Below are 64,111 nucleotides of genomic sequence, written 5' to 3'. Positions count from 1 at the left end.
CAAATGGATCAGTTAATCCGGAACGGATGGAGTATATGGTTCCTTAGCTAACAAGGTAATTGCATAGTAATCAGAGAAGAAATTGTTTTCCTACTTGCTTACTTTATATAATTTATTTTATTTTGTTCTTTTAAATAGATCATCAATATCAATCTTTCTCTCAAGAAAATAGCATATGGATCTTCACATGAAAAGATTATGCATTGCTTGCTATACTCAATTTTCACTAACTAATAACACCGACTACAAATCTTATCATGAAATAGAAGTCATTTTCTTATCTATTTAGGATTTGATAATATATCTGTATGTTTGTATTTAATTGCAATGGTCTTTATTTTCATTTGATTTCTTATTTTCATCAGAAATCTAAACGTGCCAACTTACAAAGATGGATAACAAACTAAACAACGTTTAAAAGTTTGTCTCGATCAGAAAGCTAAGCTACCAATGGGAAATACTTGGATGCCATAGTTTTTTGGTGCCATTGATGACATAGATTCATTTTAAATGAAAGAGAATGATTAAAATAAATTATTTAGATGAGAGAGAATGAGTTGTTAAAAGAAAGATAGACACAAAGTTACCAATAGCATCAAAAAACTATGGCACCCAAATGTTATTCCACCAATACCATGAATGACACACTAAACAATTTTTAAAAGTAAAGTCATAAATTGTTAAAGAATAACAGCCCAAAAGCTATTCCATATAGCTTTCACTTCTTCCTTTTTTTTTACTAAATTATTACTAGTTTTGGAAAAAAAAAATATTTTAATAACAATCAGTGGTAGTTTATTTTATAGAAAGCTTGGCTTTTCAACAACAACAAAAAAAAAAGTTTTAATGTTGATTTTATATTCGAAGATGGCAAGGACTTTTTACGAAAGGACCTTTTCCCAAAATCTGATTAAGAGCTTCAAATTTTAAAAAAACAATCTAAAGAAAATATGTATTTGTAAACAAACAGAAATAGCTTTAGATTATTTTAAAAATATCTAAATTCTTGTAACTTAAAATGAACAAATTAACCATTGCAATTAAATGAAAATTAAACAGAAATAGCTTTAAATTGTTTTAACCTTTTTTTTTTTAAACAATCTAAAGCTATTTTCATTTGATTTCTTATTTTCATTTAGTTGCACCCTTATTGTATCTTCTATTTTCAACTAAGTTTGGTTATATTAACAAAGCAAATTGCCAACATGTGTTCCAGGCATATTTTCTTTTTTTTTTTCCTGAGGTAGGACAAAATTATGGAAAACTTGAAGACATTTTTTTATTAGTTAAAATTATAAAAAATAAAAAAATAAAAAATAAAAAATAAAAAATCCTTGTATATTTTGAAGATGGATATTTTCTTTTTAGATTTGCAAATGTTTGTAGTTAGTTGTTAGATTAATATTTGTATTCATTGATCCAAGTTTTAACATTGTACATGTATCTCTTTTAACCCTTTTCTTTTCATTATTACAAAATCATTCACTTCCGTAAAAGAATGTACTATAGATTTCAATGCAATACACTTCATTGGACAGTCATTAAACATCAGACACATGTGAAGGTCTAAACAATCAGAGGAACTCAGAAGAACAAACATATTTATTTCAAACATTTAAACCTATCTTTAATCGTCAAAGAGATGTGTCAAAGTGCAGTTCGTAAGCTAGAAATGGAAAAAAAAAAAAAAAAATTATGTCCTAGTTTGTGCAAAAAAATACAAAAATGCCCCACTTTTTTAAAAAATTGTGCAAATGCCCTACTTTTTCAGAACCCCTGGTACCATTCCACTTGGAGTTGCGGGGTACCCTAAAAAGTCACAAAATTGTACCCCGCTACTTGGACTTGCGGGTACTTTCCTTTTTTTTTTTCTATTTTTTAACTACTCCACAAGTCCCACTTGCGTTTTAGTTTTTCTTTTTTTAAATTTTTTTTTTTTACTTTTTTAAGTAGCACGCAAGTGCAGGTTGCGTTTTAGGTTTTGGTTTTTTTTTTAAATACCCCTCTACTTGGAGTAGAGTGGTATAATGGAGACAAAAAAAATATCATGCAATAATTACTCTCTAATAATAAAAAACTAATTAAAATTATATAACCAATAAAATACCATCTACAATGATTATAAATGCCCGACTGTCCCACACCCTCGTCTTCGACGATCTCTTCCGCGATTTACTTGAGGGTTATGTTGGTCTTCGTCATTATTATTTGTAGTTGATTGTATCTGACTACCATAACCCAATGACAACGACACATCGTGTTCCCTTGTTGGCCATCCCATATCCAGAAATTGTTCATTGGTGTTCAACGAAGTCGGAGAGAAGTGAGATAACAGGTTTGTTGGTGTTGGTGGGTGGTTGTAGTTTTGGTTGGTGTACATTGGGTATTGTGGGTTGTTGTAGGGGGGTAATTGGTGTTGGACGGTCCAGCTTGGTTTAGGTCATTATAGGAGAAGTAGTTGTTGTTGGATGTGCTAGCTTGGTTTGGGTCATTGTAACCATAATTCGGCATTGTATTTTGTTGGTAAGTTGACTGATAATGGGGCTCATATGTATTTCTCGGGGAGGTATATGGTGGTGGTTGGATGATATTTTGTTGGGGGGTGTCGAGAAATTCATACATTACAGAACCATGAATGTTTTGTGTTGTATGTGGTTAGGATTGATGATCTTGCAGTTGAGAAAAAATGTCTTGATCCCAAAAATCATCATGAATTGGTGTTTGGTTGTTGTGAATTTCAGGTTCATGTTCCCGCTCTTCTTCTTCGTCTGGATCTGAATCTGATGGTTGTGTGTCAATTGAAATCCTTAGACGTGGGTTGCATGTGGTTGTCAACCACTCAATATACGCATGAGTTGGGGTGAGTGATCTTGGCCGCATGCGAGGTAAAGTATGACTCCGTCGGTTGTCCCAATGTAAGCTTTCTTCTGGAAAGCGAAAACCGTTTGATTGGTACCACGTCTTGAACCGTTTGTCCACTATGTGGAATTAAAAAAAAAAAAAACAAAACCTAAAACACAACCTGCACTTGCGTGCTACTTAAAAAAGTAAAAAAAAAATTAAAAAAAAAACAAAAGAAAAACTAAAACGCAAGTGGGACTTGCGGGGTAGTTAAAAAATAGGAAAAAAAAAAATAGGAAAGTACCCCGCAAGTCCAAGTAGCGGGGTACAATAAGGACAAAAAATTTGTGACTTTTTAGGGTACCCCGCAACTCCAAATGGAGTGGTACCAGGGTTCTGAAAAAGTAGGGCATTTGCGCAATTTTTCGAAAAAGTGGGGCATTTTTGTATTTTTTTGCACAAACTAGGGCAGAAAAATAAAAATTCCTAGAAATGGAATCAAACGTTTTACTACAACGGAAGAAAAAATATATTGACACATTGTTTTGAGAGGATGAAATAGTGTGATTGACAATGTCTTTGACTCCTTGCAAAGCATGATTTGTCATTTGAATTTCGATTAAAGTTGTTCAACTTCTTCTCAGAGTTTGCTACCTTTCAACGTTCCTTTTATTAAACTTGTAAGAATTTGTTCCTTTTAGGCTGAGCTTATACCCCTGATTAAGACTTAAAGTTTGAGGAAAGTATACACGCCATTTAATTTGTACAAAAAATTGTATACACAACATGATATAAATTTCCCTGCTACATTTACAAAAAAGAAATAACAAATATATGAAGAAAAATAAAATCTCAGACCAGGCGCTTCCTAAATCATCTCATTTCCATTCATCCCATATTTACTCCCGACAATTGAAGCTAATTGATACCGTGAGATTTAAGTTATTACTATTAGTCAATCAAAATAAATGCAACTTTCATTATTTTCACTTTTTTGCCATAAATATGGAAATGAGGTTGAAATTAATAGAGCTATTATTCACAGCCTTTAAGTTCAAACAGCTTTGACAATGCAGTCCAAAGGGGAAATTCCCTTTACAATTCAATAAAACACGAACTGATTTTGGCAAAAGTCAATAAGTGGAGTCATCAATATTAGTACTTTTAATATAAAGTTTGGGTTTATATATTCAACGTCTGTCATTGTTGCTCCAACCTCAATCAAGCTGATAATTATAACCTGAATACAGTTAACCAGCCCAAGGGAAGAACTTTATTTCTATGGAAGATCAACCCCTACCTTTTCCACACTATCCGCCATAGATTGATACAGAAAAATGTCTTTAACATTGGAAAAGGAACGATCCATGGCTTCCCAAACTCACTCCATGGGAACACCGACGAACATTATGACTATGGGTAAAATATAATATGACATGTATGATTTGCCTCGGCTTATAATACATTATGGCACATACATCTGTGGAACATTATCTAGAATGTTAATTCAGTGCTCTGCTCGTCCGCAAGACCTCTAATTAGAAAAATGAACATTAAAATGTTGCCATGTCAAATTCAAGCCATACTCTCTCAACTTAACTCCTTAATTGACACCAGCCCACAATGATATTCTAAAGCAGTGTTTTGTTGTTCTTTCACTTTCAACGACACTCAAGCACTGAGTACCACATAATTTTTGCACCTGTCTTAGATGTTCTTAGGCCAAAGGTCACATCGGGAGCTAGCCTCAAGCTCGGCCTCAAGCTCATTTGAACTGTGAAGCCAAATGGAGCTCCTACTGAACTACGGCAGTAACAGCTAACAGAAGGGCGGTTACTTACTATGCAGTTAGAAGTTGTTATCTGTCAACCAAAGCCCTAAGAGGAATGGTTACTCTGCTACTACAATGACTCAAGGCCCTATATAAAGAATGATACTTCTCTTCTATAGGCGTGTATTCATTCAAAGTTCAAACCTCCCACTCACAAGACATGTAATCGATCAAACCTCTCACTCACCTCTTTCATGCACACACTGACTTGAACTTTGAGTGCCTGGTACACCACCATTACTAGCCACCACTGTGGCTACTATGTATCTTCATTCACAGTTACTATCTTCCTCCAAAGTAAAATTGGGTGAGGCCTCTCCTTCCAGAGATCACTACTCTGCAGGATCATTATGAAATCAGATGCTTACAAAACACAATCTAGGTCCAATGACATCAGACTTTTTGAAGAAGTAATGACACCAGACTTAATTGGGGACAATGTCAATTGAATTTTACCTTCAGACTCAAGTGTAAATCTTTATAGAGCACAATTTTGAGCATATTAACCTCCCTTTAGGGATAGAGCGATTTCTTGAACTCTTTATGCCACTCACATAATGAATTACAAAATGATTGCTATCTAATCAGAGTGCTTCCACTGTTACAAAATGATTGCCTATCTAATCAGAGTGCTTCCACTGTTGTTATGAACAGTTGTAAATTAAAAATGAAATAAAATTCAGGAGGCTATCTGATGCTCTGGCTTCCCTCTATCCCTCCTCAAGATGCCAAACAATATTCTATCTCCTATGAAATCAACAACTAACAAGATCATTTTTCTAAATGAAAAAAATGGACCCGGAAGATCAATGACACTAAACCTATGGGGTTATGCCACAAACAAAACATGTCCACTAATTAAAACACAAAATGTGCACAACAAAGAAAATACTAACATGGTGAAAAACAGCAAATTCCATATAAATAATGTGATCACATTAATCCAAATGCTATATACAAGTATCTCAGCATCTAAGAGCCAAGAAGCGAACTAGTCAAAAGCCTCAAATAAACAACATTGATTGAGCAAGCTTTGATTAAATTACACTAACAACAACAAAAAAGTTCAGAAAAAAAAAATAGATAGAAAGCATGAAATATATTACAATGGTTACACAGATAGCAGCGGCAGAAGAAGAAGAAGAGAACATACTCAAACGGTGGAAGCTCCACCACCACCGCCACGACCCGAACCGGAAGCTCTCTCATCTTCATATTCCTTATCATCAGTTGGAAGCTCAAACCTGCAAATAGGACAAGAATTTCTAGTACTCAACCATGGAACAATGCAATCTCCATGATACTCATGCCCACACGGCAATCTCTTTGCCATTTCTCCAACACCAAGCATTTCCTTACATACAGCACAAGCAACCACCTCACTCCCCACCGCAATCTTCACTGTCGGCAATGCTTCCACCGCCGACTTCGACGCCGGTGGAGCTCCTCTCCTCCCATTTCCATCATTCTCCGCCAACGTCTGCAGCAACGCCTCATACTCCGCCGCATCAACATAATCCTCCGGATTACCAACGTACCGGTCCAATTCTGGTGCCTGAAGACGAAACTCAATCGAATTATCTTCAAGTCCCATCAAAATTTCAGCCCAATCCAAGATCCGATTCTGCATGCTTCGGGTTCGGGTCGCCAAATCCCTAATTCGATGACGTAACAGATCGCGTCTCCTTCGTCTCATATCTTCATCCTCTCCGTGTGGATCCTCAATTCCCAATCGATCCTCAAGCTCCTCGGCGACACCTTCGTGATCTCCACCGTCGTTATGAAACTCATCGTCTTCGTTGTCTTCATCGTCATGGTCCCAACCACCGAGTTCAATTCTGAGAAAATCATTCTCCGGTGAACGACTAGGTGGAGGTGGTGGAGACGCGTCGTCGTCACGCGACGATTGAGCGATTAGGCGAAGAACCTGAAGAAACTGTGAACCGAAATTGGGATCATCGGAGGAGGAAGAAGGTGAACGAGAGCGAGAAGGTGTGGGGATTGATTCAACGAAGCCGTTTTTGCAATCGCCGCAGATGAGGTCGGGGAGATTCGCGACGGTTTCAACGGAGACGCGTTTGTCGCAGTGGTAGCACCAGTATGGAGGTAGGGTTTCGGTGGTGGTGGTGAGTGGTGGCTGCGACGGTGTTTCCGACATGGTGCGGCGGAGAGAGTGGTTGTGGCTTCAATTGATTTTTTGTTATGTAAAAGATAGAACAATATTAGTTTCGATAGTGGTCCTTCATATAATAATATTATCGAATTAGTATTTCATACAAGGAATCTTTCTCAATTTTTTATTTAATTAGTATTATTTTATTGGGTTTTATTTAATAGTTCATTTTCATGGATAAATCAATCAATCAATACACACAATTAGAACAATAATGTCTTTTTTCTGTGTGAGAGATTTGTGACAATTACTTTTTTATTTAGTAAAGATTTGTGACAATTACTGTTTGCTCGTTTGAAAAATCAATTTCTTCTAATCCTTACTTCTCTTTGATTGATTTTTTCTACCATATTATTATGTGTGTTTGCTTTCTTGCAAGCTACATGTTGTAATTACAGAACATCTATCTTATCTTTCTTATTTTTGTGATAATATAAGCTCTTTGATGATTTTTGTAAAATTATTTGAAATTGGCTCCTAACTTTACTTCAAACAATTGTTAAGTGGGATGGATATCTTCTACATCTACATGCAGTTAACAAGAATAATCCTATAAATTTAATAGAATTAAATTAGACAAAATTTCCCGTCAATGATTTTAGATGTATTTTCGTTGTTAGATAGATTGAACTAGGTACATCAAATTAAATTGAAAGCGATCCAAACCATCTTATCCAAACAAATTGGATTTGAATTAAACTATTTGATTTCTCTACATAATATAATGCCCAAAAGTATGTTTCATATTGAAAATTTAAAATTGAATATACAAAATATAAGAATCACAAAGTTTCTTTTGTAAACTACAAAATTGACATTTACTCTCATTGAAGAGAGACCCGATTTTATTTTTTTTAGAAAATATACTTGCACTAGCATTTTGTGATAACTTTCACTTTCATATTCACATTATGTTTTTACTTTTTCTTTTTAATTTCTATTGATTTGATTTCCGTGTCATGCAAATGGTTGTTCAAATAACACTTTTTTTTCTTTCTAATTCCTTAAAATGAAATGGAAATCAAATTTTTGTAGGTAATTGCTGACTGTGATACAAGGGAAGATATTACCATGCTTTCCTTCTAAATAAAAAAGATATAACCATGCTCACTTAGAGGGCAAATCAAGTATCCAATACAAATTTGTGAAGTGACAATTGTACAAAATCCGAACACAAATGTGCTTGTAAAATTTACAACATATCAGATTAACAAACTATGATACAATACATTCAACACCAATCAGTACAGTGATAGACCATGATACATGCTGCACATGAATACTAACATCACCAGGACTGAAATTCTCCTCAAATTTCTAAAGACACACACCTTATCAAGAAAGTTCACTTATGCAGATCTTTCAATCGAATCAATCTTACAAAATAATTACAGTATCAAAGAAGAACAGCGGGCTCATTGATGCTACCATTAAAATTAACCTTGCAAAAGTCAGGTAAATGTAAACCAGCCTCATCAAGGCCAGCCTTCGTAATATGTGGGCATGATCTCACATCCAAGTATTCCAGGTAACTGCATTTACCCAAAAGAATGCCTATACCAACCACTGTGATCTTTGGACAATTACTAACTTTTAAAATCTTCAAACTCAAACCAGGCTCCTCATTGCTTATATGATGAAAAGCAGTATCTGTCACCTCTTCACAGCAACCGATGTCCAGTGCCTCAAGGTTTCTGCATTGACTTAAAATACAGCTCAATGAAGAGTCAGAAACGTTCAGACACCAATCCATCCTCAAGTTTTTAAGCTTGTTTCTACAAGCAGTAGCCAGCAACTTTATTGCATCGTTGGAGACATCACGGCAACCACCAATGATCAAAGTCTCCAGATTATCGCAGAATTTAGCCAACGATAATATGGATTTATCGCCAATTCTGTAGCAATCTAACAATTTCAATGTCTTGAGAGAAGAAGAACAAGCGTTACAAATACTAGAAACCCCAACATCACTGACAGTACTGCATTTATTGATGTCCAAAAACTTGATCCGTTGGCAACCACTTGCAAGGCTCATCAGCCCATTGTCAGTGATACTTGTGCATCCTTGCAATACCAACTCTTCTAAATTACGACAGTTTTTGGACAGAGCTTCTAGTATACTATCCGTAACAAATCTGCACCCAGTAAGATGCAATATCCGCAGGTCGCAACAGCCTTTGGCAACAGCGGACAATCCCTTATCAGTCAGCTTTCGGCAGTAGGACACATCCAAGGAATGTAATAAGGAAAGGCCGTCACCAATAGCTTTCATTCCAACATCCGTAATTCCTGTAAATTATTATTAACACGCAACAAAATGCCCCTTTTAATAAGAGAAAACATTAAAAGGCGACCAGCCTTCAATCATCAGTTATCACACATAATAGATTTTTATTAGAGTTGTCACGCATTAGATAACATGAAAATAAAACAACACAGTATCCACATAAGTTTGATAAAATTCTTTGTTTTAGTCCTCTCTCCGCATCTACAAATGCAAACCGAGAGTTATGTGGTGCACGAGCATAAGTCCAAAAGGATAGTCTAATCCCAAAATACTAATTCATTAGGTAGGAGAACCCTCTGGCTTATAAGCCTCACTTCTTAGATGAGACTATCAAATGTGGATCCATAATCAAGGTTGTCAAAATCGGGATCTCACCTAAGATCGTTTGGGTATTGAAAAATCGTAAATCGTAGGATCGTAACAAAGATCGTAAGATCCCACCAAAAACAAAATTATATTATAATTAATAAAAATAATTAATATTACTGAGTATATAGTATTATATTATTAAACAATATTATGTTAAATAAATAACCAATAGTATTCTTGTCAAAAAAAATAAAATAACTAATAGTATTAACTATTAATCCCTCAAAAAAAAAAAAATAGTACTATTAAAATAATTTGTCAGAAAAATAACTAAAATATATATGAATTAATATATTAAATATAAGATTTATTAAGGCTAAAAACAATCAATAATTAAAATAGAGAGTACACTTGGCAAATTAGAGTTAAAAAAAACAAATTCCTGTAAAAAAATGCATTAAAAAAGGAAAAAAAAAATAAGAATAGCAAGCAATTAGCAGGCACATTCATTTCATGAGATTTCAACATCCATATGGGTCAAAGAAATCATAAATCAGCTTTTATTTGTTTTTATAACTAATAAATGAGTTTTTATTATGAATCCAAAAAGGAAAAAACGCTTTTAGGAGGCCGGGTCAAACAGGGTCGGGTCGGGCCGAAAACCATCCCAGATTCGTAGTAAAGCGCCGATTTGGCGATCCGCCGGAGTTTCCGATCTTCAACCCGCTCCAGATCGGTGGTGGCTTGTTGAATCGCAAGATCGTACGATCTTGGGTGTTAGATTGCGCAACCTTGTCCATAATAATACACCACTACTTGAGAGTAGGAGTCCTCGCCAACTTCCACTCCAGAACAGTTCACTAGGTGACATTTCACTCAATTTTATCATTGGTCGGAACCATCCACGGCCACCAATCAGAATCCTCCATGGATATACCTTTCCAGTAAGTTAGACTCTCAATGAAAACAACAAGAGCATAAACTTAAAGGAGAGCTAGTCCCAAAACAGTAGTAGTCATTAGTGGGAAAATCCCTGGCTAATAAGTCTCTCTTCTTAGGTAAAATTAAAAGCCCGTCCGAAACAATTAATCAAAAAGATTTAAATTTTGCAATCTAAATCAACAAATATGAAATGTACAGCAAGATCTTAAACTAGTGAAGTGTACAATCAGAGTTTAGAAAATTGAAATTGAAAAGTTCAAACAAATGATATATATACCTTTACAGTTATGCAAATTGAGGATCCTCAAGCATCTAAAGCCATTAGCAATAACAGCAAGATCAGAATCAGTAACACCAGGATAGAACGAACGAGAAATAGACTGAGCAAGGTCCAATTCAACCAAGCGTGTGAACCTATCAGCCATTTTACGAAGCATGTGAGGTCCAGCACGTGCGGAAAGCTTCTTCCTTTCGGTACTCTGTAACCGAAGCCATCGCTTGCATACCAAACCGAACGTTTCCTTGTCTTTTTCGCTATCAACTTTGGCCAGAATCGAACGAAGCTCATCGTCAGTTAATGCTTCGTTTATGCATAACGCGGAAATTACATCTTCCGACGTTGAATTGGAAGACATTGAAGGGATGCACAGTAAACCCTAACCCCAACGATTTGGGGCTAATTTTTGCGTTGGAAATTACTGCCACAACGACGCAGTTTTGGTTCAGAATTGTGAATTTACGGGTGAATGATTGTCTACGACGAAGTGTAAAGTACACCAGTGTGAATTTACGACTAAATGACCTTTCTTCACCATACATAGGAGTATGATTAAGGGGTAGTTCCGGTAGAGGGAATAATATTTAATTTATGATGCCAGATATACACGTAACGTAAACTATTAGAAAGCATAAAGATTAAGATTTGCTAACCAAAAAATTGAGCTTAGATTTTCTCTTTTTAGGGAAAAAAAAAAGGAAAATGCTAGATATCAAGAATGATTTTATAAGAAAAATTCAAGAATGACATGGCACAATAATCACCTTTAGATTTCAGTCTCATTTATTAATCTTTCATAAAAAAAAGATACATAACACCCACCACCCCATGATTTTCGGTCAGGCTGAGATTTTATTGGTTAACATTAATTTCAGGACTATTTCTTGATAAAATTTAAGGGTGATTATTCTGCCTTATCATTCTTAAAATTTTCTTGAACTTTCTTGATATATAGCATTGCTCAAAAAAAAAATTGAGCTCAGATGATTAATGATTTACACCGAAAAACAAATTGATCAGAACAAACTCATTACTGAAGTGTCTCTTTCCTCTAAATATTGAAGGGTTGGTAAAAAAAAAAAAAATTGAATTTGCTAAAGATAAAAAAATCACAACAATTGTGAGTCTAACTTTCTTTTATGTTGCTCTTTTTTTTATCTATTATTTTTTTTCATCTTTTTCTTTTATAAACTACATTAAAGCCATTATTATGACTTTTCCCGGCAAAGTCACTCGATTCAACTCCAAAGAATACATTTGAATTTTGATTATATGTATTGATTGACAAAGGAGATGATCAAATCAATTTGTAATGTTCCATGTCACTAACTAAAGGTAGTTTAGTCACAAACCAACTAATGGGACCAACATATGAGTTGGTTGACTGAGAAACATATCATGAACATCCCTAAAAAAAAACATATCATGAACAAAATGACACACCTTAGAATTTTATTTCATTCAGTCAAACATAGATTATTTCCTAAAACAATTGCGCACTTACAAAATGAGAGGGAAATGGTAAAAAAAAAAATTTTGTTAAGAATCTGATAAGTTACTTGAATACGTTTTTTCAAGAGGAAGTAACTCGAATAATATATATTATTGTATTATATATTCTAAATGAACTAAATAGTTATATATCATCTATAGTATACGTAAATAATCAAACTTTTATTTTGACAAAATTATATTTATTTTTGCTGAAAAAAATCAAGTCATTTTCATATATTTATACCTCTAAGAATACAACCCTTTTGAGAATCAACTTCTTTAGCAATACTTAAACCTAGCATACTACAATAGTAGAACAGAATAAGAATCCATTCATTCATACCACTAAGAATCCACAAGCACAGCTAGAGATGCTCCAAGTGCACACTAGTCAGCAAGACTATTTTTTAATCCTATTGAATATGTAACTATTCTCCAATCCAAAATTTACAAGTCATTTCTTCTTTTACACTATTATCTTGGTCACATACCTTCAAGTGCTTGAACATAATCCTTATTGATAATAATACAAAAAGATATCAACAGTCAAATTATTTAGTATTTACCACTAACAAAACAATGCACCATCCAATATGAAAGAAACAACTAAGAAAAATCTGCAAGATCTTTCATTTGCACTGTATAAGTATCAATGAGTTGAAATAAGCTGTCCGTGAACAATTATATGATCCCTTAAAGGGGTTGACTTTTAAAATTCCAAACCACCCATCAATTAATGGAATGGCATCCCTCCCTCAAAAATCAAAAAGAATAAACTATATGCTGTATGAGTGAGCCAAGCGATGAATTAGTGAGATTTACATTGGTCAATAACACACTCCTCTAAAAATTGACTGAGCTGAGAAGTATACAATATCGGGTCATTTCGAAAGTGGTCAACATGAGGTGAGGAGACAAAATTGCAAGCTCTCACATCATGTCCAGCCTTACGCTGTGCATTGACGAACGATTCCACTGAATCAGCGGGAATAACTCTGTCTGCAGAACTATACATGTATAATTGTGGACAACCTGGTTGCTTTGTAGATAACATGCTCAAAACATCAGAGAGCCTCCTGCAGTTGGACAAGATTATTATGGTTAGGACCATATCTATTCATATGAGAAATTTCTACACAATGATTTATTTATTTTTTATAATAAAGCAAACTATCCTAACATATATCACATCATATGTATTCCTGGTTGGGTTTTATGTACTAAAATTATCAATAATTGGCCATATCAAGATTCAAGCAATCAACAACACCAAAGAGATCAGTACTTCATAATTCAATAGCTAATGCCGTGGAATATTCGGCTATTCCTGAAAATCACATTACATGCATACATTACCAGATTTCACTAAAATCTAACATATATATTACACTTTGGATGTGGCGCTGTGAGATAAAGTTAGTACAATCATATTGCTCAACCATTCCACATACTATAGTAATGTATATGCCGGAAGAATCAACACCAAGTAAGGTTTGGGATGAAATATCATATATTCTTAAAACAGAAATCAAGTAGAAGAATGATTCGTTACCTATTCACGGCAGGGAGATTCAGAACGACCTCAAAAAACTTGTTTAGTATTAACAACAAAGCAGCTTCGGTTGGTGCAGGTTTGAGTCCTGAGTCTTGATTGCTGCCAATTGATACTTTAATGCCAGACTCATTAGAGGAAACACGTCCTTTTGTAGCAACACTATTCTTCTTGAGAAATGCTGCAGAGAAACCTGAGGCCCAAACCTGAATAGATATAATAAAATAATGAACATCATAATCGAGCATAAAAATTTAACATCTTTCATATAAAACCAGGTTAAGAGAAAAGAATAACAAAGATAATATATTGGTTCAATCAAAGTTTATTCAAAACTCAAAACATATAAAAAGAGAAACTTAGGGGCTTCAAAATTAACTAAATTTTGTGTAACTTTTTCCTTTTAACTTCACCCCTTTAAAGTAAAAAAAATGGTTAGAGATCTCAACCAAAGGTTTTGATTCATCGAACTATTATAAGTCGACAAAGAGATTCATTTAATCGTTTTGATAACAAGAATAAATAGAACAGCCACAAAATTGAAAAGGTAAGTCTCAAATTTTATATTGGAACGGACTCATCCTTACAAAATTGGCTTGTAGGGTGGGGGCTGCCCATGCTTTATATGTATGCGATATCTCTAGGCAATAATGGGGACTAAATCCACCCTTTCACACCCAACACAGGTGTTCGAGGCTATAATGAAGGCAACCAAAATGCCACAACTAGGCGGCTAGGGGGTAAACCGCAATGAAGACACAATTTCCAATAGTAAGCTAGCATTAATGTCATGAAAACTGAAAATAAAATAAACAGCATAGGACAAAATATGAAAAACAAATGGCTGTGTTCACCAAGTCTTAAAATTGCTAAAGCCTTTACCTGTGGGTCAGGGTTTGCAACAGGTGCAGAATCTACAATGCAGCCCCTAATCTTTTCCATCAAAGACGGGTCTTGCCTTTGAAAATGCTCCAACATAACACCATACCTGAAACATGCAATCTAAAACACTCAAGTAACAGAAAAATGACATCAACAAGAGACAAAAACACCAAAAAACATAAAAATCATTATTTTGCATAACAAATTACACTTACGTTAACCATCCAGTGTTGCTGAAAGTATGAAAGACAAGATTTTTTTCATTCTCCTCTTCTAACCAATCCCCCAAGTGGTCCACAAGCATGTGAACATTTTGTTCGGCTTTTCCTCCAGGCTGATAACTCAACACATCCGCCATTGGAAACGTAAATGTAATGACATGAAATCCTTTTGAAGTATACCATTCTGCATACTTCTTTAAATGATTCTGCTTTGCACCTAACCATCCAAGCAAAACCACCACCGTCTTCAAAGACTTCATGGATGAACCACAAAAAACATTTGGTTCAGGCAAATGCCATTTATACATAACTTCAGAAGTTGAATTAGAGACACCATTAGAGCAAGTGGAGGACGATGATGATGGCATTGAAAACCTAGTCAATTCAGCTGAATAATACAAATTCCGAACAAGTGGTGATGAAACAACGGAAGAATAGTACAAATTTGACCCCAAAACCGGCACGAGGAATTTGACATTAGGTACAGGAACACGAATTTTGGTTACAAAAGATAGGTTAGCAAGCTTAGAATCAGAAATATGAGAAGCTAAGAATGAATGTGATTCCTGCAATGAGTTAGAAGTTGGATAATGTTCCAAATTCGAAGTAGAACAATCACGAGATGATCCAATGAATGGAATTGTATCAGTTGAAAAAGACGCGGCGGCAACGGCAGCTGCAGCCATAAGAGGTCTCTGAATTGCTCCAGAGAAGGAACTCATTGCAGAAATTTTCTATACTACCAAAAAAACGCGTTCCTTATCTAAAGAGAAATTTGCAAGACCAAGAATGAAAAAACAAAATTGAAGGGTTGGTGAGGGTAGTAATATGAAAATTAAATTGGAATTAATAAGGAAAAAAACACGTAAAGAAAACGCGAAAGAAAGAATAATGAGATATAGAAAAAGGGATATTCTGTTTTATGCTAGAGATTATTCTGTTATGTTAGATTAGTACCTTGGATTTGGAAAATGAATATGAATATTTGAAATTGAAGAAGGAACTACTTATTAGGTTGTCAACGTCAAGGACACGACAACGTCGTCGTTTTTGACAACGACAACGTCGTCGTATTGGAAAAGCGTACGAAGCCTGCTTAACACCCACCCAGAAGAAGAAAAAAAGGTAATTGGAGTTTTTTTTAGAGATGATGATGATAATATTATTCGGTATTTATTTTTTGTTGTGCTTGATAATAATGGGCCACAAATAAAAAGGATAGAAGGTCCTGACCAAAAAAAAAAAGATAGAAGGTCCAATTACTATATGCCACGTGTGATTTCAACCGTCCAACGTGACAGAAGTGAAGTCAGTTATTAGGGTCTACCGACCAGTCTGCGGTTCCTATAAATTGGGGAAGGAGTGGGAAAGATAACAAACGAAAACCCGTTGGAAAGACGATTTTAACCCCCTCAAGAAAAACAAACAAATTCACTCAAAGTCAAATTCCCCCTAAAAAAATTATTACTCAAATTTAAAATTATGATTTGATAAAATTTGATTTCACTTCAATTTAAAATTAATATAAATTAAATTATTCTATTAGGTAAAGAATTATAAAATTACAAATGGAAGAGCTTAAGTGAAAGATAAAATTTAAAGATATGTTTAACTCAGTTGATATGGAAATTGCATATTTTATGTAGGTGTCGAGGTTTGAACGATAGATGCCCAACTTCTTCACATTTAAAATGTGTGAGTTTTAATCACTGGACTACTTAAAAAAAAGAAAAAAAAGACTGACATGAAATATAATAATTATTATAGACTTTAGATTTATATTTAAGATCATAAGAATTTTTTTGTTGCTTACGAGAGCACAGAGTAGAGGAGGGAGTATTTTAAACTTGATGATATACAAAAATTATGCTAGCAACACTTTTTTTGAACGTTTTCTCTAATACTCACTCTTTTATTGGTTTAAATTATTGTGGGTTTATACTTTGAAAATTAAACTCACATAAAGTAGTGGAAAATACATTAATTTCATCAAATAAAAAAGTGAATGTTAGAGAGCGTTGAAAAGTGAGTGTCTTCCTTGTATAACAAAAGGTGATGTTTGCCTAGAATCTAAAATTAAATTATTCAACACTCTTTTTTTCTTTTTAGGGTAAAAATTATTCAACACTTTCTATTCTTTTCAATGTTGCCCTGTCTGACCTTGTAGTCAGGAAAATAAAAAGATATATATCAGTCAAACTACCAAGCTAGCAGCTCTCCAACGCGTTCAAAATTGAATTGCAATTCAAGTACAACACAACAGCTCCGAGTGTGACATTTTCTCATTTTACACGAGTTCATATGTTCCTGCCTTCCTCGACCATTACTAAGTTGAATTGAATGATGAAACAGTTGGATATGTTCTCGTTTATCACAATGACCAAGTGTTATCACTCCAATCACATTTAATTCATTTTGAAAAGCATTTTAGGGTTCTTAATATAAGAAAGAAAACTAAGACTAAGACGTCTCAATTATTAATAAGAAAATCCATAGTTTGTTCTGTATGTAGTAGAGGTAATATTGATCATTGATTTATTTAAGAACAGTTGATTTTACTTATTCTACTTTAGAAATTCTTCAGAAGGTAAAAAGCTGAGTTAAAACTACGTGGCAATGTAATATGAGACAATCAAAATGCAACCATAATTTACCTAAAATTAATTTAACAAAGTATTGTAGGACAAGTAAAATGTCAGCTATCAAAATATGCTTCATCAAAGCTAGCCCAAATATTGATGCACCCATGTTTAAAGACTATATGAGGAGGAATAGGATTCTCAGTTTGTTCTAAGAAATTTGAAGTAATGATTCAAAACCATTATTGTCCCCAGGAGTAATCCCCACTTTTTCCACCAGATTTATGCTTAAGTCTAATATCTGTAATTGATATACCTTTTGAAGCAGCTTTGCACATATCATACACTGTTAAACCAGCAATAGACACTGCTGTCATTGCTTCCATCTCAACCCCGGTTTTTCCCATTGAAGCAGCTTCCCCTTCTATTGTTACACTGAAGTCCTCATGATTCAATCTCAAATCCACTTGAACGTGTGTAAGGCCTATGTTATGGCACAATGGAATCAGGTTACTAGTTTGCTTTGCTGCCATTATGCCAGCAATTTTCGCCACCGTAAGTACGTCTCCCTTTTCCATTTGATTGGCTAATACCAAATCAAACACCTTCTTTCCAAGTTTTACTTTGCAAACAGCAGTGGCAGTTCTCTTGCTACTTTCTTTCGGAGACACATCTACCATTTGAGCTTCCCCTGAATTTCCAGTATGAGTCAATTCAAAAGAGCTTTCACCTATGTTTCGAGATGACAAATGAGGTTCATCATTCGCAGGACTATTGCTTACAGAGCTAGGTAGTCCATCTGGCGGAAAGTCCCCAAATACAGATTCCATTTCCTGAGACGGAATAAGCAATTTAGCATGGATTATAGTTATTCTACTAAAATTTCTTGATGCAAAGTAGATAGCGAACAACAGAATAGAAATCACACATAAATTTGGCTTGATATTAATCACTTCACCCCCCCTGCTTAATGCAATATTACTAACATAGTAAGTTTATGTGTGAACCACCTAGACATGTGAATGGATTTATGATAGATATGCTAGGGCAAGAAGATCTAGTAAGTGGATTCAATCTATTTGCATTGTGCTAGAGTAGTATTATTAAGGGATTGTTGGGATTAAGTTATTTGAGTTTATGGTATAAGCACTAGTGAGACTGTTGTGGAGAGCTTATGGAAACACCTTATGACATTTTCATAAGTAGTTTTCAGCTTACTGTTATAAGTTCTCTGGAATAACTTATGAAAAAAACAAGGTTTATATATAAGAAGAACAAATGATCGGTTGAGACTAGACATGGTTAAATGAAGATGACACAAAAAAAAAAAAAAAAAAACCGAAGAAAATGAAATCACAGATCAACTAATAGCTTATATAAAAACAATATAACTTCATTTTATCTTTCCGCAAATTACACTCTCCTCCCTTGAGGTTTGTTAAACTGTCGCTCACACCCTCTACATTTTTTAACCAAACACAACTATCCCCTGCTTAATTTTCAACGTGATAAACATCACCCACTGAATGCGCTCTGTTAAAACACAAATTGTTTGATCCAAACACAATAAATCGTGACATCCTTCATTTTTGAAACAGTTAGTGCTGATTCTTTGCTTTATTCCACCCACTAAGTTCCCTTTTATTTCTTGTAATTAAAATTAATAGATATACAATCTGAAATTAGTATTTGCACAGATGTCAAGATGCATACTAATGCTACTCAAAGCTATTGGAGATGCTCAAAAAATGACAGCGCCTATACTAATGCTACTCAAAGGAAAATACTATAATCTTACTCAAATCATCATCAACTCGTCAGGTTACACAAACAAACAAGAAGAAAAAAATTGTTAACAAAGTGATCAAGGAGATTGTGTTGAAAGGTTTCATTTAAGCCATCTTAGAGGCAAAACAGCTCAAAGAACTTAAAGGCAAATATTAGGAACTCGTTCAAAGAATTTATGAGAAAAACGCAAAAATCTATCCACAGTTCTAAGAACTTTAGAGGCAAAGTGTAGAAGTCAATGTTGTAGCAGAACTTGAATGACCAGGTATTGTTCCGCAATACACTGTTAAGTACACAATGGTGTCAAATAGAGCACTATAGCATAGCGGAATTTGAACAAACCGCTATTCTCTGTGTTTTTCTTTTTCTCACTGACAGTGTTAACCTGAAATGTTTGTGTTGTTTTGTGAAACCTAAAGAGAGGTTAATGTAATTAATCTTTTGCATAGAAATAACTTATTGATAATGGTTTCCGAGTCAATAACTACTCATATTAAGGCTTGTTAATTGTATACGAGTATTTTGACCTAAACATAAAAGACAAAGCATTTACCTAAGTAACAGAACAAAGAAAAGAAGGAATTTTTACCTTATTGAGTTCTTGGATTGAAGTTTGATAGTCATGGGTAACAGAATAAGATGAAGATGTGCTGAAGATCCTTTTTGATCGAGGAGATGCAGCAGCAACAGCAGCGACAATTCTTCGAGCAAACATGATTTTGCCCTTTCTCTTGTCGTTGTCTTATGATGCAATTTGAGTGTTTTTTTTTTTTTTTTTTTTTTTTTTTTTTTTTTATGAAATGATATTTGTACATCCATATATGACAATTTTGTACAACCTTCTCTCTCATACTCACATTATCTTCTTATTATCTCTCTCATAGTTTTAAAACTCGGACCGGCCGGTCGAACCTTGAACCGGATGGATGACCGGTTCGGTCTACTTAATGGATCGGTCGTGCAGTTGAACCGGTCAGAACCGGCGCGACTCGGGGAAAATCGTAGAAACCGGTGACTCGGACCGGTTTGGTGAACCGGACCGGTTCAATGCACAAAGTGTTTTTCAATCGTTAAAAGTTAAAACAAAAGTAATAGAGAAAGAAGATGGTGAGATCCAGCAGCGGTAGGAAGAAGATTACAGTACGATTCTTGAAACAGATCAACTCGAAAACAGTACGGAGATGTGGAAATAATGTAGATCTAGTAAGGGAAGGAGATGCAGGTTTTGGTTTAGAGAGAATAGGAGATGAGGGTAACTGGTAAGAGAAGGAGGGCGCTGCAACACCATTGAGAAAAGTAAGGTTATGACTTATGCTTCCATTTGGCATTTATTTAATTATTATTATTATTATTAAGAAGACTGAGCCGTGAAGAGTGGAGTTTAAACAATACAACCAATAATTTTAAATTAACCAAATCATAATTTCTCTAAAAAAAAAAACTAATTAAATCGTTCTTGTCTATTTGTTTTTACCATTCAATTTTTTTTTATCGTGTTGTAAAAAAAATAATACTTAATCCATGTACATATAATATTTTTCTTATGTTACTTTATTTTATGAGTAAAAAATGTTAATTTATTTTATTTAATAGGTGCCATCACACTCAAATATTTTTATAGAAGGAATCATCCGACTCAATAATAAAGATAAACCATCGAACAAGTTTTTCATAGAGACCGAGTCATTATGCCGAGTCATCTATACGGTTCAGTCATGCGGTTCAACCAATGACTCAATGGTTCGATCAATGACTCAGTGATCCAGTACCTTGACCGAGTCGATTTTCGGGTCGATTTTTAAAACTATGATCTCTCTCTATTGTTTTATACCAATAAGATGAGAGAAAAGGTAGGTTGTCACTAAAAGGTTGTTCAAATGTCATTACTCTTTTTTTTTTTGCTTAATACATCCCCCGGTCCCTTAACTTATTTTATTTTCTCAGTTTGGTCATTTAACTATAAAGTGTCTCAATTTGGTTCCATAAATCTTCTGTCGTTTACTATTTTAGTCCTCACCGTTAGTTTTTAACCTTAAATGTCTAAGGTGAACCAACTTTATAGGTGGTCCACCATAGACCTTATTAAATCTTTTATTTTTTAACCGTTTGATACTCTTTTTAAATAGAGACCGTTGGATCAAGGAGAGATCTATTATAGCTTATAAAGAACCACGAACACCTAATTTTTTTTTCTCCATCTTCTTCCCTATGTTCTTCTTCATCCCATAAAACTCTTATCTTTATTCACCATCTTGAAAGGAAGAAAAAAAACAGAAAATAAAAAATACAAAACTCACTCATAATCACTAAAATTCATCTTCCATTTCAATCCCAACCCCAATTTCAATCCCCAAATTCAATCCAAACCTCTCTCTCCGACAACAACATAAACAATTTCTTCATGGTCAATAATTACAACAACATTAACAACCTTTTTCAATAACCCCAAACACTGTAATCTCAATTCCAACAATAAACAAGAACTTTATCATCATCAGCTGCAACAACAAGAACAACAAGCAAAATTCAAAAACTTGTAGAATACCCATTAAACCAAAAGCAATTCGCAACAAACAACACTGAAATCAACAACAACAATAATCCATGACTCCACAACTCAATTATCAAACACAGATACATCAGTTCCACTAGCACATATCACAATTTCACCGTTGCACAAAGGAATTAGAACAAACCGCTATTAATCTTCCATTTCATCGTTCCAAAGCTTTTTAGGTTTTGTTAGCTTTTGCGTTTGTGTGTTCACGAGGAAGTTGGAGAGCAGATGAATGGATAGTAGATCAAATCGAAACAAAAACAAAATCACAGATCCAATGCAATTCACCTTTCAAAGGTGGAAAAAGTGGCGTTCAGAAAATTCTTCAAGAAACGTGTAAGAAGAAGAAAACTTCGATAATGATTTGAGTTTGACGAGGATCCGATGAATTGGCGGAGCTGCAAGCTTGTACTGTTCTGAATGATGCACAATGAAGAAATAGTTTGTTATGAGATCCATTGATGACCAAAATTGTGTTGTCGTTTTTTGGATATAACCAAAGTTGAATGCATTGAGATTTAAGGCAATTCATTTACACTTACCTCCACTTTCTCTGTTTTTTGACTTTTTGGGTTTTTTCAACGAGGTTGTTGTTGATGTTTTTGGGTTAAGCATTTTGATTAAGAATCTTAGTTTTATTTGTTGTGTTGAATTCTCATAAGTTGAGACATGAAAGGTTGAATTTTTCTGAATTTTTTGTATTAAAAAATGGTGGTATGAAGAAGTGGTGGAAGGAAGAAGATGGAGAAAGAGAAAAAAATTAGGTATTGGTGGTTTAGTGTGGTGTATAATGGACCAGCAATCGAATAGTCGAAACAACATAAAAAATATTAGAGATTAAAAAATAAACGGACATGACCAAAATGATAAACGGCAGAAATTTTATAGGATCAAATTGAGACACTTTATAGTTAAAGGACTAAACTGAGAAATTAAAATAAGTTAAGGGACCGGGGGATATATTAAGCCTTTTTTTTTTTCCTATCTGTTGAAAATTACTCAACTGGTTAAACAAGCACACTCAATGATCAAATATGTAAAAACTTCTAATGATGGTCGATTGCATAATTTTTTTTTTAGAAATGATATTTATAGGACCATTTTATGACAATTTTTGTTAGAAATGATATTTATAGGACCGTTTTACTACTTATAGTTTTTAAAGAGTGTCTGGGACAATCGTTTATATTTTCCTTATCTCTTTATCCTTTTTCTTTGTATATATGTTAGTTGTCAATCAAATAATTATTTAAATAACATACCTCTTGCAATGTTAATAATTACTCCTCAGTTGCAAATTATTATAAACAAAAGGGAGTAATGATGTTGTTTTGATCAAATTTAGAATTATATACATAAATTTTGTTTAACTGATTTACTTTTGTTTATATTTTGTAATATATTGTTAAATTAATATTTAATATTTCCTCCTTAGTCGATATCTTTGATTTAAATTAAGTATCACCAATTTTGTTAATGTTTAACTCAAAACAATTGAGTTATCCAACATATGTTGATTGCGTAATATAGTACTTTATTGGTTGCAATTTTTGTTTTATTAATTTTTTTCAATGCATGGCAAAACTCTCTCAAAATTTAACACTATTTCTTTTAAGCGAGGCCTCACAAATGAATGATAAAATTTAACTTTTTGGATAAGTCTATCATTAAGTCAGATATCGAGTTTTTTAATAAAAAAAACCAAAAAATCAACAATTTTGTACTGTGAAAACTATATTCAATTCAGCATCACAAGGTTATAAGACTCACTGACCTCTTAAATGTTTATTCAATGCATATACTTGAGAATAAAACTTATGAAAACTAAAAAAATTATATAGTTTTAAGTAACACAAAAATTGATTAAATTATAAAATTTCAAATTTATGTTTTTATGTGTACATAAAATAAATTAATGAATAAAAAAGTCCGTTTATTAAAAAAAATAAAGTGTTTGAACAACCTAAATGGTTTTAAAAAGTAACATAAATTGATATATTTGATCAATTTTTTAAAATAAATTAAATAACATTATAAATAAAAAATATTCCTCTCAAGAAACAAATATTGTACAAGATAAAAAGTAATACTATATATGATTGTGTTTTTCAGAGCTTTTGAACGCAGCAGTCCCATTTGACAAAATTGTATTTGGCCAAGTATGAACTTTTTTTTTTTAAACAAGCTCAAGACCGTCTTGAATCCAATACAATAGAACACAAGTTAATAGATTCGAAAAATGATTGTAGGATAATGATTTGATTTTTCCAAATTTCATCACTTGGTTTGAACTTTGAAGGCATAATGCATTAAGGGAAAAAGGGTATAAGCTATACTCACTTATATCAGCTTAAGACTTAGAATTTTCATCCGGGACATATAAGAATCATCTGCGATTAAGTAGACTAAGAATTTAAATAGAAACATTATCTAAACTGAATCAAGTACTGGAATCACCAAATTCAATAAGCAAGTACTGCAAATCGTGAGTACCAAAAATATCACTCGAACCGCCGTAATCTGTTTCTATATGGACAAACTTGCTGTCAATAATTACCCTACATAGCATAACATTTTCTTGACCAAGTAAAAGTGAACACTTCTCATATAGACCTTCCTTTGGTGCTAGATTCAATAAGCATGATTTAGGAGCAGACACCTTATACTGGCTAAAGCTGAACGTTTCTCGATCTGTGGCCATTAATACAAGACGATGTTGTCTACCCAAAAGCTCTGAGACATATCTCATGTCTCCTACAGCAAGCGCTTCGCGGACACGGGTTGACGAGACCTGACCCCTCTCTTTGGAGCCAATACTGGAATTTATATTTGTTGAGTATTGGTTCTTGTCCATAACAGATTTTATTATGTAAGCTTCCATTTCATACTCCTCGCATAGCTTTTGTAATTCTGATGCATCACCAGCTGCTTTATATCCAAACCGGTAGTTCTCACCTGCAAGAAGTTCCAGTACAGATATCTATTTCCGTTTATATGAGGATAAAGATTGGTAACAGAATAAACCATGTTAATGTTCCTATTCCGGGAAAATTGAAAACATTCAACATATTATGATTATGTGAATGGACTTTGTGTAACTTGAGAAAATAAGAATAAATTCAGGTGCTGCTTATATACCTGCAACAACTCCACGCACTCTAAGCTCTTTTGCTAACTTCTCAACAAATTGTCGCGGACTGAGATGCCGCACGCTTGAAAACTCAATCTCAAACTCTTCTGGGACCATGTTACCACAATAAGGAAACCAAGATGAAAGAACGCGCTTTCGATCACATTTAGCGACTATGGGAGCTCTGTTTGGAAAACATTTGAGAAAATACATGTTATTCCCCCCCTCCAAGATAATAAGAAAATGCTGGTGCCACAATCTTCAGTAACTCAGAATCTAAAAAATGAGTTACAAGTTCATATATTTTGCTAGAAGTATGCTAATTCCAAACGTTATTTTATCAACTATAACATAGGCAAATGGTGTATCTTTCATGTGTAATCAATCACACAAAAGAACCCAAAAACGATGACTAAACTTCTGGGGAATATTATCGAATACTTGTAATCATAATGGTCTTCCTTAAAGTGGATTTTAAATACAATATCGATTGCAGAGTTACTCTGTGTGATGGAAAAATATGTATTGCAATACAACATTAAATTCCCAATAACATTTAGTGACAAGGATCAAATGGTTGTACAATACATGTTTCATTAATACCATGAAGAGAAAAGTAAATCTTCTATGAGACACCTACCGCTATCTGGTATAAGGCTGGAGAGTTTGTTGTTATTGTGATGGATCACAATAGCTGGTTCATCTAAGTTTATATTTTATCATTACTTTACTACCATAGATTATTCAAGTAGGGTAATAAATGAAGGGTTACTAACGGTGTTGCCAAAGAGCGACGCTAGAACATGTCACGAAATCGAGGCCTAACTCATCCTTACAAAACCGGCTTGTACGGTGAGGAGTGCCTCCTCTCTTATAAACTCTTCTCAAGAATCCTATCTATCCGATGTGGGACTAAATCCCACCCGAGTGTTGGCTGCTAACACAACATAGTGGATTTTGATGAATCCACTGTGAAAACCGCGACATTGTCCTAGTTTTGCTATTATTACAATAGCAGATGCTATTCCAGATTATGCTAGCTGATGTAGCGACAACAGTGGAAAAAAGAGAATTTATAGGTTTTAAAAAATAATTAAACTCTATAATCTACATGTGTGCCAAACATGACTTAGTTATATAATAGAAAAGCTTTAAGAGTTAGTGAGTATTGCTCCTATATATATATATATTCACCTTAATATGTAAACCTTTCAATAATTCAAAATATAAGCGCCTCCATTCCCTTTTTTATTTATATGCAGCATGCCTTTTTTTATATAATTAACTTATTTCAATTGTTATGCGGCTTTTGCAATTTCACTTGATAGAAGCATGTACTGTGTCATACCTATGTTCCCAACCAAATACTTTTGCCATGCCAACAAATGATAAAAGAAATGGAGGTCCAGCCCTTGATGCTTGAATTGCAAGTTCTCGATGCCCTATGTGCAGAGCATCAAACTTTCCCAGCGCCACAATTCCACCTGGCAATATCACAATAGCATCTGTAATCAGTAATAGTGTTATAACGTAGAACGCCAACTTCCAAAGTGAAAACTCCATTTAACAAATAAAGCAAAAGAAATCTACACAAATTAAGTTGAGAGTAAAAAGTCAAAAGGGAAAGAAACAAAAAAATGCAGAAAAAGTGTAGGGACAATGAATTCCCACGGGGTGTCCTTGTCCTATGAGAAACTATGATGACAAAATCAGTTGAGCAATATGATTACATTTCCCTCCAAACAAAATGGATATTCTAAAAGTAAAAATAATCGAATTGAACATGGAAACAGTAAAAGAGAAAATAAACCTGCAACTGCAGATATCCCGTCGGATATAATTTCACGATCATCTTCTTGTTGGCTACAAAGAAAGAAAATCTTAATGGAAAAACATAAACAGTGTATCAAAGTCTTAGTAGAAGATTTATTGAATCAACAAACTAGTAATGAATGGACAGTAAATACATCACTTCAATTATACTTATTTTACATTAAATTAAATTAAATTAACCAAATTTTGTTTCTCCTGAAAGATACCTGAAAGAAGAATCGAAAAGAAGGGGAATTTCTCCTGCTCCTCCAGAATACTTAGAAGAATAGCATTTGTTTTCGTTGCTTCTATTGGTAACGGAGATAGCATTACCAGGGAGACAGGGTTTTAGAGAGCGTGGGAAAGAAAGATGAAAACTATGAAATCTGAAACCAACACCAAAATGGAGAAGTTCACAGTCTCGAAAATGATGCGAAATACGATTCACACAAAACAACACCATTGCGTATTCCTCCGCATCCTCAAATCTTCTACCACTTTCCGCTTTCTCGTTTAAGCTACACAAGATAATAATATTCGGATTCGATCGATGGGTCGGGTCAAGTAATAACCCGGTTTCATTCTTTCACCGGGTCACACCCACTAACACTCTCTTTTAACACATTCCAATCACAACAAGCCATATCATCCACTTATTTTAACTCATTTACCTGCAACCGGAAGAACAAGTTGCAAGACTTTTTTTTTTTTTAATAATCTGACTGCATGTAGTATTAATGGAAGAAAAAATCTCCATGGCTCCTTTTCCTTCCCATTCGATCTAACTCATCTCACTCTATCTTCTTCTGTTATGTATCTCATCTCTGTTTTCTTCCAACATAAAAGAAATTATTTCCAATGGGTAATTGAAAAACTATATAAACATGGTGGCGTTTACAATCCACAAACATTAAATTTGTGCATGATAGACAATTCCCTTCAAAACCAGTTCTAGCCAGTCGTCCCCGTTTTTTTATATAATATTTTTCTGACATAAAGTTGTACGGCTGGTGATACTATACTAGTAGTTATTAACTTTTACTGTAGCTAATGTTTTAGTTTTTATTTTTTTGTTTAGTAAAAATGGTTGATGAAAATCCAAAACAAACAAAAAAGAAAAAGTTCGAGTTTCAGCATTTATTTCAATTCATTATTATTTTAAAATAGATTAATACATCTAATAAGTAGTAATTTAATTATGAAAAGTTGATTAAATGTATTCTCTGTTCTACTGTTGCTAAATCAAAAAATATATATTCTTCCATCTCTTCTACTTTGTCATTTTTTGTTATAAGTTTAGATTTAAATTTTCTTTTATGATTTACACAATTAGAAACACGAACTGAAGTTAAAGAGGGGAAGAAGTTGTGACAAATTGAACAAAATAATTCTAAATAATCTTGTCAAATAATTCTAAAATGATTCCAAATAATCCTGGTTTTCAAGAGGAGTCTTACTGTGTACTCTGGCAAATATTAAGAAAAGAATGTGGTACTCTTGTGGTGGTTTTTCAGATCTAAAGATCTGAAATTTTTGGAAGAAAAAATTGGTGAATATGAAGATTCTTTGAAGAACACATGAATAATATTAGTTTTGTTTTTTGGTTACTTTAATAGTATTTTTTTTGGTACAGTTTAATAGTTTATGTTTAGTTAAAGAAATAATCCTATCAAAAAAAGCCAAAATCTATCTACACGTTAATCTCCATAAAATGCCATTTCCAACTTTTATTATAATTACGGAAATGTTCAGATGTGGGGTCACTATTTTTGTTGTTGGTACAATAGCAAAAAAGTTGGTAATAGGTAACCGGTCTTTGATCTGAACCGTCCATATATAATAATAATATATCAATGGTTATCAATGAATGAGAAGATAATTTGTGCATGATGCACAAATTTATAATTTGTGCATACTAAATGCCACCATATAAACATTAGGCTAAACTCCACTTTTTGTCACCTAAGTTTCAAAATGTTGCGATTTTGGCTCCCTATTAAAAAAATGGCAAAAGTGACCCCTTATGTTTAGGGAAATATGCTCTTTTGATCCCCTAACATAAGGAAAATATGTTTTTTACCCCTTATCTTTACAAAAAGTTGCGATTATGACCCCTTTTCTGAGATACGTGGCATCTTCTGAGCAATTTTGGAATGAAAGGGACCAAAATTGCTATTTTTTTAATAGGGGGCCAAAATTGCAACATTATGAAACATAGAGGGCGAAAAGTGCAGTTTAGCCTAAACATTATTATGCCCCTCTTGTTGCTGAAATTCAATATTGAAAGAAAATTCAACAACATAGGAATAACAAAATTGGGAAGAGGATCGACAAGCAATTTGAAATTGGCTCTTTTTTAAGCTCATATATATATCACGTTTGTAGAGTTTGGGTTAAATTTAGGAGGATGATTAATAGACAACTTCTTGCTTTTCAAATCATTCCTTCAAAAAATTGGATGAAAGCAATAAAATTGAAGATCACTCGATCTGTGAGAGGTTATGCAAAGAATATGATAAGTTAAAATCTGATTTAATTACAAAAATAAAATAAAATAAAATAAACGGTATAGATGATACTGGTAATCAAGTAAAATCAACTAAAAAAGTGGATGACATGGTTAACTGTGATTGGATGTGTTAGATGGTGTGACCCTAACATTTCTCTTTTTATTATGAGAAATGATATTTGAACAACCATTTTTTTCACAACTTTCTCTCTCATACTCACATTATCTTTTTACCTTCTCTCTCTATTATTTTGATTTTTGTGTCACTACTTCATTTCCTTTGTAAAGTTTTAGTTATCACAAAAGTTGTCACATGGATGTTCAAATAACACAACTCTTTTATTATAAGATAAATTACTTTTTTTTTTCGGTGTAGACGTGGGTGTTGGAGCTTCCAACGTACACAACCAAACAACCTACAAGAACATGTTATACAGTAAGATACTGCGACTACACGTGACACGTGCTTTAACATAAAAAGCTATTGTTATATCTAAGTAAAAACCTCAATTAAAATATACATTACATTTCATCTACTCTTGTCAAACTCAACAAAATGTATATCTTCATGATGAATCAAACCGACTTTTTTTTCTTTATCAAGTAGTCTAGTAGTTAGAACTCGCACATTTCAAATGTAGAGAAGTGGGATGTCTGAGATTCGAACCCCAACCCCTACATATAATATAATATGCAATGTTATTTGAAGCATAATGGAACACTCTTAATATGTTCTTTGAATTGCATTTAGAATTAAGCGAGGAACAAAGCTCTTTAATGCTAAATATAAGACGTGCTTTGATTGGCCAACTCTTTATTAATGAACCGTAAAATTGTGTTTCAAGTATATCCACTTTATGATAAATCAAGATATATTAAACACACAACTGTGCATACTAATCTCAAAAAATATTGTTCCATGCAATTGAGACATCTTATGTTCAATCAAATTAACTCATGTTGGTTAATGGTTATGGTAGTGTATCATTATTATTCTCACACAGTTTATTTAAAGCAACAAAAGTTTATACCCACTTGAAGTATATCAATTGATAATGTAAATTTTTTGTACACAAATCTAGCAGAAATTCCAAATTTCTGATAAATAAACATGGCTAGCAGCAGCTAACCTAATTACAATAAATAATTCATTCATCCTTAGACACTTCCTACTGCTATCTCATTTTTCCTGTTGTATTTTCCTCATTTTCAATATATAGTTGGCAATGCCCTTAATACAGTGCATGGACCAAGGCCAAACCCCAAAAGGAAAAAATTAATAAATAAATTAACTCATCCTAGTACTGTTCCTTCTTCCCCACCACTTCTTCTTGGCTTTCTCTATGGAACCATCTTCACTTCCAAGTTTATTTAAAATAACCTTTGTTTCACGCAGTCTTGCGGCATAGTCCTTTTTCCAACCTTCAAACATTTGTTTTAACCTTCTAAGTTCTCGGTCTGGATTCAAACTTGCTTCAATTTGACCAGATTTTACCTCAACCAAGAACTTGGCATCATCGCCAAATACTTGACTCCTTTGCTCAAATTCTTCAGCCAGCCGACTTATAACGCTCAAACCAGCACTCATAGATCTTGTTCCACTGCTTTCTTGGCGCCTGTGATTATTTCCCATATCCCAGCTGTATTCCTTGTCATCGCTTGCATTAACAGAAGCATCTGAATTCCTTTCAGAATCATCCATAGCAAGGCTCTTCTTTGCAATGGAGAGACTAGATTGTAAGGATCTCATTTGTTTCTGCCATACTTCTTCCATGGATTTCATTTTTAGTTCATATTCAGACCATCTGCTCTCATACTGTTGAAGACGTTGATGAAGGATGTCATTTTCCTCATCTTTCTCTCTCAGGCCAGCTTCAGCCTTAAGCACTCTGCGTTGTAATTCAGCTAGGAAAGACGCCTTCACCAGAACCTCATCTGACTCGTTAGTCTGTTTTAGAGTTCTATGTTGTAAGTATCACAAATATGACATACTCTTACTAGCAATATGTGAAGATTATTGTTTTGAAATATAGTTTCTGAATTAGAAAGGAAAATACCTTCATGCCTCCCGATTTTAAAAATCCTATATCTCCTGAGCATCTTCTGACTAACCATCCACGAATAACTGCAAAACGTAGCAAAGCAAATTATGAAAACTTACGTATGAAAAACTTTTTGTGCAACATCTATGCTAATTCATGTCCAACTTTGATTTGCACATTTATAGGACTATCATTACATATGTTAGAAAGAGGATGGACAATTTTGTGTGCACGGTATTTATGGAACTAACAAAGCTTTGCATTTCGAGAATTAAAAGTTCTTACATGACTGTATGACAACTGCAGAATCAATGGTGTCTTTCATTCTTTTACTTTGATATACTGTTTTCACGTGCTTCTGTATAATAACGGCAGCTCTATGTCTCTGAAGCAAAGTTGCAAACTCCTTTCTGCTTTTCTCTCCTCTAATAACTGCATGAATGGGTAAAAAAAAATAAAGGTTCCAGTCTGTTACTCTTCCCAAGGAATATGACATGTCGAAAGAATTAGGTGGAGTAAAGGAAATACATGACTGAAGAGTAGTGATTCCTCTCCAAAGCTCCTTGCAATGACAACGAGCTTGATAACCCCTAAAGCAACTTTGTACACGTAAAATGCCATGGAGGGTACGGTTCCTGGTATCTTCAAGCACTCCAATCTGCAGTCATAATCAACACAGCTTAGTAAAGACGCAGTGCAAACGAGAGGAGTAAATAAAGGTAAAAGGTTGAGCTTGGTGATTAAACTACTTGGACAGTTAAAACACACAATGTGAAAGCATGTTCAACTTCGAAATGACAAATCCTAGACGGCAATAAGAGGAAAAAGAGAAAATATTGCAAAATATGAATAGTTTCAGTAAACCTAAACAAGTAACCATGACCAGGCTGATGGTTAAAAAAATATACTTAATAGTTCATTACAGTATCTTCATAATGGAATCATGGGATCAAAACAAAACTAGAAAGACTAATTCATTCGAAGTCTAATTCACTTTCACTCGATCCAGAAATTCCATAACTTTTTAAGTAAAACTAATTCCCAAATATAACCCTAACCACAAATAATTTCAATTTTACCATTCTACTTTAAACTTCCATTACCATATACTAAGTTTCTTCACTGCACCATATCTGTGTAAGCTGAATACAGTGCCTAAAATAAAACTACTAGGAGATATAACCAGGGTTTAGATCTAAATAAATTAATTCCATTCACTTTTAAGTTGAAAACTACTGGTACATGAAATCAATACAATCCCATTTATCACAACCACAGCAATTTGAATTAAACGAAATAAATAACTAGTTCGAAACATCGTATAGATTTCTTCTTACCTGCCCTGTTCGGAAGAACAATTTTGTGTAGCCAACTTGATACATTTCAGGCAAAATGTTAAACTGATGAAGAATAGCAACAGAAACACTAAGTGGATCCTGAGATGCAACATTTTCAAGGAGAAGAAAACCATATCTGAATCACCATTCCCAAGACAATAAGAGAAAGGTCAGAAACGTGGAAATTAAAAAAAAAAATGGGACAGGTTTGGGGAAGGGGGGTTGAAAATATATTAATAACTGTGTTCTTGCTCTGTTGTACCTTTTCGCAAACTTTTGGTGAGACATTCTAGTTGGAAATCCTGATCGGGATATTCGAACCACCTCTAGGACCCCACAACATCTCAACTGCTGCAGTACAAGTCCTTGCTCATATGATCCAGGCGACTGGAGGTTATTGGGCTTAATGCAGCGAATAAAATGAGGTGTGGTACTCTCTAAACGTTGCATCAGTTGAAACAATTGTCCCTGGATGCCAACAGAAAGATCTCATAACGACAAATCATATGAATTTATTATTGATGTCAAAAATTTCCCTAACTTTAAATTTGGAGTTCAATGGTTTAAATTTAGCCACATTATATCAAATAATATTAATGAACATAATCCACCAAAGGACGGATCGTTTGGGGGAACCCGAGTTCAATTATTGGCCAGGCTTTACTTATCTCCTGGCCGAACTCCGAATTACTAGGTCCCCTTTCCCCTAGGAACCGGAGGGTAAACACCAAAAAAAAAAAAAATATCAATGAACAGAAGAGTCTTGACACAATAGTTGGAGTTACTACTCATCAGTCTCTTGCAAATGCAAGGTAAGACTGTCATTGATAACCGCACAAACAGGTTCTACTCTTTTCTGGATTCCATCATGGCGTTGAACTTTATATCAAAAGCGCTCAATTAATTTATTCTAATGATTTTCTTCAAAGCTTGAAGAGCTACATTTGACCAATTTATACCTTCTTAAAGATTTTAAATATTGTATCTCATTAATATTTTTCATTTTAAAATACCTTGCAATGCATTGGATACCTTCTAGTTTGTAACAACTAAGTTAAAAGAACTAATAGCTGAAAGGCCATGTCAATTATCGTAAGTGTCGTTGATATTCAGACGAGGCCATCTTTCTTTCTCGAGCAGAAGTTGCAAAATTTGCATGGCTTGATGTGAGAGTAATCTACTTAACCCTAATTCATGGTTGTATTTTCAGTTAGTGGTAGCTAGTATTTTAACTATTTTTCAGTTAGAACTGAATAGCTAACTCTTAGCTGTCACTTCTGCATATGTAGTGAGGTCATTCATCTACAAATGAGTGTTCTCTGACTTTGCAAAGTCACTAACCAGAAAATATATTTTCTCAGAATCAGAGGTTTTCCTTCTTCATTTTCTCAGTTTCTGTTTTCGAATACATGATCAAAGATGAATACTGTCAATAGCATACACTATAAAACATAAACAAACATACATATTGAATGGGAGGACCAAAACATCAGTTATCCAACTACCAGACCATTTCATGATAAATTTTGGAGAAAACCAAAGCTGCGGGTTTGTACCTTGAATTTTGTGGCAACACTTAGCTTTTGGGAATCTGCCCCACCTAATTTGTGTAAGGGACCAACTACAGGTTTCTCAGACTGACTAAGCATATAGGATGCAAATATCTGAGGAAGATGACATTTGCTTGAGGATAGAAGTTGGATGGAATCCACGTGCATTAGGTCTCTGTTTTTTTCTAGGAATGCAGTTGTATCATAGGTCACCTGATCGGAAGAAAAAAAAAATGAAACTGTCAGGTAAATAGCAGATATAAATCAACAAGAAATAAGTAAACCTTAGATTTTAAGAAAAACAATAGTATCTAGAGTTCAAAAATACCAAGTATTGAAGCACAATCAAAATAACAGTTATTAGCTTATAGTAAAAAACAAAACAAAAAAGCATGGTTAGTGTGTTAACTAATATGGATCAAATATTAAATAATTTAGCGTTTTCTGACCCTTAAAAGTTAGTTCTACCACATTATAAAGCCCACACCAGAATGAAACTTGAAAGCCACTGTAATGTAAATCTTAGAACTGTCCATATCTTAAGGTAATTTACAAGCATTGTGAATAAACAGAAAGAAAATTACAACATTATATGACCTTGACCAGATTCATACCTCTCCTGCATAATGACGCACAGTAAAGGCTTTTTCTCGTTCTTCTTTGAAGCATGAATTAGAATTCAAATGCTGCTTAAGCTTGTTGGCAAATGTTAAATCCGTACCATTTGGAAAAGTGGACTCTTCGTCTAACAAGGATAGTAGCCCCAGTGGTTTCTGCACAATTTCCAAAAGTAAAAGTCTCTAAGAAAATAATTTCAAATTTCTTATAGTATGTGGCATTTTCCCACAGCAAAGAAATAGATAGTTCCAAAACAAATCACACAATAATAGGATTGAGGATACAACAATAACAACAGCAGCCAAGCCTTAAACTAATATGTGAGGTCGAAAAAAGGAAAGAAATGGCTACCAGGGAAATTTCACCAGGACATCCACAAATATGTAGTTCAATAGCAGAAAGAAACAACTGATGAAAGTATAGCGAGTTATGCGGAAAATTTAGAATACAGATAAATTAAACTTAGTAGAGGTAGAATCCTTATATCTTGGCCATATGAAAGCAAGTGATTGTGTTGTACATAATATGAGAAGCCATTACAGTGATGTATGTATCAACCCGAAATTCCAAATATTCAATCACATCAGAGTGTGTAGGCTTTCTATTGGGAAAAACTAAAAATCCCACATTGGCTATAGATGAGGACTAGATAAGGGACAGAGGAGCTCAATACCTTTTCAAAAAGATTAAGGCAGTCTTGGTTGTCTTCAAATTCAACTTTAGCCCAATCAATGCCGTCTTGGATGTATTCCTGAAACAAATTTGTAAGCATGAAATGTTTTAAATTTTAAATGTAGTGTTTAGCTTTTAGTGGTAATCACTAATCAAACCCTTTTTATTTAACTTTATATGGAGGCGCTCAATATACTCTCAGCTTTAGTTCTAACATATGGAACAAGCTCTATAAGCCAGAGCACAGAGAAATTTGAGGAGCAGAAAAAAAGTTGTTGAACAAGATGAGGGGATAATCATGATTCAAAAAAAGTTATGAATTCATAACAAAGAAGTTGTTGGATTTTTTATTCAAACTTTTAACAAAAACTCATTTGAATGAAAAAAATATCATAAGTCTAATAGCATCATCTGTTGTGATTTGTTTAAGCAGTCTGTTTCTATATGGTGCATACCTCCTGTTCCAACTTGAATAAATGACGATTGAAGTGTTGCTGTAATCTTTCATTTGCATAATTTATGCAGAACTGCTCAAAACTGTTCCTCTGTATAAAATGCACAGAATTCAAGCAGAAAATATTTCAAAATTTAAATAGCATAAAAGACGTATATGAATAAAAATGATTTCTGGATTAATATAACGTACATTGAATGACTCAAAGCCATAAATATCTAGAATACTGATAGATCTTCCAGTTTGTCTTTTGCCAACAGCTAGTGATTTGTTTATTTGTTCAACCAGCCAATCAAACAGACATGAGTAAATAGACTTCGCCAAAGCATCTCTTGCATCACTAGCCTGTGTAGTGAAAAAAAAAATAACATTTAAGACAAACCTAATGCAGGTGTGATCAATGTTTAAATACTAAATGGGATTTCTTAGAAGGAAAACTTAATGAGGGAATGTTCATCACCAATCAAGTTTTCTTTCTAAATTCCATTACTTTTTATAAAAAATTAACAGACTGGCATATGGTGATTGAGATTCAATACATACTTAGTCCATACATGGTCATGAACAAAGGTAGATGACTAGTTGTTAACACAGGAGTCATTTTACCTGAGATAGCGTCAACTTCTGGACAATAGTATCTTTACCAACTTTCATTTTTCGAGTTGATAAGGTCAACTTCAGATCTTCAATGTCACAGCCAATCAACTTGGCAGTGCTGAACAGCCCTTTAAGAAGTCAGGGAACAAAATTCCTTTTAATTGAGGTATAAGTTAAATTTTGCATGAAAGCATATAAAATACTTATGCAGCGGTAATTCTGTATCATGCGCAACATATTTAAGCAATAGTTATGGTCACCATAAAATGCAAACATGCTCAAGTTATTACATGATTCTTACATCATAACTTTACAAGGGCGGAAAATCAATGATTATCAATCAATAACCATATGAACGAAAAATAAAGAGGAAACCTTAAAAAAACTGCAACTTTTTCTCAAAATGTAAAACTCGTTATATTTCCTCTTCACTAATTTACAAGGAAATTTTTTGAAAAATTATAAAATGCTAAAAACTATTCCAACATAGGATATGCTAAATGAAGCCAAAATAATCAAAGACATACCAACCCCAAAGCACTAGGCAGAGCTTTTGCATAACAAGTTATGGAAAAAACTATGCTTTAGATTCCATCAGTAGAGATTCTGGAAATTCTTACCCTCATCCTCAACAGCTTGAACATGATTTTCATTATCGATCACGGTAAACGATATGTTTCCCAACCATAATACTGCAGCAAGCATTGCAAATACATTCTCTTGATCTTCTTTGCTAATGTGGACAACATCCAGAGCATCCTGGCATTAAAAAGTTCATGTGTATGCCGAGCCATTGCACAAAGCAGAAATAATTAAAAAAAAATCATACAATATAAACTGTATTGATTCAGATCATCAATAAGCAACAAGTGATGAAAAATAGAGTATACCGTGACTATGCGAAATTCTTCTGCATCATCAACATCATTAATTGAATAACAATTGCTCTGCCTCAGATATTTATAGTCCTCCACACTTCGCAGATTTAGCTTCTCTGAGGGATAAAGAAGCCAGATAGACAAATATAAGGAACTTAAATGTTCCATAAAAAGGGATACTCAGTATGAAAACTTATATCATTAACATAGAATTACCACTTATTCAAGGATATCCACAAATAAAATGTTTAATAAAAATACACCATCCACCGTATGTAACAAATACATTAGCAGAGTAGAGGTAAAAATATCCAATTACCCCTGAGAGATGATGGCGCTCCAGCACATAGCTGATAAAATATATGATATGACCTTTCCCCTTCATTGCATTGGACTACTCTAGACTGTTCATATACCAAGTAAAATTAATATCAATAGATATTACATGAACATAATTTGGAATGTAACATTAGCACAGAAGATTAAATTACCTTTTCCAACAAAACTGTTCAAGGTTTGGTCATGCAAGGAGCATCACATAGATTCCACGCATAGATGCAGACATTTATCATGATTAGCTGGAAAGTTTTAGTGGAAGGAAGGCACGCTGTATGAACTTTAATAAGTGGTAAACTTACATGTTTGAATATTAGCACCAGATATTTTTCCAGTTTCACTGAAGTGAATCTCAATGAGCTTTCCCTGTAACGTTCAATCAAATTAGAGAGATTTCAGCATCAAAAGAGAGTATAATAAAAACCCTCAAGAACAGGCCAAGTAAGAATCAATACATATAGGATTAGGAAATCTTACAAAACGACTTGAGTTGTCATTTCTCAATGTTTTTCCATTACCAAAGGCTTCTAGTATTGGATTAGTCTTCAATATTTCATGCTCTATTCCACTTCCGCCACCAAGGGCAGCCAGGTATTGCATTGCTATTTTTGCTGTCTCAGTCTTCCCTGCTCCACTCTCACCACTATATATGCAGATTATAAGATTAAGAATTATTATAGGTCCCAGTTCAAATACAGCCAAGCAGAAAGTACAAAAGTCTAAGGAAAATCAATTTGAGCTTGATATTAATGAGAAGCAACAGGCAGCATAAAGAAGCTTTATGTCCATCGAGGTTAATCCAAGAGTACAAAATAAGAACCTCTACCGTGAATGTTTAGGAAACCAACAGAAAATGAGTCTGTGGTAAGAAAACAAACTTAGTTTAGGGGATAAGAACGTTTAACCACTCAAGCGGTAACTAATTCTTTGACCGCTGTTAACCGATCATTCATTCCTGAACTTAAAATACTTTTACAAATAATTCCTTTTTCATATTTCCCTGCATATTTTTATCCTAATCCATCACTTCATTCAAGAAAATTGCAAGAAAGAATCTCAGATTTGTTAGTATCTCTCATACAATGAGAATGATGCTTACTAAGGTCTAAAGAAACAAATTATAGTCAAGGATAAAAACAATAAGCACGCCACATTTCAGTTCAAAATCTCAAGTAAGACTTAAATGGACCCTACATGGGAGCCTTGCACACTGAACCTCTTATTAAACAAGGAGTAAGAAAATAAGACCAGTCTTCCGGTAATAATTGCAGAAGTCACAACTGGAACGAAACTTACATGAAAACATCTTATAAAAAGGAAATAACAGAATAACCAGTAGAACAAAAAGGACTCAACACAAAATACTGACCTTATAATTATTGATTGGTTAACTTCATCTGCAAATGAAGTGCAAGAGTTAGAGTAAGAAGGTATAGCTTAAAACAAATGGAAGTGGCCGTAACTTATAAAAATTTATCCATATATTTAAGAAAGGAATAAGTTACCCCATATTATCTCTGATCCATAAATGTAAATATTAGAAAGAAAAAAGTTACCTCGTATCATCTCTCTGATTGCTGAGTCTGTAATTGCATAAACATGAGGGCTTTCAATTGCTTTACGCTTGTAGGCTTCAATATAGTTAGTACCATACAGAGGAACTTTCTTAAAGGGATTTACGGCCACCAAAACAGGCCCTGCTTTTGTCTGAATTACAGACAGTTAGTTCATAAATTTTTTGTGATTGGCAAATAAGATTGAAGAAAAAATCTTCAGAGATGCAAAGACTTACATAGATCATATTTTGATTGTATCTATGTTGAAGGTTGTATAAAACTGACGGTTCATTTAAATAACTAAGTTGCATGAGGTCATCCACTCCATCAAGAATATCAGGATTTGCTGGTACCAAATCTTCATCTTTCACCTTTAAAACCTGTTATTAAGGAGGGATAAATACAGTTATCAAACCAAAAGATGCAATCCAATATAGAAAATATAATGTGTAACTTCTCTTACTTTCCCGTCAGGCAGTGAAATAACAGATTCTGTTCCTGAAGTTGATATTATCTTCACCAGTTCCCAATCCCCATTAGAAAGTTGAAGCCAAGACTGCAGCTTCTGAAACAGGAAATAATAAATTTAAAACAGCTTATTATCTATAAACAATGAGAATTCAAACAAACTTACGAAATTAATTGTAAAAAACACATCAGCTTTTAAATTGTCATATCAAAGAAATTGAGAAGAAAATAAATATTTCATTCACTTGCTTAAACTCTATATTTTAAGACCAGTGCCACAGCCAAGTGGAACTTTGAGAATGGCAAGACAGAAAATAATGATGTGAGTTCAGCTAGTTGACCAACACAAATATGAAGAGATGGCCAAAGGATACATTGATCAGATGAAAATACTGGAAATTTAATAATAAAAATTTCTTTGGTCTAACTTCTCTATAGCATTTTTAACTAATAACTGCTGCTAATGCTAGTAGTAATGCATCAAATAATACATATTAGTTTCCCACCAGTTCCTTCCAATCCTCAACATTCTACAAAGCATCAATCCAGTTAATTATTTAGGAGGCAAAAAGCTATATAATAAACATTAGGATAAGGACACTGTAATATTGCAGAAAGTTAGAGAACAATTGCCGTATTGCCTAAGAAACACGTCGATGCAAGACAAAGGGAAACAGACGAAGTTGTGATTTTCCTAGCAAGTCATACTAGTCCTAGTAAATTCCAATTTGTATTACTACAACAAGCCCTAACCCCCTTCCCCTCGTTCATTCGTTTAGAAATGCATTATCTACCATGAACCTTCAACATTTCAGCTGATTCTGAGTATGCTCCAAATCTGACACTCAAACCAAAATTAGAAACTACAGAATATGAATTTATAAGACATGTGAATCCAATGCTTTCCTGTCATTGTTTCTTTTTCCTAATTTCATACTCATAAGTTAAGCATCACCTATTGACATGGTCACATTAACAGTGAGATGTTCCTCTACTGCTGCCAGCCCAGGCAATTATAACACCGATAAGTTTGGAAGTAAGAAGTGCCAAAGCAAAGCGGTTATATCTATATTTCAGGATGTATTAAAAAGGCAAGGCCTTTCATATAAGAATTTGGCAAGACCTATCATATATTTATGCTTGTCTACAGTGACTTTTCAACTTTTCAAGCAACGTAATGCATATAATGATTATTATGCATATGTATTTAAGTAACTGATTTTAAAAAACAGGAGAAAATTAGAATTGCAGTCTGAAGCCTAAATTACCTTCTTTGAAGCATAAGGAGTTGTATCACTCCATCTGCTTTCCCCAGAGGGTGTAGAAATTGATGGTTGGGGCAACGAAGCAGATACTGAATCTTCATTAGGATACGACGGCCTATCTTCAAATGATTCGCCATTTCCACCATATGGAGATTCTTCATCAGACACATCCATGCCGCCAGCACGGTTGTGAACTTCCTTAGAAACCTCCCCTACTATTGCACCATTTTTGCGACCATTTGATCCAATCAGATCAGTGCTTCTCACCTTAGCATTTCCATGCTTTTCGACAAGACCGGTGTTTCGATTACTATCAAACTTGAACTCAGGTGGCAACGATTTAATGGACTGGAAAGCAGGCGGGACACCGGTTGTCTGAGACATCTTTCCTTAAATAATTCTGCCACAAGCAAAACTAGTTACAGTTAGAAAACAGCAATTGCTAGTTGCAATGGCAAAAAAAGTGATATAGATTTTCCATTTGAAAAAAGTTAACTTTTTAAACAAATGGGCCATTCAAACTTTACAACAAGGCACTCAATGAAACATTATAACATAATGGAGGGGACCATATATCAAGATACAGATTCAAATGTCTAGTATAGTGCTCCAATCTTAATCTGGTTATTGAGACGTTGAACATCATCCTAAGCTGTAAAATTCAAAAATCATGAACCTAACAAAGCAAAAAAAACCCCACAAAAAAGCCTTATCTAAGGACCCATGCAACATAAACCTTTTCAGTTACTCCAATTGGAAAGTTTAATACTAAAGAAAACTTGGGGATCCAATACATGAATTCCCTTAAATGTTAAAATAAAAAAAAAAACTTTCATAGTACATACACCTTTCAACTTACACTTAGGTGTTAACTCAAGGTACAGAGTTCAAATCCATCCGGTGGTCAATAGTGTGACTTAATTAATAAAATATTTATCGTTTTCCCAAAAAAAAAAAAAAAAAAAAAAAAAAAAAAAAAAAGTAGAAATGGGTGATTAAGAAACAGAAAATGAAGATATGAGTATGAAAAGTATTGGGATTGTGTTGACTAACCTGAGAAAAAGAAAGTTAAGCTAAGATCTGGGTGAAATGAGTTGGAACAAAGAAGAGAAGAGAAGAATAATGATGTGATAGATAGATATCTTAAATGTGTTTGCGGAACAGCCTGAGCCACGGAGAAGTCTTCTTGTATGGTTTGAATTGAAGCAGATGCAATTCAAGATTTTGCTTTTCTTTTTCAATTTCAAATTTTACCTCTTTCCTTCTTAAAAGATTCAAATACAAAAGGGTAAAAAAGAACATAGTGAATAAGTTGGTATGGTCCAGACATTTGATTATGTTCAAGTACATGAGTTTTTCCCATAAATCAATTTAAATGATTTTTTTATATTTTAAAGTTAAATATAATCAGACCATATATAAATATGTAAATTGCTGAGGTTGGCATGACCATTTCAATTTTTTTGTCCAGTTTTCAAACAGATAATCTTAAATTTAAATATAAAAGTGCGCGTTTTTCTTTGCCAACCGATTTTGAAGAGAAAATTCAGCCACAACAATAAATTTCGTACTGTTCATTTACCAAACTACCCCTTTGCTGTTGGTCGCTTGCTGCCGGCTCAAGCAAATTGTTATCATTAGATGACAATTTGTGAATATTATTTTCACAAGACGAATATTTGGTATGATTTGGTCTTTTTCTAATTAAATTATCAATAATAATCCATTTTATTTTTGTTACAAGAGCCAATAATTCGTTTGTTGTTCAGTCTCAAATCATTTAATCAATATTTTAACTTTTAAGGTAGGATGGCAGTCACTACACTACTGTGTTGCTTGGTACAAAAACAACGTTTTTCCATGTACCCATCAATTGCAATTACTATATCAATTAGATCACCTATGAATCGTACCATAAATAAATTATTTAATGTTATTAATATTAAATCTACATTTCAAACTTGATGTTTGATATATTGATCTGAGTCAAATTGATTTCAAATCTTTTAAACAATGTCTCAAGTTTAAGTTTTGTGGATAAAAAAACGTTGATAAATTGAATAAAAAAAACATGATTGAGAGGAAGACAAGACACCGTAAAAATTGGCAAATCAGGTTCTTGGCAAAAATTTAATCATCAATAAAATTTGTAGATAATTCACAATGAGAACATGGTTACAAGGAGAAAAAACTTAACATATCATCTTTGTTTTTTTAATGAGAAAATGATATTTGTACAACCATTTTGTCACTTTATCTCTCATACTCACATGAATATGATGTTATTGTTTTCTTTATTCTTTCTTCTCTCTCCATTATTTTTGACCAATCAAAGGAGAAAAAAACTAAGTTGTCATTAAATGGATATACAAATATCATTGCTCTTTTTTTAATACATCATCCTTATGAGTTATGATCTCTTTATTTCTAAATACAATTTTGGAAGGAGAAAATATGATACTAGTGAGACCCATTTTTTCAAAAGATATTTTAAAATAGAGGTCTTTATTTCTTTAGCTAAATAGAGATGATCTCGATTCTAACTTTAATTATCAAATATTTGATTAGTATTCATCCTCAAAGTATAGATTTGTTTCACATGTGTTTAAATTTTGTTTGCCTGTAACATGCATCCAATTATATCTATTTTTTTTTCATGTTATTACATTATATCATTATTCCTAGAATATATCATGTGAGATGTGACGGTATGCATGTTTAAAAAGTTACATTTTAAATTGTATATAAGCCGGAAATTACATTTTAAACCAAAAGTTAAAGCGAAAATTAATGTACATTTTCAATGGGATGCAGTTGGCAGGTAACTATATCACTTAAACACCGGTTCATGAGTTTGATCTATGGTTAGTGAGTAACGTAGAACATCTCTTGAAAAATTTCAACCATTTAAACAGATCTTTGTACTTTAATACATATCGTTTCTTGTAGAAGAATAACTATTTTTTTAGAAATCGCACGAGAATAACTTGAGTAACCAAAAAACATGTAAGATAATTATTTTCTATCTTCATTATTATTTTTTTGTCTCTCATTTTATTTGCAATTTTAACCAGTCATGTTCTTTGTGTCAATTAAATCTCTACTTGTAAATATTTTTTGTAACATATTATAAATACAAAATATCTACCAACTTCATTGATAACTTTTTTTTTTTAAGAAGCTAAACTAACCGTCTTAAATTGATACCAGAGAGAATCGAACCTGAAACTTTGAGGAGGAGCACACTCCCAGATTCCAAGCCAATACCACTAGACCAACCCAAATGGGTTAACTTCATTGATAACTAGTTTCTAATCTCTATGCATAAAACAAATTACGTTTTTTTTCATATGATTTAAACTCAAGAATTTGCTTTAGAGAAAGTTCAATTCCATTTACAACAGTATAATGTTGGTAAAGTAAACAAATATTATATGTTTCTAGTGTTATTTTTATTTATTGAATTCATTTATTTTATCAAAATATACGAGGATATATGACGAATTTGATATGTGAAATTTTCACATTTTACAAGTTTAGAGAAAGAGAAATGATATTTATACAATCATTTGTGATAACTTTTTTGACAATTTTATCTCTCATATCCATATTTGGTGTGTTTGGTTTGCAAAACAGCAAGTACTGGACAAAACAGTACAAGATATAACAGAACAACACAAGGCAAAACAATACATGACAAATTTTTTATGGCATTGAGTAATTTTTTGTTTTATACCATTTTTGAGGGACAAAATGTTATTTTTGTATTTTAGACAACATGTAGGTGGGACAAAAAGTTGTGTTGTGGTTGGTGAGGAACAAAAATATGAGTTTTTGTTCTGTCCCTTGCCTTCAGTTTATCCTGTACTTGAAACAATTTTACAAATCAAACACTGGACAATTAGAGTTGTTCTGTCTTGTCCTTCATTTTTTAGCAAATCAAACGCACCCATTATCTTTTTATTCTCTCTCTTCCTTTTTCTCTCTCCATTGTTTTTAACCAATGAAAAGAGAAAAAAAAAATTATCACAAAAGTTGTCTGAAATGGTTGTTCAAATATCACTACTATTAAAGAAAACACGGTTTTTATGAGTTGGTCGAGATGAGTTAGTATGGGGCCCGAATATCTATTTTAGGGGTGTGAAAAATGAACATGAGAAGGAGACAATACAAGTGCACTGCACCTTAATGCTTGTCTGCCTCTTTTTCTTTTAATAGATAGATTATAACGTTGTGGGGACACAATAAGAAGCAATTAGTCCCACATTTACATCAACTTTTGAAGCTTAGATCTAAATTAAATTAGACCGTAAAAACTTACTCTATTACTCTTTTTAAAACTCACTTTAAAATCGGCCAACATAATATAAATATAATAAGGGGGTGTATAGGATTAGGATTTTAAAAGACTATTTTAATAAAAAAAGTCTTTAAGATTTTAAAAGACTGTGTGAGATTGTATTGATTCTGTGAGATTTTAAAAGACTTTTTATGTAAAAGACTTTATACACTCAAGATTTTAAAGGATTTATCACACAGACTTTTAAGGATTTCAAAGAATTTTATGTGATTTTAAAATTTCAAAAGATTCAATGAATTTTAGGGGAAAAAGAACAAACTTACAAGCGTGAATGATAAAAATAATGAACAAATAAATTCTAGCGTTTGAATAAAGAAAAATAAAACCAATAAAAAATTCTTTTACTATTGATTTTTAAATTTTAAGAATTTTATGGATTTTATAAGATTTTAAGGGACTAAAAAACACTTAACACATTATTCTCAATACACATTTTTTATTTGTTAAAAATGTTATTCCCACAAAATTCAATTGTACATATTTAAAATTATTTCAGCACTTACAAATCTTTCAAAAAAAAATATTGTGTCAGCCATTACAAATCGGTCGAGTTACACGAGTTTACCGAGTGTTAACTCAGTCAAACTCGTTAAACCTTTTAATTTTACCAGAAACCGATTTTACCTCAGAGTTAACACAATTTTTGTACCTAAAAATGTAAACTCGATAATCTCGGAGATTTAACACTCGATTTGCGGAACATTGATTACGACATACTCTCTATCATAATATTCTCAATACAATTTTTTATTTTTTTTTATGAGATAGAGAGAGGGAGAGAGGGGGATGAGAGAGAGAGAGAGAGAGAGAGAGAGAGAGAGAGAGAATGGAGAGATAGAGAAACGAAGAGAGAAAGGAGAGAGAGAGAGAGAGAGAGAGAGAGAGAGAGAGAGATGAGAAGAAAAAGATAGTAACTTTTAAAATAAAAACAATCTCAAAAAATCTCATCTTTTCATGAAAGACTTTTTCTTGTTAAAATTACACTACAAAATCCCACAAAATCCATCAAAATCCAATTTATTAAACAATCCTTCGAAATTTGAATGATTTTGAATACCACAAGACTTTTTTTAAATGATGAAAAGTCTTGATTGAATACCTCAAGACTTTTTTAAAATGACAAAGAGTCTTGATTGAATACCACAAGACTATTTTTAAATTGCAAAAAGTCTTGATTGAATACCACAAAACTTTTTTATAATTAAAAAATCTTTTAAAATCCTAATCTAATACATCCCCTAAGACTCTGCATTAATTTTCCTAAATAAAAGAGTGAGGTATTGAGAATTAGAGTGAGTATTAATTTAATAGCAGGATTCAAAATCAAAATATCCTTACCCTGATTTGACTCCCTCCACAACCTCAAAATATCTTTTTTATTTTTCGAGTCAAATCATTAAACTATTATTGTATGAATACTTTTTGCATGTGGGGCATATGATAACACTTATTACCCTTCCTTTAACCTTTATCACCACCACCATTATTCTACACATTGCCTTTTTCTCCATATCCCTTCATCTTTCTCGTCCTATAAAATTGAAACTAATTCATTTCAAAAACAAAAATGAAACTGATTAATCAATCTTTATAGTTTCATTGGAACTTACGATTTAGTTTCTTATAAGTTCCTGGATTTTTTTTTTTTAAATAAAAAATCTACCTTGATCTATATCTTTAGTGTCACTTTCAACTGGATAGGTACTCTAATTTGAATCCAGCAAATCTAGTCATCTAGTCCTGAGAATGCAACACTACCGTTGAGAGAAAGTTGGCACTCTAGATCCCATCCAACTCGAAGAACAAGTCTCCACAATTACACGGAAGATACCCGGTTTATGCAAAAAATACGCTCCAATTCATACCAACGACGACAATAAGAATTTCAATACACAACCAACATAACATGGCTTCATGTTGAGTATTCACATAAATAAATTTAGAGTACCACTTGACGGCATATTGATGGGTTATTCTAACTTTATGCCCCATAACTTTGTTTATGGGTTTATGCTACACAACACAAGTATTTCTCAATGATTTGGCAGTTTATTGCCAAACAATCATCATCACTCTAAAACAAAAATTGACTGAATTGCCTAAAAAAAACCTTCACTTTTACAATTCAGAACACGTGGCCAAACCCATTTAAATTAAATAACAATATATAAGAGAAAGGCAAGCAAAAAGTAAAACAAAAAAAATGCAAACTTGGCAATGCCAAAATAGAAACACTGCTACACCTATAATGATATTATGCTTCCCGGATAAAACTCATCTGCAATCTGCACCAACTGCATCAAGGATGGATTTGAAACCATCTCTTTCTAAGCATGCAGCTAATTCAGCCTATAAACCAATTGAATTAAAATGAGAACTATGGTGCATGCATATATACTATTGAAATGTGGATAAAACTCATGTGTAACAGTGAAAAGAATAGTAGGGTACCTTTATTTGAGGAATGAGTGCAGGTCCCCCATAAGCAAATGCTGTATAGAGTTGAACAAGAGTTGCTCCAGCTCGTACTTTCTGGTATGCATCCTCCCCACTGAATTTTTACACAAGGCTCGGAATTATTGCATATTTTATTTGCAGTTTTAGATGATAAGAGGAATACTAATATACAACAGTGAATAAGTGAAGGAAAACATAATTTTTACCTGCTAATGCCCCCACAGCCAATCAAAGGAATCCTACCCTGATATACATGAATTGACAGAGTCGTGTTGTTAGGCATGAATAACATGTATAAGCAAATCAAGACAAAGAAAAACATTATGTGCTGGAATGTGCATACAAAATCTGTAATTAAAAATGCTGAAAATAGTGTACAGTGAAAGGACTCCACTAAAAAACACTATCAGGTGCTGAGTATTTTACTCTAATGGAAATTACAAATCAGTGCTTATAAGTGTATACATTAGCATCCACGGATACTATACTACTTGCACCATCCAAAGTAGTGGCATGCATTGGAGCGAGAAATTATTAGATGCACTAAACTCTTATTTCAGTAAAGTTTGCAAATTACAATATAATAATAATAACAACAAATGTACCCTTGTCAAGATATACATCTCCTTCAAGATATTGGTAGAGAGATTGAAGAGAGGCTTCCCACTCAAGCCACCAGTTTCTGAGGCCAATGGATTGTTTTTGACAGGATCTGGTCTTGAAATAGTAGTATTTGATATAATCTGGAAATAATAAATGAATATATTAAGAGTGAATGAAGTGAAGATTTGCACAATTTGAAGCTTTTTCTTCATGCCACAAATTTAAATTAGTGATAAGGTACAGAGATACCAGTCCATCCAAGTGAAGAGCCAATGCAACCTACAAACAGATATAAACTGTTATATGGCATATGTGATGATGAAGATAGCAGAAAAAATACATGAACATGAACATGCTTACTGCAGCAATGTCTTCAAGGTCTTCTTTTGACAAATCTGGTGCGATTTTTACCAACAATGGAGGGGGGCCCTCCTCACCCCATTGCATTTCATCACGTGCAGCCTGAACCTTCATAAGAAAAGCAATTTTTTTCTAGAGTCAATACCTTAGTATCAAGGTGAGATACAAATAATGAAAGCTTCACATCCTAGTTCCTACCTTCTTTACAAGATCCTTCAATTGCTTTCTTCCTTGAAGCATGCGCAAGCCAGGGGTATTGGGTGATGAAACATTAATCACCTAGAAAGCGATACAAATATTTAGCTGAACAGAATATCAAGCCTTCATTTGAAAATTTGCATTTACCCCCAAGATACTTGACTTTTTCTATAGAAAAATGGAATCAGTATATATAACTATATAAGTTGGCTAAGGAATATTATTTTTTCTGTAGTGCTTCTTGAGAAGTTTATCCAAACTGACTCTGCCACAAATTCTTCTTAATCTCTCTCATACTTTCGGCATATCATACAACATTATTCTCAGTTTCCTAAACCAGAGCATGAGCAATTGAGATGACAGCATCCAGGAAAGAGCCATCTATTGAAAATCAAAGAGAACCTAAAATGCATATATCAGTTTGGATGATCATATCACCGAAGTCACGTTTTGGTTCATGTTAAATAACTCTCATAGCCAACTTTCCATCCTCAATCCATAATGAAAACTTTCTTTTTTCAATTGAAAGAAATTGGATGAACCACCTCTTTTGACTTTTGAGTGGTGCTAGTTTTTAAAGAAATAAAAAATGGAGCAATGCCAAAATAGACTATGATATTTTTAGCATTTTTATTTTGACCAGTTATCTCCGGTCAAAGTTTCCTATGATTGATTTCTTGTTCTCAGGTCAAACCAGGCCACCATTGGCAGAACACTAGTACACCACTTCACCAAAATAATGTTATTTGCTTGTGAATTAAAAAATGTTGGAGATATTAACAATAGTCATCACTAAATTTTCTCATGCAGGACTGAGCTTTTAAGATAGTTCATCATGTGGCTGGAGTCTTTGAGTATGTAGCCGTGAGTTAAAAAATGAGTGTGGGGTTTTGGCACCAATCTTTAACTTTTAAAAAGTATTATTTTAGCACACATAATTCGTCCACACTACATCTGGGATTTTTATGAGAAGGGGAATGTCAGAGATATTAATAAAAATTTAAAACTATCAACCAAAGGACAAGGATATTAATGAGAGATAAGGCAAATGATCCAGGGCATAGATATTTGATTGACATTTTAGATCATTTTATACTGTTAGACCTCTTTTACTCATTAAACAATTTATTTTGCAAATACAGTTTTTTTTTTCAAATTGTCAATCAAGCCATAAAAGAGCCAGTAGTAAGACAGTGAGGTCAGTGTTGCGGATATGAGAAAGTTATGATGGTCGAGTGCTCAAAGTCAAACAAAACAAGATAGACCTATAAATGAAACCATTAAGAGAGGAGTGTGGGATAATTTCCACTATAGAGCAGATGATAGTCTTGTCAAAGGCGATCTGGAATGTGTTAGAAAGGCTGGTAGAAAAGAGGAAAAATATCACGATAGATAGAGAAAGACCAAAGAAAATTGCATGTCAAATTGAGTTTATGGTTAAGAAGTTGGAGATCATGGGTTGAAACTCGGACAAATGAGTGAATATTAATTAATCTAACAACTAATTACTAACATTCGCCGTTCAAAAAAAAAGATTCAATACTCTATCATTGGACATGATTCGTGAAAGGAATTATTGTATCTTTTTTACCATTGCAGTCAACTCACCTAATAGAAAAAGGCTTTTGTTGTTGTTATTATTGTTGTAAATGTGTTAAAAATCCATACTATGCATTTTTAAAGTACACTGTTAACTGTAGTGTATATACATGCTTTAGTGACAAAGCATGACTTGCTATGTAATAAAATGCAAATATTTTTTTATTAAAAATTTAAAATGAATGCAATTGAAACACATACATGTTGAACACAACAAACAAGGAATGTTTACCAGCTATATTGACCACATATCTAATTTAACTGCATGAAGAAAGTTGCCAAGCATACATGTTAGACATGAAAAGGTGTATGATTATCTTTATAGCATGCACTCCACCATACCAGGATAAGTTGTGGCATATTAATTTTCTATCATTCGTTTGTTTTTTTATAACCAGTATATATATAATCAAAGAATATTTACCAAATAATCAGCAAATTGGGACAATGTATGTACTCCTTGAACATAGTCTGCTGCAGAATCTTCACTTGTCTTGTTCTTGCCGAGATTGACACCAAGAATGCCAGGGCCAGCTTTTCCACCATGTTTGACTTCATTATTTGAATTTGTTGAAGTGCTTGAAGTTTCATCTAGTTTTCTCTTACCATGCTGAGCACCCAACCGCTTTGCAACAGCAACAATCCCCTCGCTATTAAAGCCACATCTATTTATAACAGCACTGCAAATTTGATTGAATGGGCTTAGGAAGAAGTAGATTATCATAGAAGAACATGTTTAAAATGAACACCCTATCAAAAGTAACAACAACCTTCATTTAATTTCAAAAGCTGTTTCTCTAGTGCAAAGAAACAAAAGACAAATACTTACCCTTCGTTTCGCAACCTAAACATTCGAGGCTTTGGATTTCCATCCTGGGGGACAGGAGTAACAGAGCCAACCTCCACAAAGCCAAAGCCTAAACCAAGTAAGCCATCCACAGCCTCGGCATTTTTATCAAAGCCTGCAGCAAGACCTACTGGGTTGGAGAACTTTCTTCCCCAAACCTCTAAACCTAAAATTGGTGGATCGGGCCTCTTCTCCCTGGGAACCCAACAACGAGCTGCAGCTGAGACCGCTAGTCTGTGTGCAACCTCGGCGTCCATCAAAGCGAAAAAAGGATTCACGAGTTTTGTTGCTGAGAATAACCATCCGCTGTAAAGAATATAGCTCCAAATTGGATCATTCATTTCGAAGGTATTGATTTCATCTTCAAATCAAGCATTATCGATAATATTTTTCTAGTGTAATCGGTAAAAGTTGTAGAAGACTACATAGTGAAAACATCTGAGTACACAGTTTTTTTTCCCTTTGAGATGAAAAACGAAATAGAATAGTAATTAAAAAAAATTAAACAATTAAAGAAGCAATCAAAATGCATACAACATTAAACTCCCAAATGAAGTACCAGAAAGTAGCTTCATCCACAGTACTCACATAAGCTCCACCGGCTATAACTAGGCCTAACGTGGCTCCTGTCAACAGTCTTCCCTGGCAATTCAAAGTAAATAGAATAGGAGAAAGTTTAGATGAACTTCTACACAAACATTTGAGGAAAAAAGGAATATCAAAAGAATCTTATAACAGCCTTGAGGTTTTAAACAATGTCTTCTTGTATTAGTCAAACTTTAAATAAGCTTTGCACCCCAATTTTTTCAAAAGTTATTTTGTCAAACTCCTTAATGAACACCTATAAGCTGCTTGTAGGAACTTTTCCATAATTGAAGAGCCATTAACTTATTTTAATTAAAAACTCCTTTGAACAATAAGCTAATCCAAAATTGGCCAAAGTAGACTCGACCCTCTTTGGATAAACAGCTTAATTGCAGCTTACAGCAGAAGCACTTATTATGATAGGTGTCTGCATATGTGTTATTTCTATAGTAAAAGATAAAATAAAGTAAATTGTTTTCGTATAAGTTATCAGATGTTTTCATAAGCTATCTTGGAGAATTTATGAAAATAAGCTGAAAATAGCTTATGAACAATGTGATAAGTTGTTTATATAAGTTCTTCCAAACAGTCTCACAAGACTTAAGCTAGTATTCAATCCAAACAGACCGGGCTCAGAAGTCAAAAACAAGTTCAAATGTACATGTCAGCAACAACTAGATCACAGAGTACAGGACACTACGTATTATTCTTAAATATGTTTACATATAAGTAGTTATCTCTAAAATATCTTCGAATTCATTAAGACATAAAATTAATCTCAGTAACATGTACAATGCAGTTGTTAATACCATACCGCGAAATGAATTGGCATCTTCCAATCCAACCTCAAGATTAACCTTAAAAACAATTTTTGATTGAAAATCCCAAAAACAAAGTAAACAATACAATAGAATGTATAATGTGAGAAAAGGAAATAAAAAAGCGTACTTTCTTGGAATAGTAACCAATCTTAGGAGCATTTTGAGGTGAAGAAGAAAAAGCTCTGACGGTTGGAATTCGATTGAAAACAGCCCTTTTGAGAAAAACGTCTCTAAGCAACTTTCTACTAGACCACGCAGCCATTCTCCGAACTTAACTTCAACGCAACAAAAGGAATCCACAAAACACTTAAAAGAGTAATGGATGCTAAGAAATTTGAAAACTTTACAGAAAAAGGTGAAAGGGTTTTAGTGGCGGCGGCGGCAATAGAGGAGAAGTAAGAAGAAGCTTCAAATGGGTTTACGAAGGGTAATCGGAATGCAGTGGTTCCGGCGGGGAGAGTCGAAGGAGCCGCCGTAGGTGGAGGAAGGGGTTTAGTAACAAGCACGAAAAGGGTGTTTTGCTTTGGGTTTATAGAATCGAATCAATCCCCTTTTGTTGTAAGCGAGTGTATTCTAAAGCCTAATTGAAAAAATAAGAAAATAAAATATAGGCTTAATTGAACACCCGGTCCCTTAACTTAATTCTTTTCTTCAAATTGGTCCTATAACTCTTAAAATGTTCAAGTTGGTCCTTTATATATGTTTCCGTTGTCCATTTAGTCCTATTTCGTCAATTTTAATCTTCTGAAAAAGGAGACCGTTGGATAAAAGAGATCCATGATTTTAACAGTGTATCACCAACACCTAATTTATTTTATTCTTCTTCATCTTCATCTTCATCTTCATACAACATTCATCATCTTCATCAAAAAAACTTTTTTTTTTTTTAATTTCAAAAATTCATCATTTCAACTTCAACCAAAACACATGATCAAATAAACCCTTAAATCTAGAATTAAGATCACCACTATCAACTCATAATCAAAACTAACATCCATTTATCAAATTCATCACCTTTAACGATAAATCAGATTTCATCTTCATCCACAAACTCAATTCAAAATTAATACCCATTTTTTCACCTTTACTCTTCCAAATAATCGTTCATTCTGCTCTCATCCTCACCGATTCAAAAACTTCACTGTTCTTCAAATCTTTGTTTTCGTTTTCAATTTCATCATTAATGGTTGGTAGAGACAAAACCCTAAGTTCTGGTGCTGCCATGAAGGCAACCTCAAGAAGAAGCAAGGCCTGTCTTCAATTCTCTGTTGATTCGTACTGAATATCTCACCGCCCAAGTAATTTCCCTTCACCCCCTCCTTCATCTTCAATTTCACGTACATATCACCAGATCTAGCGTTTCATAACACAATTAGGTTTTTTCCAATTTTAATTTTTATTCATAATTTTTTATTAATTAAGAACAATCATCTTGAATTTAATACGATTTGGATTGATTATGGTTTTAGAATAGACTGGAAATTCTGCAAGGGAGAAGACACGAATTGTGCCATGGCATATTCAATTGGATGTGAGGAACGATGAATAAATGAAAAAAGATTCTTGATGTTACCATTGCTAATGGCAGTGTTGTTGACCTATGCCTAATATTCAAAACTTGTTTCTTCCAAAGAAATTTGTTGGTTGCTGTAGAAAATGAATGAATGATTCTTGATATTTGAAGAAATCTGTTCATTTGGAAGATATAATTGAAAATTCAGGATGTTCATTCTAGTTAGTATAGTGATGTTAATTCTAGATTTAAGGGTTTATTTGATTATGTGTTTTTGTTGAAGTTGAAATGATGAATTTTTGTGATAAAAAAAATGGGTTTTTTTGAAGGATAGACGAAGATGATGGAAGAAGAAGAAAGTAAATAAATTAGGTGTTGGTGATACACTATAAAATCCGATAGACCTCCGTAATCCAACGGTCTCTTTTTTTAGGGTATTAAAATTATCAAAATTGAACCAAATTGAATAAAAGAAATAAGTTAAAGGACGTGTTTGAGAAAGTTAAGACTTATGGGACCAAATTGAATAAAAGAAATAAGTTAAGGGACCGACAGATCAATTAAGCCTAAAATATACTATATATCAAAAAAACATACTAATTTTTTTTAAAGATTAAAAATATAAAATAAAAACACATTATTATTAGCACATATGTTTTTCAACATGAGTATAGCTAGGTGTGTGCATGGTTCATAAACCTTAATCATATTTATGGTCTGAGTCGGTTCGCAAAACCATTTTAAAAAATAGATATGGTTTGGTCTGAAACAGCTTCGGAAGCAATTTGAAGGATAATACTTGGATGATATTGGGTTGTCAATGTTATATGATATTGGCCAATCACAATATCATAAGTGTACAAAAAAAACAAAAGATCTTTATGTGAGAGAGAAGAAAGCCGTTGTCACTTGACATTGGCACCTCGATGTCATCCAAGTGCTACCTGCTCCAAAGCGCTCCTCAAAGCCTCCATGATCACCAACTGATTTTAAGATACATAAAATTGTCAACCCCAAACAACAACAAAATGTTTGTATATAAATAACATGCATTTTCAACATGCAAAGAGGTTACACTGTAACATGTGAATAGACAACAACCATAAGAATAGAGTATACATAATGTCAACACACACAACACATAGTAAACTCAACAAATGCACGACCCCAAAAATATTGACCTATATGCCACTAAAAATGATCTGAATATCACCTCCCTTTTAAAAAACATAGTTTTTTTTATAGATATTTGTGAGTCTTAACCAATTACGAACACTGCTTTTTTAAAAGAACCAACTATGAACACTATTACCATGTCAAAAAAGATAAACAAAATAATTGGTTTTTCTTTAATTAAAAAGTGAAGAAGGCGATGTACGTGTTTTGCATGATACTAGTAACACACCATAAAACATGCCCTACATGTGGGCTTTTGCCCTCTCTTATACCAAAATAAATAGACTAAATTGCATTTTTGGTCCCTTAACTATTTAGGTAATATCGTTTTGGTCCATTAATTAAAATTCGATTTATTTTGGTCCCTTAACTTCTCTCGTTACACATTTTGGTCCTTTTCGTTAGTTTTAATTCAAAAACGTTAGGTTTTCTTCATCTTCTCCTCTTTCTCATCTTCATATCATCTTCATCAACCTTCAACAACAAGAATCCCAGAAAAATTCCATAAGAAAATGAAGAAAACCTAACATTTTTGAATTAAAACTAACGGAAATGACCAAAATGTGTAATAGAGAGAAGTTAATGGACCAAAATAGATCGAATTTTAATTAAGGGACCAAAGCGATACTACCTAAATAGTTAAGGGACCAAAAATGCAATTTAGCCAAATAAATAAGAAAAAAAAACATATTATCCATGTTATTAGCACTAAACAAAATATCATAATTTTGGTTTAGTTAACTGCTTTTTACGAAAATTGAACAAAGTACATCTACGATGAAAGCTCAACTAAATTTTTTTAATGCTCTAGATGAATGACACCCAAGCATTTGTATGTGACGTAGAACGAGATACCTCTAATCTGACCTTACTATGTATTGTTAAACAAATAGATGATATATTAAAAACAGATTAATATTCCCATTAAATGTGTTTAGCAAAACGATAGAAAGGCATGCAGATCTCGATTAGTCTAATTGTCATTAATGGAAATTTAGCACGAATGTTTATAATATATAAATATAAAGGCTTAACCACCTTTTTGGCCCTTTATCTTTATTTTAAGGTTCATATTTGTCCATTATTTGAAAAAAGTGCAGATATGTCCTTTAATTTGTTTAATTGGTATCATATTAGTTATTTCCATCGTTCAAAGGCTAACGACATTAACTGCAATGTAGTGACATGTAAGTTAACATCTCATTCTTCCCATTGTACCGATTCCCTTATAAATCAAAATCAAGGTTCATTGGAACCCATATATCTCCAAATTTTTCACCCCAAATTAGAGTTTTCAACCAATCTTCTTCTCCATCCGAGTGAACATGTCAAATTTAGAGGTTCCTCATCATCTTCCTTTGTGAAATAGTTGAACAATGATACACAAGGTGGATCCAACACAAATTCACATGGAACTCGTACTTAAAAACCTTGAATTCACATGAAAAGGACCAATGTGATACCAATTAAACAAATTAAAGGATCTATTTGCATCTTTTTTTAACAAAGAACCAATATGAACCTCAAAATAAAGATAACGAACCAAAAAGGTGTTTAAGCGAAATATAAATTAACAAAGGATAATTTTGTAAAATCACTCATAATTTCTCTTTTCCATACAATACTAATAATATTTTTTAATTTTGTGAAATGACAAAAACAACTTATATAATCTGTGACGAACGAATTATATTTTTCACCTTAAAAAACGAAGTATATTTTTTACCTTAATAACATCTGGATCATGTTAACAAATGCCCAGTTATCAAAAAAAATAAAAAATGCCCCCTTATCAAGTAACCAAAGAAATAAAATTTTAAATTGAAAACAACATTTTATATTTTTAAAAATTGTGCATGCAATTTTCTGAACATTGTTAACGAAAAAATAAACGACAAGATATGACAACTTTTGTTGTACAATATTTGATTGTAAAACTGTTCACGTAGGTGTAAGAGACAAGACAAAAACTATAACACTCTCGTATCTTACACAACTTTTGTCTAAGGCACTAATTATCTAAAGGCTTAATAGTAGTTTTGATCTCCTAAATATCCGAAAGTTGCGATTTTGGCCTCGTAACAAAATAAAATACAATTCAGCCCCCTAAGTACGACTCCTTTTGCAACTTTGGCCCCATGCCAATTTTGACCAAGTCAATGTTGACGTGGACGCCACGTGTGTAATTTTTTAAATTTAAAAAAAATTAAAAAAAGATAAGTTTGTCCTATATTGTTTCACATTATCCTAATTTGTCTTGAGTTGTTAAGTTCACAAATCAAACGTAGAATAAGGTCACGTCAACTCCACACATTAAATAAAATAAAGGATCATATTAACTTGTGCCCTTAAGACACTAGTTAGCTTAAAATGAAAATTAAAAATAAATTTTATATTGAAAATATATCTTTTAAAATTTTGAAGACATTGAGTGATTTTATATTTGCCTTTTTGACTTATGCCCCAAGAGTATAAGTTAACATTTCCCTTAAATAAAAGGAAAAGAAATGTGGCGGCTAAATAGCAGCCAGTGGGGTTCAAATAACATTACTCAAAAACAAATGGATAGCAACACACGTTCAGAAGTCCGCGGGTCACCACTCACCATCGTCACTCGTCAACGGACTCGCTCTATTGCTTCCACTTCACTGTTTTTCTTTTTCGAGAGAAAGATTTTCAAATTCGAAGATTCAGCGTGACACCGTAACCGTACTCTTGCGTCGCTGAACGGTGATGATGGAAGCTTTATCAATGGCAAGTGTATCGTTCCCAACCATCTCTGTTTCCAGATCCAGATGGAACTCTAGCTACCGTCCGATCAAATGCGCCGCTCAATCCCTTCCTCTAGTTGATAATGCAGATAAATTTATAGAAGCTTCGAAGAAAGGGAACGTGATTCCTCTGTACCGTTGCATATTTTCCGATCACCTCACTCCGGTTCTTGCTTATCGGTGTTTGGTTAAAGAAGATGAAAGAGATGCTCCTAGCTTTCTCTTTGAATCTGCTGAACCCGGTCTTCACATTTCTAGCACCGTAAGTTACTTCAATTCTATGAAGCACAAACACCAGACACAATACTGACACATTGACACCGGACATGAAATAATTGAATGTAATCACGTGTGTTCCTTCGTATGGACACGCGTGAGAAGCTTCAATCATAAGTGTCGGTGCTAACGTCATTGTTTATCCTCTCTGTTTTTTTTGCGTTCTTTGGTTTTTTTGATTGGTTGTGAAAATGTGATGTGTTTGGTTGTTGGATTGTGGTAGGGAAGGTATAGTGTGGTGGGAGCACAACCGTGTATGGAAATTGTGGCAAAAGAGAATATGGTTACTATAATGGACCACGAGGAAGGGCGTAAGACGGAGGAAATTGCGTTGGATCCTTTGGTCATTCCTCGTAGGATTATGGAGAAGTGGACGCCTCAACTCATTGATGACCTTCCTGAAGCTTTTTGTGGTATTTGAATTGTACTTATAATCGGTATTTATTTATTGTGTTGTATAATTTTACTATGCTTTGATGTTTCTGTTTGTTGTATATGTGTGATATTCATGTCTTAAATTAAAGTTGGGGGTTTTTATGTTGTACCAGTACTTAAAAAGCACCCAAAACTCTAATGATGATCAATGACGCCACTCAAAAGCAGAAGCTCGCAGTCCTTTTGTTTCTTACTATAGAGGTGCACATAGGGCATGTTTGGATTGACTTACTATATGTTTTGTTAAACTGCTTGGGAGAACTTATGAAAGCAGCAGCTTATGACACTTTTCAGAAGTTTTTTTCAGCTTAATTTCATAAGTCTCCACGATAGCTTACGAAAACAACTTATAGCATGTACAAAAACAATTTATCTTTATTTTATCTTTTCCTACATAAATAGCTCATGTAAGCTTATATATAAACACTTATCATGATAAGCACTTGTACTATAAGCTGCAAATAAGTTGTTTATCCAAACAAGGCTTTTCCCTTGCTATTGGCAAACCAAGACTTATCAAGTCACGGTCTCAGCCTTGAGAACGGAAAGGACGGTTGGCTACCTTCTAATTTTGGAAGGCAACTTCTGTTGTCATTGGAGTTTCAAACGATTTGCAACTATAGTCCACGGTCGACTACCTATCAAAGTGGTCCTAAGTAGAATTTGCGCTTAAAGTTTTGTTGTGTATGAAAAGCTGAATTCACTGGTCATGTCATCTTCATCTATTCTCTTTCCTTTTTGTGATTTAATGTTGACTGTACCTTCACAAAGTGAATACTGGTTATTCTTGATTTATTTTTCAACTTACTAGTCTACCTTCATATATGCCAAATTAAAAATGAAATGGTCTATATTGCTTACTTCCCTCACACGCTAGAGAAGATTTTTTTGTTCACTTCAACTTGTAGGAGAAAAATGAATATTGCATTGATGGACCTGGACAATTTTGTTATAAATTTCCTGCTGTGTTTTACCGTGTCGTGTTCTTTTTGCAGGTGGTTGGGTGGGTTATTTCTCGTATGATACAATGCGCTATGTAGAAAAGAAGAAACTTCCCTTTGCTAATGCCCCTATGGACGACAGAGGCCTTCCTGATGTTCATCTGGGCCTTTATGATAACGTGATTGTGTTTGATCATGTTGAAAAGGTACATTTATATTTATCCCGCCCTATCCAAATCTAACGAGTTGATTATTTTATTCATATTTAAGCAAACTCTGCTAAAATCTATGACTTGAATGATTCACATTTTTCAAAATATGAATATTTGATGGTAGGTAGACTGTTGAGTGCCATGATTCATTCTCCCCCACTGTGTGTGTGTGTGTGTGTGTGAAATCACCTCAGCTGAAAACAAGACAATTAATTGAAACTTGTTAATTGGTTTAAATTAACGCATGTCAAATGTTGATTATTACGACTTCACTCCTTCTTTGCCATCAACATGTTTAATATGAAATTCACGACTGAACCTAATAAATTGAGAGATATAAATCCTGGGCATTTACCATTTTGGTCCTGAAAAATATTTCAATTATTCTTATTTGATTTTGTTCCACCCAGAAAGCATATGTGATTCATTGGGTTCGGTTAGACCGATATTCTTCTCCTGAGAAAGCCCTCAACGATGGATTGGACAAGCTGGAAACTCTTGTATCTAGGGTACATGATATAATTACGTGAGTAAACTGTTTTTTTCTTCTTGGATTAACATGTCAAGTCAAGGATGACTTTAGTTTTGGTTTTTCAGTTTCATTTCTGTATCTTCAATTAAAATTTTCGATTTCAGCCCAAGGCTGCCTGCAGGTTCAATAAAGTTACTCACTCGTCTCTTTGGTCCTAAACTGGAGTTGTCAAACATGACAAAGGAAGAATACAAGAAGGCAGTATTGCAGGCTAAAGAGCACATACTGGCTGGTGATATTTTTCAAATTGTCCTAAGTCAACGGTTTGAGCGCCGAACTTTTGCAGACCCTTTTGAAGTCTACAGAGCTCTGAGAATTGTTAATCCTAGTCCATATATGACTTATTTGCAGGTTTGCCAATTTCGCCAATCTCACCTAATAATTTTTTTTAACAAACAATATGCATTCAAAGGTTAACTTGTTAAAATACATACTCGTATCAGGCCAGAGGGAGTATTTTGGTTGCTTCAAGTCCAGAAATTCTTACACGGGTGAAGAAGGTAACCTTGTGCAACAGTTGGCCTTGTTCACATATGATTATTCTTCTTACCAGCAATATCAATAATTTTCATATATGATTACAGTTGGCCTTGTTCTTGTTCATTACCTCTTATATTTCTTCCATTTTACTAGACTAGACATCCCGTTAACATTATGAACTTCATTCATTTTAGATCCAACAAATATTAATAGGCATTTCATATCCTTTTTTGCAGAGAAAAATCACCAATCGGCCCCTTGCTGGGACTGTTAGAAGAGGGAAAACACCAAAAGAAGATATCATGTTAGAGAAAGACCTTTTGAATGATGAAAAACAATGTGCAGAACATGTAATGCTGGTCGATTTGGGGAGAAATGATGTTGGAAAGGTAGATTGTTTTCAATTCTAGGCTTACTATCCTTTATTTCATAGAAAATTCTTGCATTATTAAGGTTCCCTGCAAACACTTGATCTAAATACAAAGCAAAATGTTTTGAACAGAGATAAAAAAGAAAGATAGCTCAGCCTCACAGAAATAATAATGGATGTTTCTTCTAGAGTCTTAAACCATTCGTAACTGTGATCCGTTGCTCATAAACACTACCCGAACAAAGTGTGCTCACACATACATTGGAAGCATATTAGGTCAGTGGAGTGTTTTACTTTTTGAGGTGCGAATAGCATTTCTTGACCTGTGGTTCTTACATTACATGGATGGTAAAAAAATCTTAAATGGTCAGTGGTCACTTGTCCGTGTTCTTATCCTGAGCACTCGTGCAGGATTTAATGATCAAGAGTGGTTCTTCTCACTCAAATTATATCACACGTCTCATTTGATTTTTGATATTACTCTATATAAAGTCACCTTTACTGTTTCATATCCATCTTTTCGGCCATCCCATTTTGGCTGCTTAAATTTTTTATTTTCTTGTCTCGAGTGAGAAGTATGGCCCCTTAAAAGCTCCTTAGGGTTGTTATTCTGACATGTTTTTAGTAGCTCTAAGATATATTTACCATTGATTTTAGGCTAAAGTGCACTTTTCCCCCTCTAACTTTCAAAAAGTTGCGATTTTGGCCCTCTATGTACAAAAACTACAATTTTGACCCCCTAAGATTTAGCCCCTTTGCATCTTTGGTCCTTTTGGCCAATTTTAACCAATTCAACGCCTACGTGGCAGCTCACTTGACTAAGTGGCATGCCACGTGTGTAATTACTGATTAAAAAAAAAAAAAAGCCACATGTTTATTGATGAATTAAAAAAAATTAAAAAGGAAAGAAAAAGGGATGGAGCACGTGAAAATAAACCCAGCAACTTCATCCATCAATCCTTCTCTTTCATCTTCTTCACCTACCAACTTCAAAAAACCCAAAATAATTATTTTTCCCCAAAATCTCAAATCTTCATAATATCATCACAGGGAACCAATGTTCTTGATCATCTTCTCTTCTTCTCTATTCACAAAATCAAACCAAAAACTTAAAATCAATTTAGAAACCAAATTAAATCCTTAAACAATTTCTGGGTTTTCTATCAAACCCAACTTAACCCAACTAAACTCCAAAAGTTGATTTTAAGGGTTTGGGTAATTTACAATCAAACACAAACTTCAATCCAGATCTAAATAACTTTTTTTGTCTTTCTGCAATCCAAATCTCATTGTTGAAAGAGATGTTTTCACTGATGGTTGTGAAAAGTAGAGTGAATGTGTAAACCAAAGAAGAAGAAATTTTCCGAAAAGAGAATGAGTGAGTGTGTGAAAGTGAAACAAATACTAGAAAGGTTTTACGGTTATTGGTAAACCGATCAGAGAGAAGAAATTCCGGCAAAATTCTCACTCCTCTGAACACCGGTGTGAATATACAACACCGCAAATTTCTTATCTCTGTCTTTGATTTTGAAGACTTTTAATTTCTCAAGAAATTCTTCTTGTTCAAGTTCAGTTACAGTGGTGCTCATGTTATATGTATTTTTTATTTTTAGTAGAGATAGAAGAAAAAGGGTGTGATTGTGATCAATAGTTAACATGATTGCAATCAATGGGTTGCAACAATAATTTTTGATATGGTTCTGACGGACCTTGGGTGAAAATGAAAAGATGATTTGGTGCAGATGATTGCTTTTGTAATATGGAAGAGAATGAGAGTAGATGAAGTTGCTGGGTTTTTTTTTTTAAGGAAAAGTTGTTGGGTTTGATGAAGGGTAGTATTGGTAGAGAGAAAAAAGGGTTTAGGTAGAAGGGTTGAAAGAGGGGTTAGTCACGTGACAAGCCTTTCCAATATATATTTTTTAATTCAAGTAATTAAACGTGGCATTTTGTTTTTTAAAAAAATATGGATATACACATGTGGCCTGCCACCTCCTTTAATGAAGTGACAAATCAGCGTTGACTTGGTCAAAATTGGCCAAAAGGACCAAAGATGCAAAGGGGCTAAATCTTAGGGGGCCAAAATTGTAGTTTTTATACATAGGGGGCCAAAATTGCAACTTTTTAAAAGTTAAGGGGGGAAAAGTGCACTTTAGCCATGATTTTATTGTGGACCCTTTGGGATAGTGTTTTTCATCATATTTACACCATTGTTGTGCCACCAAAACTTCATCAACCTCCATGAAATGCCGATGTGAATCATTTGCTTTATAAGATTAATTGATGGACGATAACTTCCTTCTTTTCATTTTCATAAAATGCATTTCTCTCTTTTTATTTTATTTGAGGGGATAAAATGTATCTCTTATATAATACATAAATTAAAAATTATTATATACTTTCAGAATATTTATCTTCAACACTAGATATTGATTTTACAAATAAATGAATTTTGTCAATACGCTTTGGGCGAATGTCATTGTTTAATATGTACACAGCCAAATTACAATAGAATCCACCTTTTTGAAGTAGTCAAAATTTCATAATGGTAACTAACATATAATTGTTTATATGTTGTGTTGATATGGATTCCATAGCTGCTTTACTGTTTGGTTCCGTAT

The 64,111-nt window shown here is 33.5% G+C and overlaps 8 protein-coding genes across 8 annotated transcripts in view; 1 reads left to right on the top strand and 7 right to left on the bottom strand.

Annotated features, from left to right (window-relative positions):
* Nucleotides 1–5,564: 5,564 nt before the first annotated feature.
* On the bottom strand, nucleotides 5,565–6,958 carry LOC25485660 (E3 ubiquitin-protein ligase CIP8). The gene has a single exon (XM_013614927.2). It carries the CDS (start codon nucleotides 6,828–6,830, stop codon nucleotides 5,826–5,828), a length of 1,005 nt encoding a protein of 334 aa, XP_013470381.1. The 5' UTR covers nucleotides 6,831–6,958; the 3' UTR covers nucleotides 5,565–5,825.
* Nucleotides 6,959–7,925: 967 nt separating this feature from the next.
* Nucleotides 7,926–11,165, bottom strand: LOC25485659 (F-box/LRR-repeat protein 4). The gene is made up of 2 exons (XM_013614926.3): nucleotides 10,661–11,165; nucleotides 7,926–9,134 (listed from the first exon to the last, which is right to left on the bottom strand). Exons 1-2 carry the CDS (start codon nucleotides 11,016–11,018, stop codon nucleotides 8,242–8,244), a joined length of 1,251 nt encoding a protein of 416 aa, XP_013470380.1. The 5' UTR covers nucleotides 11,019–11,165; the 3' UTR covers nucleotides 7,926–8,241.
* A 1,361-nt stretch (nucleotides 11,166–12,526) lies between these two features.
* LOC25485658 (transmembrane protein 53-A) lies at nucleotides 12,527–15,997 on the bottom strand. The gene is made up of 5 exons (XM_039830065.1): nucleotides 15,767–15,997; nucleotides 14,804–15,572; nucleotides 14,589–14,694; nucleotides 13,707–13,912; nucleotides 12,527–13,230 (listed from the first exon to the last, which is right to left on the bottom strand). Exons 2-5 carry the CDS (start codon nucleotides 15,529–15,531, stop codon nucleotides 12,963–12,965), a joined length of 1,308 nt encoding a protein of 435 aa, XP_039685999.1. The 5' UTR covers nucleotides 15,532–15,572; nucleotides 15,767–15,997; the 3' UTR covers nucleotides 12,527–12,962.
* A 1,436-nt stretch (nucleotides 15,998–17,433) lies between these two features.
* Nucleotides 17,434–19,958, bottom strand: LOC25485657 (cyclic pyranopterin monophosphate synthase, mitochondrial). The gene is made up of 2 exons (XM_013614924.3): nucleotides 19,766–19,958; nucleotides 17,434–18,221 (listed from the first exon to the last, which is right to left on the bottom strand). The coding sequence occupies exons 1-2, from the start codon at nucleotides 19,889–19,891 to the stop codon at nucleotides 17,631–17,633; spliced, it is 717 nt and encodes a 238-aa protein (XP_013470378.2). The 5' UTR covers nucleotides 19,892–19,958; the 3' UTR covers nucleotides 17,434–17,630.
* Nucleotides 19,959–24,042: 4,084 nt separating this feature from the next.
* On the bottom strand, nucleotides 24,043–27,189 carry LOC11425430 (FAD synthetase 1, chloroplastic). Its single transcript, XM_024772620.2, has 5 exons — nucleotides 26,903–27,189; nucleotides 26,674–26,726; nucleotides 26,212–26,347; nucleotides 24,872–25,047; nucleotides 24,043–24,688 (listed from the first exon to the last, which is right to left on the bottom strand). Exons 1-5 carry the CDS (start codon nucleotides 27,136–27,138, stop codon nucleotides 24,174–24,176), a joined length of 1,116 nt encoding a protein of 371 aa, XP_024628388.1. The 5' UTR covers nucleotides 27,139–27,189; the 3' UTR covers nucleotides 24,043–24,173.
* Nucleotides 27,190–30,192: 3,003 nt separating this feature from the next.
* Nucleotides 30,193–42,282, bottom strand: LOC11424673 (myosin-1). The gene is made up of 24 exons (XM_024772614.2): nucleotides 42,011–42,282; nucleotides 40,961–41,357; nucleotides 39,688–39,789; nucleotides 39,461–39,604; nucleotides 39,225–39,375; nucleotides 39,038–39,065; nucleotides 38,146–38,311; nucleotides 37,971–38,034; nucleotides 37,824–37,837; nucleotides 37,652–37,736; nucleotides 37,345–37,448; nucleotides 37,075–37,213; nucleotides 36,464–36,582; nucleotides 36,050–36,202; nucleotides 35,859–35,948; nucleotides 35,405–35,482; nucleotides 34,728–34,886; nucleotides 34,120–34,326; nucleotides 32,826–33,031; nucleotides 32,564–32,699; nucleotides 31,755–31,884; nucleotides 31,512–31,658; nucleotides 31,242–31,309; nucleotides 30,193–31,132 (listed from the first exon to the last, which is right to left on the bottom strand). The coding sequence occupies exons 2-24, from the start codon at nucleotides 41,339–41,341 to the stop codon at nucleotides 30,473–30,475; spliced, it is 3,531 nt and encodes a 1,176-aa protein (XP_024628382.1). The 5' UTR covers nucleotides 41,342–41,357; nucleotides 42,011–42,282; the 3' UTR covers nucleotides 30,193–30,472.
* A 4,897-nt stretch (nucleotides 42,283–47,179) lies between these two features.
* LOC11421923 (dihydroorotate dehydrogenase (quinone), mitochondrial) lies at nucleotides 47,180–53,359 on the bottom strand. Its single transcript, XM_003592689.4, has 11 exons — nucleotides 52,915–53,359; nucleotides 51,941–52,023; nucleotides 51,364–51,687; nucleotides 50,959–51,214; nucleotides 48,936–49,016; nucleotides 48,738–48,845; nucleotides 48,627–48,656; nucleotides 48,380–48,517; nucleotides 47,981–48,018; nucleotides 47,769–47,868; nucleotides 47,180–47,666 (listed from the first exon to the last, which is right to left on the bottom strand). The coding sequence occupies exons 1-11, from the start codon at nucleotides 53,047–53,049 to the stop codon at nucleotides 47,592–47,594; spliced, it is 1,368 nt and encodes a 455-aa protein (XP_003592737.1). The 5' UTR covers nucleotides 53,050–53,359; the 3' UTR covers nucleotides 47,180–47,591.
* A 4,680-nt stretch (nucleotides 53,360–58,039) lies between these two features.
* The window catches only part of LOC11428335 (anthranilate synthase alpha subunit 2, chloroplastic), a 7,421-nt gene continuing 1,349 nt past the window's right edge, over nucleotides 58,040–64,111 (top strand). Inside the window, exons 1-7 of the mRNA XM_024772607.2 lie at nucleotides 58,040–58,509; nucleotides 58,747–58,936; nucleotides 59,954–60,105; nucleotides 60,522–60,637; nucleotides 60,748–60,994; nucleotides 61,087–61,143; nucleotides 61,360–61,512. Coding sequence (XP_024628375.2) covers nucleotides 58,210–58,509; nucleotides 58,747–58,936; nucleotides 59,954–60,105; nucleotides 60,522–60,637; nucleotides 60,748–60,994; nucleotides 61,087–61,143; nucleotides 61,360–61,512 — 1,215 coding nt within the window. The 5' untranslated portion in view covers nucleotides 58,040–58,209. The remainder of the gene's footprint in view (nucleotides 58,510–58,746; nucleotides 58,937–59,953; nucleotides 60,106–60,521; nucleotides 60,638–60,747; nucleotides 60,995–61,086; nucleotides 61,144–61,359; nucleotides 61,513–64,111) is intronic.

Source organism: Medicago truncatula, chromosome 1 (assembly GCF_003473485.1).
Source record: "Medicago truncatula cultivar Jemalong A17 chromosome 1, MtrunA17r5.0-ANR, whole genome shotgun sequence".
In the NCBI taxonomy this organism is placed as follows: Eukaryota; Viridiplantae; Streptophyta; class Magnoliopsida; order Fabales; family Fabaceae; genus Medicago; species Medicago truncatula.
This window is presented reverse-complemented; position numbering and strand designations above follow the sequence as displayed.

Coding starts and splice junctions, on each gene's coding strand:
- LOC25485658 (XM_039830065.1), bottom strand. CDS start 15,531: ATGAGTTCCTTCTCTGGAGCAATTCAGAGACCTCTTATGGCTGCAGCT. Junction 13,913..14,588: donor TTGCAAACCCTGACCCACAG/GTAAAGGCTTTA, acceptor ATATCTATTCAG/GTTTGGGCCTCAGGTTTCTC. Junction 13,231..13,706: donor AATCTCCCTGCCGTGAATAG/GTAACGAATCAT, acceptor GTCCAACTGCAG/GAGGCTCTCTGATGTTTTGA.
- LOC25485657 (XM_013614924.3), bottom strand. CDS start 19,891: ATGTTTGCTCGAAGAATTGTCGCTGCTGTTGCTGCTGCATCTCCTCGA. Junction 18,222..19,765: donor CAATCCAAGAACTCAATAAG/GTAAAAATTCCT, acceptor ATTCCGTCTCAG/GAAATGGAATCTGTATTTGG.
- LOC11421923 (XM_003592689.4), bottom strand. CDS start 53,049: ATGGCTGCGTGGTCTAGTAGAAAGTTGCTTAGAGACGTTTTTCTCAAA. Junction 49,017..50,958: donor CCCAATTTGCTGATTATTTG/GTAAATATTCTT, acceptor ATCGCTTTCTAG/GTGATTAATGTTTCATCACC. Junction 48,846..48,935: donor TGAAGGATCTTGTAAAGAAG/GTAGGAACTAGG, acceptor TTTCTTATGAAG/GTTCAGGCTGCACGTGATGA.
- LOC11424673 (XM_024772614.2), bottom strand. CDS start 41,341: ATGTCTCAGACAACCGGTGTCCCGCCTGCTTTCCAGTCCATTAAATCG. Junction 38,312..39,037: donor AACCAATCAATAATTATAAG/GTCAGTATTTTG, acceptor CTGCATATATAG/TGGTGAGAGTGGAGCAGGGA. Junction 37,214..37,344: donor AAGAATTTCGCATAGTCACG/GTATACTCTATT, acceptor TTTTAATGCCAG/GATGCTCTGGATGTTGTCCA.
- LOC25485659 (XM_013614926.3), bottom strand. CDS start 11,018: ATGTCTTCCAATTCAACGTCGGAAGATGTAATTTCCGCGTTATGCATA. Junction 9,135..10,660: donor CAATTTGCATAACTGTAAAG/GTATATATATCA, acceptor AATAATTTACAG/GAATTACGGATGTTGGAATG.
- LOC25485660 (XM_013614927.2), bottom strand. CDS start 6,830: ATGTCGGAAACACCGTCGCAGCCACCACTCACCACCACCACCGAAACC.
- LOC11425430 (XM_024772620.2), bottom strand. CDS start 27,138: ATGGTGTTGTTTTGTGTGAATCGTATTTCGCATCATTTTCGAGACTGT. Junction 25,048..26,211: donor GTATTTGGTTGGGAACATAG/GTATGACACAGT, acceptor TTTTCCAAACAG/AGCTCCCATAGTCGCTAAAT. Junction 24,689..24,871: donor AGTGCGTGGAGTTGTTGCAG/GTATATAAGCAG, acceptor AACTTCTTGCAG/GTGAGAACTACCGGTTTGGA.